At 41.5% G+C, this 52,161-nt stretch overlaps 1 protein-coding gene across 3 annotated transcripts; it reads left to right on the top strand.

The window, feature by feature from the left end:
* Positions 1 to 6,832: 6,832 nt before the first annotated feature.
* On the top strand, positions 6,833 to 50,178 carry ralbp1 (ralA binding protein 1). Of its 3 annotated transcripts, none has more exons than XM_067978361.1 (10): positions 6,833 to 6,973; positions 18,352 to 18,640; positions 21,843 to 22,304; positions 29,492 to 29,841; positions 35,102 to 35,263; positions 37,738 to 37,869; positions 41,166 to 41,276; positions 45,709 to 45,842; positions 48,082 to 48,208; positions 48,908 to 50,178. In XM_067978361.1, the coding sequence occupies exons 2-10, from the start codon at positions 18,397 to 18,399 to the stop codon at positions 49,175 to 49,177; spliced, it is 1,992 nt and encodes a 663-aa protein (XP_067834462.1). In that variant the 5' UTR covers positions 6,833 to 6,973; positions 18,352 to 18,396; the 3' UTR covers positions 49,178 to 50,178. The 3 variants fall into 3 exon arrangements, with proteins under 3 accessions (XP_067834462.1, XP_067834463.1, XP_067834461.1); XM_067978362.1 differs by lacking the exon at positions 6,833 to 6,973 and adding an exon at positions 18,093 to 18,181; XM_067978360.1 differs by lacking the exon at positions 6,833 to 6,973 and having other exon boundaries at positions 45,721 to 45,842.
* The last annotated feature ends 1,983 nt before the right edge of the window (positions 50,179 to 52,161 follow it).

The following is a 52,161-nucleotide window of genomic DNA, read 5'->3' as shown; positions in this document are numbered from 1 at the left end:
TTTTATGTTAGCTGCTAATCTATCCTCATACTCTCTCTTTGCCTCTTTTATTCCTTTTTTTGATCTCCTCTGTACTTATGGTATTCAGCCTGGTTCTGGTTCTCCACTGTATTATGAACCTTACGTTCATCATAAGCCTTCTTTTTCTGTTTCATTTTAATCTCTATATCTTTAGTCATCCAGGGGAGCTCTAGCTTTAGATGCCCTTCCTTTCCCCCTTGTAAGGGTGTGACTACTCTGTACCCAAACCAACTCCTCCTTGAAGGCCTCCCATTGTTCAATTACTGTTTTGCCTACCAATTTTTGATTCCAATCCACCTGAGCAAGATCCCTTTTTAACTCACTGAAATGAGCCAGGTGGATCTAAAAGATCCCATGATACTATTCGAGAAAGAGCAGGGGGGTTCTCCCGGTGTCCTGGCCAATATTTATCTCTCAACCAACATCATTAAAACAGATTATTTGGTCATTGCTGCTTGTGGAACTTTGCTGTGTGCAAAATGGCTGCCACATTTCCTTACATTCCAACAGTGACTGTGCCTCCTCTCACTCTACTTCATCTAACCCTATCAGCATATCCTTCTATTCCTTTCTCCCTCATGTACTTCCCCTTAAATGCATCTATGCTAGTCGCCTCAACTACTCCTTTTTGCAGTGAGTTCCACATACTAACCACTCTCTGGGTAAAGACATTTCTCTTGAATTCCCTATTGGATTTATTAGTGACTATCTTATGTTTATGACCTCTAGTTCTGGTCTCCCCTGCAAATGGAAACATCTTCTATACATCTACCCTATCAAACCCTTTCATTATCTTAAAGATCTTTATTAGGTCACCCATCAGCCTTCTCTTTTCTAGAGAAAAGAGCCCCAGTCTGTTCAGTCTTTCCTGATAATTATATCTCAGTTGTGGTAGCATCCTTGTAAATCTTTTTTGCACCTTCTCCAGTGCCTCTATATCCATTTTGTAATATGGAGGCCAGAACTGTGCACAGTACTCCAAGTGTGGTCTAACCAAGGTTCTATATAAGTTTAACATATAGAAATCTCAATATGAGAGATTGGAGATGGCGAAGTAACTGGTGAGGATGAAAGGATTGAGGAATATTTTGAGGGGGGCGGGGGGAGGAGTCATTGTGGTGGTTTTGAAGGGGAGAGGGACACTGCCTGAAGAGAGTGAACCACTGACAACATGGGTGTCGGAAAGCAGGGGCAGATTAGCATATGTGCCTACAGGACCCATGCTCAAAGGCCCCAGCTAAATATGGGCCCCAGTAAAACAAACCATATCACAGAAAAACTGTATACAACCACTAGATCAAAATATTCTAGCATTTAAAAATACTGTTTGATGGGACAAGGCACAGAACAAGATTCGTTACAATATAAGTACTGACAGCAGTGTGTAAATATTCTACCGGCCTATTTCTTAAGTATTTTCCTACACGTTCGTGCTTTATTGGATCAGGGAGAGGGGTCGTTGTGCAGGGTTGAGGAGGGACCTGAATGTTCTCTGTGCCCAGGGCCTCAAGAATTCTTAATCTGGCTCTGCCAGGAATAGGAGTTCAGTGGTCAGGGATTCAGAGGGAAGAGGATCGAGGGAGCAGGAGTTGAGTCTGATAGTTGAGATGAGCTTGTAGCGGGTAGTGGAAGAGATGGGGAAGAATGTGCAGAGAAATATATGAACATTTTGTGCCGATTTCCAAGTGCTAGGCCTAGAAGGATAGCAGAGGCTGCAGAGGTCGTTTTGTAGCAGTCATTATCAGGAGCAGGAGGACTGCTGCTGAGCTGCAGGCAGACCAGATGTCAAAGAAACAATAATCTCAGGAAAACAAACCAGACTGTGGGGTACGTTGAGCTGCCTCATCAAATTGTCCATGGGTTTAGATTGATAGCTTCAAACGATGAAGAAAAAGAAAACAGCCTTCAAGATAGCAACAGAATTAAAAAAGTAATTTAACGACATTTTGAAAACACAGCCAAATGAGTACCAACCTACTGTCAGGCTGGAAAGCATATCACAGCCAAGCTCATCCTACAGTCACCCGACATCCACACACATAATAAGGGTGAATTTCCACGGTGGTACTCCCGCTCGTCCAGTGGAAGAGCCGCGGAAAAGACCAGAGAAACAGCTCGTCCACTGAAGTTATGATGGATGAGCGGGAGAACCCTTGTGGAAATTCACCCCCAATCTTTCCAGCAGGAATCACTGGATAGTTATCAAGAGCTGATTTCCCCACCCCCACCCCGCCTCTTGACATTGAAGACAATTGTACCAGTCTGGCTGAGATCAGCTAACTTGGAACAGGATCAAACCACTGGTATGTATGGCTTAGTACCACACCAGGTAGTGCTTTTACCAACTGAGTCACTGAGAGAGCTCCAGTGATATCTTTTTGGAAATGAAGGGGTGGGACTCTTGCTCTATTTTGATGTGAATATGGATTTTGATCTTCATTATATATACCGAACATATCACCCTTCATCCCACATTTCTTCTGGCATTCTGCTGGGTTTTTGGAGTGGAGGTTTGGGAGCTGTAATATTTTGGTGTTTTCCCTGTATCCATGTTACAAATTTCATCTTCGTGGACATAAAGCTTGCACATTTGACTTGCCAGGTTGATGCCTAAGAAACGATGCTCAAACTCAGTCAGAGGTCGGGAGACCATTTCTGTAGAACATTTTACATTCTTAGTATTCATTTAATGACTGAACACCTTTATGTCCATGGAAGCACAGTGGCCATGAAATTAATCTGGAAATGAGATGCAGTTTCCTTCTGTGCATTTTGAAAGATCTTTTCTATGGTTATTTGAAATGCAATTTGTCATGAATTGAATAATGATTGGTGTGTCATCTGTGTTGAATGCAGAGGTCTCGGCGGGTTGTAGGGCTGGAGGAGGTTACAGAGATTGGTGGAACACAGAATCAATGCCTTTCGGAATGGACAAAGGGAGGGACAAAATTGTTGAAAGAATTTTCAAAAAAATGCCAGTAACCTCTGAGCCATCCAGTATTTACTGGAAGGTTGTTAAGTATTTTTTTCCCCTTTTAAACTGCCATTGTATAATAAGTGGGATACATGGTAGCAGTGGATTCACAGGGTGTCCAATCTAATAATTTGTTAAAGCTATTCTTTCAATGTATCTAGTTCAGTACCATACCTTTGTTACCATTCACGGATATGCTAGACTTCACTAGCGAATGAGCATCGTGTACTTTTCCTTGTTGGTTATTATGTAGATAGAAGAAAAAATACAAATGTATCAACTGTCACCTACAAATTGATTAAATGCTAGCTTTTTGGTTCATCATAATTTTAGTTCTGTTCATGTGGTGCAATGGTTAGTATGAATGCCCAACAGATTTCCCCAGTTGATTGTGGAAATCCAGATTTCTCATCAAACTCCTGCAACCTACTTTCCAGCTAACCTCCCTGGTCTGTGTGGCTTTGCTACTCACTAGATAAGTTCACTGAGACTTGGTAATATCCCAGGGAAACATTTTAAAATTTATTATAGACATATGTGAAGTGCTCTCAATGGCTCAGTTGAGCCATACTGATCAAAAAGGTTCTCCGTTTGATCCCTGGTGTGTGCTGAGTTACCTAATTTCAACTGGGATAGTAATAAAATGGCTTCAAGTGTGTGTGTGAGAGAGACAGAGAGAGAGAGAATCAGATTCAGCTGTGATGTCCCCTGACTGTGCGATTCCAGGTCATTTACATATACCAGGAATAGGATGGGTTCCAGCACAAACCCCTGAGCCAACAAACTCCATACGTCCCCCATTGTCACCACTCTCCATATGACATTTTTCTATGTTAAAGGGGCTATATAAATGCAAGTTGTTGTAACTGTGACTAATCCATATGCATATCTTACATTTGATTCCCAAAAGGACACTTTTGCTGATAATGTTCCTGTAAAGCATCCTGGGATGTTTTACTACATTAAAGGCAATATATAAATGCAAGTTGATGTTGCTTTGGAAGTGTAGGCACACTGCATCATATGTCTTTGTCTGATCTCATACCTATCTACAGTCAAACTTCACTATAATGAACCCATTCTGGTTGGAGGCATTCCTGGAGGTTTGATCATGTGACATTCTGACCATGTGATGCCTAATCACATGACATCTGATCACATCACATTCAATCAAGTGGCTTTTGATCACATGACTTCTACAAATATTATTGCATTTACTTTATAAAGGATGGGTCGCCAGTAGTTTTTTGCTTGTGGTTTTGTGCCAGCAGCTGTTGCGTGACAAGTTCCAAGAACTAGGAGGCCACCCATCAGCACGTGAAGAGGGGAAACGAGAAAACTGGGGAACTCCCCCCATTTTAGATCTCCCCTGTTTAAGAGTGCCCCCCACCGATTGCCAAGGCCTCCCCTGATAGCTGACCCTTCAGCCTCTTCCAGACTGCGCTCCACGAGGTCATGGCTCTTTGTGGGAGATGTCACCAAGCCGGAGGCTTCTCCAACGGCAGCCGGTGATGTCATTGGAGTGAAAGAGGAGGAGGAGGAGGAGGAGGAGGGACGCTGTGTTTGGAAATTTAAATTGCTGAATCTTCCGGGCTGATGGAGGCAGTGCTCGAGGGAGGAATGCCCGATTCCAGGAAACTCTCGGTCGTTCCCGGAGGGTTGGGAACCCTATTCGAGACTGGCAGAAATATTGTTATATCAAGCTGTTCACTATAGTAGGGATGATGTGGAGATGCCGGTGATGGACTGGGGTTGACAATTGTAAACAATTTTACAACACCAAGTTATAGTCCAACAATTTTTATTTGAAATCTATAAGCTTTCGGAGGCTTCCTCCTTCGTCAGATAAATGTTCAGGAGCTCCTCGAAGCCTACGCATTTATACATATAGAACAATACATGGTGTTTACAGACTGCCCCTGCAACTGCCCGTTGCCAAGGCAATCACCGTGTTCAGACAGAGAGGTGTCACCTACAGAACCCCCGAATACACATTCAACAAAAAAACAAACAGGAAAAAAAACAGAGAGAGGCAGAAACATCCGGAAGGCAGAGAAAGCCAGCAAATGACCCATTATATTAAAAACAGATAGCTTTTGTTCGCTGGTGGGGCAACGTGTAGCGTGACATGAACTATAGTAGGGTTTAGCAATTTGCTGCATCAGAAAAATGAAGAAACGGCCAATTTGAATTGAACATCATTTTATTCTGTTTAAAAAAAAAACAGCTTTTCTCAATGCACGTTGCTTGTTAACCAGTCCAAAAAAAATCCTCAGTTCTGTCAAATGACTGTGTGTAGTTGCCTTTCTGACTCATCCTGTGAAGGAATAACTAGTTCTGTGCTTTTCACGCCCTTGTCACTTCAGGTTTCTTCATCCTCTCCTCGACTCAATATCACCGTCTGCCCTCTCAGATGTACGTAAAAGATTCCATGGCACTATTTGAAGAGCCAACATTTATCCCTCAACTAAAAACATTTTATCTGATCATTTATCTCATCACTGTTGTGGGACCTTGCTGTGTGCAAATTGAATACCACATTTTGCTACATAATAGTAGTGACTACACTTCAAGAAAGTAATTCTTTGGCTTTGAAGCACTTTGGGACCTCCTGAAGATGTGAAAGGCACTATATAAAATGCATGTTCCTTCCTTCCTAATAAAAACAGAAAATGCTGGAAATCAGGTAGGTCAGCAACTGAAAGAGAAAGACATGCTAACATTTCAGATAGGGCTGTATATCAGAACTGTTTGTCTTCTAGAAAAACAACAGCAACTTGCATTTATATAATGCCTTTAATGTAGTAAAATGTCTCCAGACACTTCACAGGAGCGTTAACAAACAAAATTTGACACCGAGACGCATAAGGAGATATTAGGACAGGTGAAAGAGGTAGATTTTAAGGAGCGTCTTAAAGGAGAAGTAGAAAGGCAGAGAAGTTTAAGGAGGGAATTCCAGAGCTTAGTGCCTAGACAGCTGAAGGTTACCAAATGGTGGGGCGATGAAAATTAGGGATGCACGAGAGGCCAGAATTGGAGGAATGCAGAGTTCTCGGAGGGTTGTAGGGCTGGAGGTGGTTACAGAGGTAGGGAGGGCCGAGGCCACAGAGGGATTTGAACACAATGATGAGAATTTTAAAATCGAGGTGTTCCTCGACGAGGAGTCAATGTAGGTCGGCGGGCACAGAGATGATGGGTCAACAGGACTTGTTGTGAGTTAGGATACGGGCAGCAGAGTCTTGGATGAGCTGAAGTTTATGGAAGGTTGAAGATGGGAGGCCAGCCAGGCTCCTTATAAAGGCTCCAGCTTGTCTATAAAATTCTGATGAAGGTCTGCATCTGAAACAATCTATCTTTCAGATGCTGATCGCCCTGTTGTGCATTTCAGCATCTTTTTTATTTTAAATTCCCACAATTACGTATTACTTTTCAGAGCTGCATTGCTCAGCAGCACAGCTGGTTGTGCATTTAGCAACCAAAACGTGGTGGGGGTTGTATTAGAACCTTTTGTTTTCTATTCATCATCAACCCCTATTCCTGGAATCTGGAATGCACTGCCTGAAAGGGTGGTGGAAGCAGATTCAATAGTAACTGGAATTGGATAAATACTTGAAGGTGGAAAATAAAATGCAGGGGAATGGGACCAATTAAATAACTCTTGCAAAAATCCGGCACAGGCAAGAGGGACCGAATGGCCTCCTTTCTGCGCTGTATCCTTTAATCAATGATTTTAGATTGTGGTGTGTGTGCATAGGCGGCGTGTCCTGACATCTTCTGGCCGGGTAATGCGCCTGCGCAGTGATGCTGAGTGAGTGAAGCTCCTCCCCCCCCCCCCTCTCCCTCTCCCTCTGCCCCAGTCGCGCGGAGCAAGGCCGCGGCGAGCCGACGACGCGCGCTCATGACAGGGCGTCGGGTCGGTATGTCGGAAAACGTCGACACGGCTCCCGAACAGGAGATACGGGGGTTGCTATAAATAAGGTAAGGTGCCGGGATTATTATTATTGGGGCGATTTTTAAAAAAAATATAATAATAATATGTGAACAGTACCTGGGAGCCGAAGGGAAAGGGAAGGAGTGGTGACGGTTATACAGGCCTCGCTCCGATAGATCGCACAACCATATTTGATTTGAAAAGAAAACGGCTCCGTGTTCTGATAAAGAGGGGGGGGGGAGGGGGTGTCTTATACCCCCGGAATGAGCAGCACGGGCGGCAAAAATCTCTGACGTAAGGGCCCCCCCCCGGGTTTCAAAGCACTGTTTTATCCCGAGTCAATCCCTCCCCCGTGACAGACATCCTCCCTTCCCCCGCCGCCGCTGCTCCCCGGACGGCTGGCGGTTGTGCACTTTGGTCCGGGGCGCGCTTGTCACTCTTCGTTCCCCTTCCTCCCCCTCCCTTCCTCAAGTCGGTCGCCCTCAGAATAATTTTCCTTTTTATTGTGGAGGCAGGGCCCTGACCAACCCCCCCTCCCCCCCCCCCCCCCCCCAAATCCCTCTCCTATTCCCTCTTTCCTCACCCCTTCCCCCCCCCCCCCCCCCGGTGGACACTCACAGCGACAGCTGCCGGCTGCGATCTGGATTCTCTCTTAACTAAAGTGCAACCTTTTCCCCTCCCCTTCTCCTGCACCGTTTATTAGATTTTAAGGGCGAAAATGCAGATATTCATATTTTAACGAAACGCAAGCCTTGCACTTTAATGCGTTTGTACCTTCCTCCCAGCTGTTCTAGTTGTACGTTTTTTTTTTGTAAACGGATATTGCTGGATGTGAAATGTCGTCTTCCCCAGTTGTACCTGTTGATAATTCGGATTTCTCGTGATTTTTCTTGCTGCATCTTTCCTCAAAATAAAGTTCGGGCTTTTGTTTTACTGGAATAGGAAAAGGATGATCATTGACACACAAAACCACGGTTGAGGACGCGTTGTCCATAGCAGTAACTCCTTGACAGCTACCAGTGTCACTAAATGTGGACAAATGTAAGGAATCTTACAACACCAGGTTATAGTCCAACTGTTTTATTTGAAAATCACAAGCTCCCGGAGGCTTTCTCCCCCTCTGGTGTGGATATCCAACCTAATAAATTTGATGGCAAACTATGATGATCTGAGTTGCACTTTGCACAACTTTCCTCCTGCTCCATAAGTCCATCTGTTTGGACTTTGTTGAAAGGAAAAGGCTGCAAACCCAACACAGACTATTTGCTTTGTTGGCTAGCACATAAGAGTGGCTGAAGGGATGTGAAGCAGGGTGGCATTGGCACAGTGGGCCCAATAGGTTTTGTCCACCTTACTCATTACTGGCCACTGCTTCCATATGTCCTCCCACTTCCCTGCATTATGGTCATTAGGGAAAGAGGGTAGAATGAACTGCGTAAAAGGTGTAGTCTGTCTTTTGGGAGATCTTGAGTAACAGCTCATTTAGGAACCTCTAGAGCTGACATGCCCAGACTGTTTTGGAGTTGAATGTATTGATGAATAGTGTGGTACCTGGTCAGTTGAAGTTGATGTCTTGTTTTACATATCTTCATCACGGTGAGACTCAAAATCCTGATTGTCTACTGGAGGAGAGGTGACCTGTGCGCCTATTTTTGCAGATGGGAGCACAGACAAGACTGAGTAGGAACTGGCTCTGGCTAGGCAAGTTGAATGAGCCCAGATAGATGATATAAGGATAGCTAGTGTCTTTGAGAAGACCCTCTGCTGTTCAAGTGGAGGAGGTGGTGAGTCCTCACTTTCTCTGGGTAAATGCTTTTAGAGTGCCTATAGAATTTAGAGTTGCAAGGAGTGTATTGAAGGAGGCATGTGGCGAGTTGGTGGGTCTTTCGTACACAGGTAAAGATGCACCAGCCCGATCGCTGAGACTTGCCCTGAAAGCAAGGCTATCTAAGAGAATTGTTTGAAGTCTCTGAAGGGGTGTCCTAAAGTGTACTGTCTGATGGGAACCAATGGCCTGAAGCAGCTTTCTAACAAAAAGACCCCAGTAAACTTTGACTTATGTTAACTATTAAACTACATGACAGCTGTTTCTGTAAATACGGAACCATAACTTGTTCCATATTCGTCTTTGAAACTGACAGTGGGTGGAGCTATTACTGCAAGGGAGATGAACGTTTTTGCAGGGTGGGAAAAATGAACTAGCGTGCTAGGGCAAAGCATGCCATTTTATACTTTGTGGGAGAGAAGTCAATCATGTGAGAGGCCCTTCTGATGTAATGTTATCTCACAAACATCTTAAAGGGAGATCGCCCCTTCTCATGATTTTGTTTCCCAGAATGTTGTGTCCTCGTGCTGATCCGCTGTAGCAGTGTGTGGAGGATTTGACCTAAAGAAGAACTAAACTATAGAATGATCTCTCAAGCTTTGCCATTTAGATTTATATCATTGCAATCTCTCTATATTCCCAGATTGTAAACAACTAGTTATCTTAAATTTATTTTACAGGGGAATAGTATATACTGTATATATTTTCTGACTAGCATTTTTGAAGGATTAGTGCCCTCAAATTCTGGAATGCACTTCTAAGTGAATTATTCTGCATGATATATTGAGAAAGATTTTAGTGTTTGTTTACAACCCAGGAGTAAGTGAAATTGATGATTACTCTAATTATAGTACAATTACCATTTGGTCATTGAAAGTATTTCTGTTTAAATGGCTTACAGATTTGATAATGTCTGAATCACATACTCTACATGATTCAGACATTAAAAAAGAAAGTCAGAACGTCCCAAGGCGCTTTACAGCCAAAGTATTTTTGAAGTGCAGTCATTGTTGTAAAGTAGGAAACGTGGCAGACGATTTGCGCACGGCAAGGTCCCACAAACAGCAATGTGATAACGGCCAGATAACCTGATTTAGTGATGTTGGATGTAGGATAAATATTGGCCAGGATACCTGGGAGAACCCCCCTGCTCCTCTTCAAATAGTGCCATGGGATCTTTTACATCCACCTGAGAGGGCAGACAGGGACTCGGTTTAACATCTCATCCGAAAGACGGCACCTCCGACAGTGCAGCACTCCCTTAGTACTGCACTGAAGTGTCAGCCGAGATTTAGTGCTCATGTCTCTGGAGTGGGATTTGAACCCACAACCTTCTGACTCACAGGCGAGAGTTCTTCCAGCTGAGCCACAGCTGACACCGCATTACTATAATTAGAATGTGTGATCCCCAACTGTAGTGATGGGCCCGGAAACTGCTGTAATGGCGCATTCGCGTTGAGCGACGTGAATTGGACATTTTTCCTCGCCCTTCAGATCGCACTATATTTGCGCTGCAAATTGCTGGAAATGCGAATTGATAATGGCGCAGCGATGTCGATGTCGCATCAAGGACCTCATGAACATTGTGCCCAATAGTGTCTCTCCATAACCAATTAAATTTAAGGATAGAGAACGAAATAGAGTGAAGGACGGAGGAGGAAATAGGATGAATTAAAGTCAAATTAGATACAGAAAGAGAACAATAAAGAGAGGGAAAGTAAGAGAGAGAAAAAGAAGGAAAGGAAAAGTAAGAAAAAATTTAAAAGAACAAGCAGAAGAGGACTTTGTAACCCAGTTGTGTTTGAGAATTGTTGTATTGGTCCTTGAGAATTTTAATGAGTGAATGGCAGGGTAGGTGTGCGAAATGTACAAACATTCTTACTCATACTGTGTCCCAAAATTATTTTCTGAAAGAAATCAATCTATTTTTCATTTGAGTGTTAAAACAGCTCCCTGAAATTTATTGTCTTCCAACACTAACAGTAGTGTGGAAGGCAAGGCTGGCACAAGACAGATTTTTAAAAAAATTTAAAAATCTCTAGGAACAATTCACTACCTGCTGGAGTAAGACTCCACGGCTTAATTTGTTCCCTTTCTGGGCCTCCAAGGTTGAGTGGCTTATCAGGAACATAAATCGTGTCATTAACAAGGTCCTTACAACATAAATTACCTGCCCTAAATGGCTGCGGCGAGATTAATTCACATTTATGGTGTAAATCCAGTAATACTATGACATGCAATTAATTTCAATGGAAAGGCTCACGGCGAGGTTGCAATTTTTTCGGTTTTGGCGAGTCTAATGGCGGTGTGGTGCAAATCGTCCAGCAATTTGTGGCGAGGTGGAACTTGTGGCATATCTCTTCACCACACATTGCTGGATTTTTTAATGAACTAATAATGATGAGCACTGTGAACTCACCACTATTTTTCCAGCAATTTCTGGGCCATGGAGATATTTCACAGAATGTTTGAAAAATAACATGCCATGTTCAACAAATAGTATGATGTACATATATATGCTGTACAATGGAACTTGAGTAGTTAATTTTTAAAATTTGGAAGTGAACAAATTGCATTCCTCAGTGTTGTCATATGAACAATTTCCAAGATTTGACTTATTTTTTAGTGCTCAATGTATCAATAATTAACCTGTGGCTAGCTCAGATCCTCATTGGCAGACGTGAATGAGTTCTGGGTTTTCAGGGAAGTTGAAGTTAAATTAGGTGATCATGTATTCACTTAGAATTTAACTCTGAATTTACTGTCATAAAAACATGAAGCTCCCTGATGGTTTGATGGGTAAAAACACTATTATATAGGTGATAAATAGGTGATAAATAGCTGATCGTTTCCGGTTTGATTCTCTTTGCTGAATTAACTGGTTTCGGCAGGGCAGCAGTTTAGAAGGGAGCAAATGGGCCATAGTTTCCAGTCTAGTCATTAACGGTGACGTCTGCTGGAAAATTTATGCGTCGACGTCTACGGAGTACAGGATTGTGCTCAGCTATCATTCTAAGGCCTAGACTCTTAAAAATGACCACTTAAAAACATATTTTAATGTTTTGTGTTCCATATATTTTGTACAGTCTTAACAGTTCAGATAGTTTATTGAGGAAAACTTTAGTTTAATAAAACTGATATTGTGGAAATGCTTAAAAAAAATTTAAAACCCCTCTCTCGCTTACCTTATTAGCAATGTCATAGCATAAGCCAATCCTGTGTGTGGCAGTAGGGATGTGACTTGTTCCACTGTGTCTACTTCCATTGTCCCTCTTTAGTCAAATAAATTTCCTCCTCCTTTGTAGGGAAACATCAGCACTGACAGCCTCGAGAAGGATATAAAACATGTCACTGAGAGGGTGCAGAACACTTTGAGGGGGGAAGGGAAACAGTCAGAAGTCATGGTCTATGTGGAAACCAATAACATAGGAGGGAAAGGGTTGAAGTCAAGCAGTTAGAGTTTCAGGAGTTAGGGAGGAGTTAGGTTGTAATCTCTGGATTACTCTCAGTGTCACGCGCTAGTGAGTACAGGAATAGTAGGATAAGACAGGTTAATGCGTGGCTGGAGAAATGGTGCAAGAGGGAGGGCTTCAGCTTCCTGGGGCATTGAGACCAGTTCTAGGGCAGGAGGGATCTGCTAAAGATGGACGGGTTGCACCTTAACAGAGCTGGGATCAATGTCCTCGCGGGGAGGTTAACTAGTGCTGTGAGGGAGGGTTTTAAATAATTTGGCAGGGGGGTGGGCACCAGGATGAAACATTTGCGAGGAGAAACAAGGTACACAGGAGACTGGGAGGGACAAATAGCACTGGAGTAAAGAATAGTTCGGAAATAGGAGGGATCAGACCAGGGGCAAAGGCAAGGCAGTCTAAAATGAGATTGGAGTGCATGTGCGTAAATGCACGTGGTGTGGTAAATGAGGTTGGTGAGCTGCAACATCAAGTCTCTACATGGAACTATGATACGGTGGCAAAATCAGAGACCTGGCTCAAAGAATTGTAAACAATTTTACAACACCAAGTTATAGTCCAGCAATTTTATTTTAAATTCACAAGCTTTCGGAGGCTTCCTCCTTCCTCAGGTGAACGTTGTTGGAAATGAAATCCTCGAAATGAAATCGCATTTATAAATCACAGAACAATGCTTGGTGATTACAGACAGTTTTTTCAACTGCCCGTTGCCAAGGTAATCAGTGTGCAGACAGACAGGTGTTACCTGCAAGGTCTCCGAATATACAAATCACCAAAAAAAAAGAGAGAGGTAGAAACATAGAAAAGACAGCAACTGACCCGTTATATTAAAAACAGATAACATTTGTTCGCTGGTGGGGTAACGTGTAGCGTGACATGAACCCAAGATCCCGGTTGAGGCCGTCCTCATGGGTGCGGAATTTGGCTATCAATTTCTGCTCGACGATTTTGCGTTGTCGTGTGTCTCGAAGGCCGCCTTGGAGACACACGACAATGCAAAATCGTCGAGCAGAAATTGATAGCCAAATTCTGCACCCATGAGGACGGCCTCAACCGGGATCTTGGGTTCATGTCACGCTACACGTTACCCCACCAGCGAACAAATGTTATCTGTTTTTAATATAACGGGTCAGTTGCTGTCTTTTCTATGTTTCTACCTCTCTATCTCTTTTTTTTTGGTGATTTGTATATTCGGAGACCTTGCAGGTAACACCTGTCTGTCTGCACACTGATTGCCTTGGCAACGGGCAGTTGAAAAAACTGTCTGAAATCACCAAGCATTGTTCTGTGATTTATAAATGCGATTTCATTTCGAGGATTTCATTTCCAACAACGTTCACCTGTTGAAGGAGGAAGCCTCCGAAAGCTTGTGAATTTAAAATAAAATTGCTGGACTATAACTTGGTGTTGTAAAATTGTTTACAATTGTCAACCCCAGTCCATCACCGGCATCTCCACATCATGGCTCAAAGAAGGGGAGGATTGGGTACATAATATTCCTGGCTGCAAGGTATTCAAGAAAGATGGGGAAGGAAAGGACGGGGGTGGCAGTATTGAAAAGAAATTATTATAACACTGGAAAGGGTTAATGTAGTTGAGGGGTCAAAGACAGGATCTATTTGGTTAGAATTAAGGAACAATAGAGGAGCTATTACGTTACCAGGTATATACTATAGGCCACCAAATAGTGGGAAGGAGATAGAGGAGCAAATTTGCAGGCAAATTACAGAAAGATACAAGAACTATAGAGTAGTGATAATGGGGGATTTCAATTATTGCAATGTAGTCTGGGACAGTAAGAGTGTAAAGGGCAAAGAAGGGGAGGCATTCCTGAAATGTGTACAAGAGGACTTTCTTGAACAGCGTGTTTCCAGCCTAATGAGGAAAGAAACAGTGCTGGATCTAGTTCTGGGGAATGAAGTGGAGCATGTTTCAGTGGGGGAGTATTTGGGGAACGGTGATCATAATATCATTAGGTTGATCATAGCTATGGACAAGGAACAATCAAGTGTGAAAATACTTAACTGGCAGAGGGTTAATTTCAGCGAGTTAAAAAGGGATCTTGCCTTGGTGGATTAGAATCAAAAATTGGTGGGCAAAACAGTAATTGAACAATGGGAGGCCTTCATGGTTTGGGTACAGAGTAGACCTATTCCCACAAGGGGGAAAGGAAGAACATCCAAAGTTAGAGCTCCCTGGTTGACTAAATATATAGAGATTATAGAGATTAAAATGAAACAGAAAAAGGAGGCTTATGATAGATGTAAGGTTCATAATACAGTAGAGAACCAGGTTGAATACAGAAAGTATGGAGGAGATCCATAAAAGGGAATAAGAGGGGCAAAAAGAGAGTATGAGAATAGATTAATGGCTAACATAAAAGGGAACCCAGAAGTCTCTTATAAACATAAAAATGGTAAAAGGTAGGGACTGATTAGGGACAAAAAAGATCTTGTGGAGGTAGAGGTACTAAATGAATACTTTGCACCGGTCTTCACTGGAGAAGTGGATTCTGCTATTGTAGCAGTAAAGGAGGAAGTAGTAGCGATATTGGATAGGATAAAAATAGATAAAGAGGAGGTATTTAAAAGATTGGCAGTACTCAAAAGTAGAAAAGTCACCTGGTCCAGATTTTAAAAAAATTTGTTCATGAGATGTGGGCGTTGCTGGCGAGGCCGCCATTTATTGCCCATCCCTAATTGCCCTTGAGAAGATGGTGGTGAGCCGCCGCCTTGAACCGCTGCAGTCCGTGTGGTGAAGGTTCTCCCACAGTGCTGTTAGGAAGGATTTTGACCCAGCGACGATGAAGGAATGGCGATATATTTCCAAGTCGGGATGCTGTGTGACTTGGAGGGGAACGTGCAGGTTGTGGTGTTCCCATGTGCCTGCTGCTCTTGTCCTTCTAGGTGGTAGAGGTCGTGGGTTTGGGAGGTGCTGTCAAAGAAGCCTTGGCGAGTTGCTGAAGTGCATCCTGTGGATGGTATGCACTGCAGCCACGGTTAGTTGGTGGTGAAGGGAGTGAATGTTTAGGATGGGATGCATCCTAGGTTACTGAGGGAAGGGCGGAAATTGCGGAAGCTATGGCCACAGTCCCCTGACTCCACATGCTCTAAGGTCAGAGCTTGTGGAGTCAGGGGACAGGTAGCAGAATGGATAGCAAGTTGGCTACAAAACAGAAGAGAGAGTAAAGGCTAAGGGTAGATACTCAGACTAGCAAAAGGTGGGAAGTGGTGTTCCACAGGGATTGTTGCTGGGATCGATGTTGTTCACAATTTATATTAACGATTTGGATTCGGGAATCGGAAGTACAATTTCAAAATTTCCGGACGACACCAAATTGGGTGTAGTTAATACAAAGGAAGAATGCGTCAAAATGCAAGAGGACATTAATAAACTTGGAGAATTGGCTTGTAATTGGCAAATGAGTTTCACTATGGTTAAGTGTGAGGTGATACATTTTGGTAGGAACAATGAGGCCACACGCTGTTCAGATAATAAGAGTCTAAACGTTACAGAAGAGCAAAGGGATCTAAGAGTACAGATACACAAATCACTAAAAGTAGCGACACAGGTTAATAAGGCCATTTAAAAAAAAAAGGCAAATCAAGCATTAGGGTTCATTTCTAGAGGGATAGGAATTGAAAATCAAAGAAGTTATGTTAAACTTGTATAGAACCTTGGTTAGACCACACCTGGAGTATTGTGCACAGTTCTGGTCTCCATGTTATAGAAAGGATGTAGAGGCATTGGAGAGGCTGCAAAATAGATTCACAAGGATGATGCCAGAACTGAGAGGATATCATTATTGGGAAAGGCTGAACAGGCTGGATTCTCTATAAAAGAGAAGGCTGAGGGCTGACCTGATAGAGGTCTTTAGGATAATGAAAGGATTTGATAGGGTAGACATGGAGAAAATGTTTCCACTTGTGTGGGAGTCCAAAACTAGAGGTCATAAATATAAAATAGTTGCTAATAAATCCAATAGGGAATTCAAGAGAAATTTCTTTACCAAAGAGCGGTAAGAATGTGGCGCGCACTACCACAAGGAGTAGTTGAGGCAAATAACATAGATGCATTTAGGGGGAGCTAGATAAGCACGAGGGAGAAAGGAATAGAAGGGTATCCTGACAGGGTTAGATGAAGTAGGGAGGGTGGAGGCTTGTGTGGAGCATAAATACCAGCATAGACCAGTTGGGCCGAATGGCTTGTTTCTGTGCTGTAGTTTTGATGTAACTTGATGTAATCTTCCAATCCTCCTTAGATAAAAGGGTGGTGCCAGAGGACTGGAGGATTGCAAATGTTACACCCTTGTTCAAAAAGGGGAGAGTGATGAATCCAGCAATTACAGGCTAGACAGTCTAACGTCGATGGAGGAGAAACTTTGAGACAATAATCCAGGACATAATTTGTTGGCACTTGGAAAAATATAGGCTAATAAATGAAAGTCAGCTTGGATTTGTTAAAGGAAAATTGTGTTTGACTAACTTGATTGAGTTCTTTGATGAAGTAACGGAGTGGGTTGATGAGGGTAGTGCGATTGATGTGTATATGGCCTTTCAAAAGGCATTTGACAAAGTACTGCATAATAGACTTGTTAGTAAAATTAAAGCCCATGGGATTAAAGGGACATTAGCAGCATGGATACAAAATTGGCTAAAGGACAGAAAGCAGAGAGTAATTGTGAACGGTTGTTTTTCAGACTTGAGAGAAGTATATAGTGGTGGTCTCCAGGGATCAGCTCTTTTTGATATATATTAATGACCTGGATTTGGTTATACAGGGTATAATTTCAAAAGGTTGCAGATGACAACGAAACTCGGAAATGTAGTAAACAATGTGGAGGATAGTAACAGACTTCAGAAGGACGTAGGCAGACTAGTGAAATGGGCTGACAAATGGCAGATGAAATTTAACCCAGAGAAGTGTGAAGTGATATATTTTGATAGGAAGAATGGGGAGAGGCAATATAAACTAAATGGTATAATGTTAAAGGGAGTGCAGGAACAGAGACCTGGGAGTGTATGTACACAAATCTTTGACAGTAGCAGGACAATTTGAGAAGGCTGTTAAAAAAGCATATGGGATCCTGGGCTTTATTAATAGAGGCAAAGAGTAGAAAAGCAAGGATGTTATGCTAAATGCTTATAAAACACTGGTTAGACCTCAGCTGCAGTATTGTGTTCCATTCTGGGCACCACACTTTAGGAAAGATGTCAAGGCCTTCGATGGGATGCAGAAGAGATTTGCTAGAATCGCCCCAGGGATGAGAGACTTCAGTTATGTGGAGATTCTGGAGAAGTTGGGGTTGTTCTCCTTGGAGCAGAGAAGGTTATGGGGAGATTTGATAGAGGTGTTCAAAATCATAAACGGTTTTGACACAGTAAATATGGAGAAACTGTTTCTAGTGGCAGAAGGGTCAATAACCAGAGGACACAGATTTAAGGTGATCGGGAAAAGAGCCAGAGGTGACATGAGGAAAGATTTTTTTTTTTACGCAGCGAGTTGTAATGATCTGGAATGCATTGCCTGAAAGGGTGATGGGAACAGATTCAGTGGTAACTTTCAAAAGTGAATTGCATAAATACTTGAAGGGAAAAAATGTACAGGGCTATGAGGAAAGAGCAGGGGAATGGGACTAATTGGATAGCTCCAACAAAAAGGCACGATGGGAGACTGGCCTCTTCCTGTGCTGTACCATACTATGATACGTCCTTTCATATTTGGAAAAGTAGATGCTTTCTATGTATTTGTTATTTTAAATTGAATTTTAAACCCTCTTCAGTCACCATTATAGAACCTTGCTGGAAAGGAATTTCTGAGGACAGGATCATGATGACCCCACTGTCAACTAGTCTAATGCTTACAAGTTTTGCTTGTGAAGAACGACCAATTGGTGTGAGTTCAGCTACAGACTGTGGAACTTTATCACGTCATTACTTGCTGCCTGCAGGAGAGAAGGGGTAAGGGAGGGGCTAAAAGGTTTGGTAAATTTTTAATAATTTTTGTAATCAGTACCTGGGCCAAATGTAAAGGTTCTTGTTACAGCACAGACTGTCAAATTGTAAATTTAATTGTATGTTATCGAAGGATTTTTTGATTTTTGCTATTAATCCTATTCTTTCAATATTAGGTGTTATGGACAGGTAATGAAAGAAAAAAATTCCCAGGAGCAACAATGACTGAATGCTTCCTGCCACCAACGAGCAGTCCCAGTGAACACCGCAGGACTGAGCATGGCAGTGGCCTGACTCGTACACCAAGTTCAGAGGAGATTAGTCCTACAAAATTCCCAGGACTGTATCGTACTGGTGAGCCTTCTCCACCTCATGAAGGCCTGCATGAGCCTGTTGACATAGTGTCTGATGATGAAAAAGAACATGCAAAGAAAAAAGGCAAATTTAAAAAGAAAGAAAAAAGAAGTAAGTAACAGTTACAGCACAGAAACAGGCCATTCGGCCCAACTGGTCCATGCCGGCGTTTATGCTCCACATGAGCTCTTCCCTGCCCCCCTGCTTCATCTACCCCTATCAGCATACCCTTCTATTCCATTCTCCTTCGTGTGCTTATCTAGCTCTCCCTTAAATGTATCTATGCTGTTTGCCTCAACTGCTCCTTATGGGTAGTGAGTTCCACATTCTCACCATACTTTGGGTAAAGGAGTTTCTCCTAAATTCTCTTGGATTTATTAGTGACTATATTTTATATTTATGACCTCTAGTTTTGAACTCCCCTCCCCCCCCCCCCCCCCCCCCCCCCACAAGTGGAAACATTTTCTCTACGTCTGTCCTATCAAATCCTTTCATTATCTTAAAGACCTCTAGAGGGTCATCCCTCAGCCTTCTCTTTTCTAGAGAAAAGAGCCTCAGCCGGTTTAGTCTTTCCTGATAAGTATATCCTCTCAGTTCTGGTATCGTTCTTGTAAATCTTTTTGCACCTACTCCAATGCCTGTACATCCTTTTTATAATTTGGAGACCAGAACTGTGCACCTTGTCTCGCCAAGGTTCTATACCAGTTTAACATAACGTCTCTGCTTTTCAATTCTTTTCCTCTAGAAATGAACCTAAGTGCTTGTTTTGCCTTTTTTATGGCCTTATTAACCTGCGTTTCTACTTTTAGTGATGTGTATTGTACCCCCTAGATCCCTTTGATCCTCTACCCCATTTAGACTCTCATTATCCAAGCAATATGTGGCCTCCTTATTCTTCCTACCAAAATGCACCACCTCACACTTCTCTATATTGAAATATATTTGCCAATTACACATACATTCTGCAAGTTTATTAATGTCTTCTTGCATTTTAATGCATTCTTCCTTTGTATTAACTACCCCCCGCCCCCCCAATTTTGTGTCGTCCACAAAATTTGAAATTGTACTTCTAATTCTGAAGTCCAAATCGATGATGTAAATTGTGAACAACAGTGGTCCCAGCACTGATCTCTGTGGAACACTACTTCCCACCTTTTGCCAGTTTGAGTAACTACCCTTAACCACTCTGTTTTCTGTTTTGTAGTCAGCTTGCTATCCGTTCTGCTATTTGTCCCTGACCCTACATGCTCTGACCTTAGTCATGAGTCTACAATGTGGACCTTATTAATGGCCTTTTGAAAATCCAAATATATTTCATCTACTGCATAACCCTTGTCCTCTTTCTGTTAGTTTTTCAAAAAATTCAATAAGGTTGGTCAAGCATTACTTTCCCTTCTGAAATCCATGCTGACTACTCTATTATATTTTTGTTTTCTAGATGTCTTTGAGTAAAGATTCCATTATCTTTCCTACCACAGATGTTAAGCTAACTGGTCTATAGTTCCCTGGACTTGCTGTACCTCCCTTTTTAAATATAGGAATATCATTAGCTGTCCACCAGTCCTCTGGCACTATTCCCTTTTCTAATGAATTTTTACATATATTTGAATCCAGGTCCCAGAGGACAATAATAGTGCCTCTGCTCTCTCTTCCCTAACTTCTTTTAATATGCGTGAATGCAATACATCCAGACCAGGGGTTTATTCCCTCTTAAATTTGATTAGTTGATCAATTATCTCCCCCCTTTCTACCTTAAATGTTTTTATACCTTTTTGATCTCCTCTTCCAATGTCATACCCACCTTGTTAGTCTCCCTGGTAAATACTGAGGCAAAGTAACTTCAATATTTCTGCCATTTCGCTGTTATTACCTGTGAGTTTATTGTGTGCATCCCTTAATGGCCCTATCTCTATCCTGGTTTTTCTTTTGTTATTGTGTCTGTAGAATACTTTACTATTTTCATATTCCTTGATAATTTAATTTTGTAGTCCCTCTTTGCTCGTAGTGCAATGTGTGTGAATCTCTGCAGGTGAAAGCACGTTAGGATTGTCGCTATGATTTTGATAATGGGAGGGGTGGGGTGGGTGGCTGAACAGGTTAAACTGGCCATTTTATCTCTTTGATCTGGATTCAAATTCAGCTCAGAACGATAAGGTGAAAATCTCTGTCTGGTGCCTGTAAGGGCTCTGCGTGAAATGAGTTTGGTCAGTCTCAATCTAGTTTCTAGAGGGCATGGGCCTACAGGACAAGACTGTCACTTATTCAGTATTAGTTGGAAATCTGACTGAGAGGCTGGTGAGGGAAATAGAAAATAATTTGCACTAGTACTGTAGTGGGTGCTGTTTTGTGATTAGGGCTGTGGCATGATGGAGGGAGTTTTACTCTGCATCTGGTTGTGCGATACCTGACCTGGGAGTGCTCGATGCTGACTGGGTGCCGGAAATGGGAAGCGTTCCATTTCTCAGCACTAACATCCCTTATCTTGATGAGCACAAAAAAATGTGGGAGTCACCATCTGTATGTAAAATACTTGTTTTATTCCCTTTTAATTTATTTTTGTTCTCTCCTTTGTTTTTTGCTTGCTTTATTTCTCTCACTATTTAATCCCTGTGTTTCTTTACTTTTGTATTGGAGGTTGAGAAAACCAGCTTCCAATTGATGGAAATAGGGCTTATCTACACTACCCAGTGAGAGTGAAACTATTCTTTAAATTGTTATGCAGTAGAGATCTGGAATTCAGTGTGTGGAATTACGATCACCTGTGAGGTAGTTATGACTCTTTGGAATTGCATTTAAATTAAAGTTAGAGAAAATCTGTGCAAGCTTAACATTTTACATGCTACAAATTTCACATTTTGGTGCTCCACTGATGGGTTAGATGCATTATGTGGTGTGATACTTAGCCATACAGAGTGGAAAGGACCCCAGTTTCGTCTCTAGTATGCTGTTATCTGGCCTCAGTGGAGCAGCAGTAGAGGGGGTGCATTTGGCCTTTGGGCTAGGGAGGGGAAAAGATCAATCGGGGTTCTCACTTCTGATTGCTCTCTAGTGACTCCCTGTTTAAAAAAAATGTGTGTATATATGGATGGCTGGTGTGGCCTTAGCTCTGTTGCCCTCCATGGTCCAAATAGCCAGCTGATGCTCACCTTTAGGCTCTTGCATGAAAAATGGCACTTGAATATGGTACAGATAGGCTTCTGGTGCTAGGGAACCCCAGTATCTTGTAGTGTCTTCAGGAGAGTAGCTGAATTAATTAGCTAGGGAGGGGAGAGAAGAAGAAACATAAGGCTTATTTTTCTTCTTTTTCTTGTAGCTGAGGGGTATGCGGCCTTCCAAGAGGACAGCTCAGGTGATGAAGCAGAGAGCCCATCAAAGATGAAAAGGCCAAAGGGCATCCATGTCTTCAAAAAGCCTAGTTTCTCTAAGAAGAAAGAAAAAGACTTTAAGGTCAAAGAGAAGCCAAAGGAAGAAAAGCACAAAGAGGAAAAACATAAAGAGGAAAAACACAAGGAGAAAAAGTCCAAAGATATAACAGCAGCAGATGTTGTTAAGCAGTGGAAAGAGAAAAAGAAAAAGAAGAAGCCTGCTCCAGACCAGGAAGCAGTTCAGGTGGATACTCCTTCTTCCCTCAGGCCTATCTTTGGCGTTCCATTGGCTGAGGCTGCTGAGAGGACTATGCTGTATGATGGGATCCAGCTGCCAGCAGTTTTTCGAGAGTGCATTGACTACATTGAGAATTATGGCATGAAGTGTGAAGGCATTTATAGGGTATCAGGTACGGTTTCAACTTGTTTTGGACTGTTCAGTCCTTTCTTTGAAGAGTGGAATTAGCTGTAAGTAAACTGAACTCTTAGTAGTCTCCAAAAATTTTTGAAAAAGGAGAACAGGGCAGTGTTGAAAGAATAAAGATGTGTGTACTTTTATTATGTAAGGTGAAACTTTATACTCTCAATCTGACAACATACTTAGTCCTAAAATTAACATCTAGGTTAAATCCACACTTTTTTCTCTATTCAGGAGATCCTGCAGACGCTGAGTGATCTGTGCATTTCTAGTATTCCTAGTCATTTTTTCTGCATCAACTATGAGGAAGAACTGACATTTTTCTGACTGAAGTTGTGCTTGTATTGTACATTCTTTCTCATTGACATGAATAAAGAATATGTCATGATCTTGTTCTCCAAATGAGTTGACTGAAGTAGTGACCATCACCTCTCCAAGATAAATTCTATTTCATGGCTGACTATGACCTATATCCATTTAGCATGTTTAAGAATGTTTAAAAAAATCAGTGCATTTTAATTGAGACTATTATGAGGTCAAAGTGCATTCTAATGGCTCCCTATTAGGTAATTTGAACTAAAAATCAAATCTTCCTTTCGTGGTGCCAAACTGACATCTTAGTTATGCTGTAGTGGGAAGGAAAAACAATTTGGCAGAAATAGTTTATATTTGTTGGATATATTTCTGTTGACAAATGAAATAGCTTCCAATGTTTTGTGTAGATGTTTTGAGTGTTCAGCTGCCCATCCTTCAACTTGTGACCCTGAAAATGGTGGGGTCATATGTTCAGGAGTAGCAACAGCATTGTGGACAGGATCATCATCAGCAGCAAGACTGTAAGGGATTAAGAAATGTGCGACTGGCACAAGAGCTGCAACAGAGACTGGCTAGGGGCTGCATTTGGCCTGTGGACTGTATAATGAGTAACCCTGGCTTAGATAGATTAGAAGTGAAATGCAAGATGTGTATGACTCCAAAATACGATTGAAGTAAATGTTCAGCTTACTAGAAAACTAGTTTTAAAATGGCCAAAAAGTATTTCAAACTTTTGAAATATTTTTCTCTGGACATAGGTGTTCATTATATTAGTTACCTGTAAAAGAATACTATGGTGTTGTTTTTGATGTCATTTAAGGTGTTTTTATCCTTGCCCTGGGTTTTGGGAGAGTGATGTGTGTCATATTCTGGTATTCATGCTATTGTGTACTTTCACCTGCATGTGCAGAAGACTGGATCTCCATTTTCTGAATCAGCCTCTTCCAGTTGGCCTATTAAAGAGCAGAGACACTGAACAGCGTTCCTTCTCTTCTGGATTTAAAAAAAAGTCCATGTGTGGAAATTGGTGCTGAGACACCCTGCTGTGTCATACATGACACAGACATTATGTCATGATGTAAGCACCCTGATGCACATTTATAAGGCAGCCGAAGGTGCCCAAAATAGTTGTCAGACCGAGTGGTTCGGGAGAAAATTTTGTCTACTACAGTTGACTGGTGATTTGTATTTGATAGTCTCTTTGACCGTGCAAGTATCAAATGGCACAACAGCAGTATAAAACTCCTAAACAGACACATTTTATAGTAGGATAATTATAGTCATCACTAGTAGCTGGGTCTGGAAGCTATGGACTTGGGGGGGGAGGGGTGGATTATGAGGAGTCCAAAGTCAAAGAAGTCATCTTGAGTTGTCCTGGTAGATTTTGACAACCTATAGAACAGTCTGAGGTACAAATCTAGATTTCTATGTCTCTCTGTCTGCATCTGGTATTGATCGTACTCTGTAAAGAGTATATTGCTTGATTAAAGGGGCAGCTGAATAAGAAACATTTTTTTCATTCTAGTAGCTGAAAGTGTTATCAGATGTAAAATTTAATATTTTTCTGATTTCAGCTGTTTTGTCATGCTCTGCTGCATGCAAAGTGAAGCCTGCTATCTTGTCATCTGACTTGTTACTTTGTTTAACTGTTTTTATCTTGCTGAACTATATCCAACACTCCATCGGATCCTGGCACTAGAAAAAGAGTTAAGGTTGAGTTGGCATTGATCCAGTAGACACCCATTGTGTAAAGATGACCAGAAAGAATATGGACTCCACATCTATATCAGACTTTATAATAAAGCCAACATAAAATAACACTGATTTTGCGAGGCGCAACTGAGTCTTGGGGTTCTTTTGATTTTCACAAACAATTGAGGTTTACTCTTGCAGTTTATGATGTGATAATGAGCATATCACAATCTGTTACTACTCAACTGTTACCTTAATAGGAAGGAGGAGAGCATGTGCCTTCTTTTAAGAGCACATGAAAGCATGAAATAAAAAAGGGGTTTTCCACAGATTATGTACACTCTGCTTTATCATGAGCTTTACTTAACTCATTTAACATTCTGAGGAAAGATTCTCTAAATTTCTCCTTTTTCCTGTCCCTTTTTTACAAAAGGTAAATTGTACTAATTTTGTTACTTATTTAACATTATTTATTCGTTAGTTCTATGGCAGGTTTTTTTTGCTTCCCAATTATATTTCTCTGGAGTTAAACAATCTCCAGGATTGGAAAGGAGGCTAATGTGTGAGATTCCTTATGGAGCCATTGCTGATGCTCCTGTAACTGTTATCACTGCAGACTCCTCGCGCAGTCTAAGATCACTCGTGTGAAAGGAAAGCAATGCTAAAATTAGGAAGATCTACAGGATCGTAAATTTGCAAACCACTTAACCACTTTCACATAACTTATATAGGGAGATCTTTATTCTTTTCTGTTTTCCCCAGATTTTTGTAGGTATCAGATGTGATTGGGAAATGTAACAATTTTCCTTTTCAGGCACAGTGTCCACATCAGCTCCCAGTTCAAATACACAGTCTATTCCTGAGAATTCAAAGTAGTTTTATATTTTTATGGATATTGTTCAACCTGCTGTGTACTGCTGGCATTTTCTGTTTTTATTTCACATTTGATAGATTAATGTTCCTCTATTCTGCCCCAACAATTTGTTTTGTCTCCCCACTTCAACGAGGCACCCAACTTGCATGAGTGTAACTCCATTTCCCACAATAAGCATCCTTGTGCCTCTTTGAATGTGATTGGAGATGTTTTGTGCTGTATTGTGCCTATTAAGAACTGTAAACAATTTTACAACACCAAGTTATAGTCCAGCAATTTTATTTTAAATTCACAAGCTTTCGGAGGCTTCCTCCTTCGTCAGGTGAACGATGAAGAAGGAGGAAGCCTCCGAAAGCTTGTGAATTTAAAATAAAATTGCTGGACTATAACTTGGTGTTGTAAAATTGTTTACAATTGTCAACCCCAGTCCATCACCGGCATCTCCATATTAAGAACTGGGTTGAGACTGTCCAGGCTCTCATGTTGGACCCTTGCAGCCAGCAAACAGGAAACTTTCATCCCATCAGTCTGGATTGGATTCTAACTTGTCTTTCACCTCAGACAATGTTCCCATCTATTATGCCTTGCAGTCCCTCAGGAGCATTTTGTACCAAAATTCTTTGCCACTCATCTCAATAAGAGAATCTGTTAACAAAAAATGATGATATAGATAGAACATTAACAAAAGGAGCAGGAGTAGACCATACGGCCCCTCGCGCCTGCTCCGCCATTCAATAAGATCATGGCTGATCTTCTACTTCAACTTCACTTTCCCGCCCGATCCCCATATCCCTTGATTCCCTTAGAGTCCAAAAATCTATCTATCTTAGTCTAGAATATACTCAATGACTCAGCATCCACAGTCCTCAGGGGTAGAGAATTCCAAAGATTCACAACCCTCTGAGTGAAGAAATGCCTCCTCATCTCAGTCTTAAACTGACCCCTTATCCTATGGCTATGCCCCCTGGTTCTAGACGCTGCAGCCAGGGGAAACAACCTCTCAGCATCTACCCTGTCAAACCCCCTCAGAATCTTATATGTTCCAATGAGATCACCTTTCATTCTTCTAAACTCCAGAGGGTATAGGCCCATTCTACTCAATCTCTCTTCAGAGGACAACCCTCATCCCAGGAATCAATCTAGTGTACCTTCGTTGCATCGCCTCTAAGGCAAGTATATCCTTCCTTAGATATGGAGACCAAAACTGTGTACACTACTCCAGGTGTGGTCTCACCAAAGCCCTGTACAATTGTAGTAATTGTAAACAATTTTACAACACCAAGTTATAGTCCAACGATTTTATTTTTAATCCCACAAGCTTTCGGGGGCTTTCCCCTTCCTCAGGCGGTGTGGAAATGACAGTTTCGAATCCTTCGCATTTTAAGATCACATTACAATGCCTGGTGATTACTGCCCGTTGCCAAGGCAATCACAGTGAGCAGACAGAAAGGTGTCATCTAAAAGGCCACTGAATATACAGCCCCCCAAAAAAAAAGAGAGAGAGAGAGAGAGATAAGGAAGACAGTCAATGACCCGTTATATTAAAAACAGATAACATTTGTTCGCTGGTGGGGTTACGTGTAGTGTGACATGAACCCAAGATCCCGGTTGAGGCCGTCCTCATGGGTGCGGAACTTGGCTATCAATTTCTGCTCGACGATTTTGCGTTGTCGTGTGTCTCAAAGGCCGCCTTGGAGTACGCTTACCCGAAGGTCGGTGGCTGAATGTCCATGACTGCTGAAGTGTTCCCCGACAGGGAGAGAACCCTCCTGTTTGGCGATTGTTGCGCGGTGTCCGTTCATCCGTTGTCGCAGCATCTGCATGGTCTCGCCAATGTACCATGCTCTGGGGCATCCTTTCCTGCAACGTATGAGGTAGACAACGTTGGCCGAGTCACAGGAGTATGAACCGTGCACCTGGTGGGTGGTGTCCTCTCGTGTGATGGTGGTATCTGTGTCGATGATCTGGCATGTCTTGCAGAGGTTACCGTGGCAGGGTTGTGTGGTGTCGTGGACGCTGTTCTCCTGAAGGCTGGGTAATTTGCTGCGAACGATGGTTTGTTTGAGGTTGGGTGGCTGTTTAAAGGCGAGTAGTGGAGGTGTGGGGATGGCCATAGCGAGGTGTTCGTCATCATTGATGACATGTTGAAGGCTGCGGAGAACATGGCGTAGTTTCTCCGCTCCGGGGAAGTACTGGACGACAAAGGGTACTCTGTTGGTTGCGTCCCGTGTTAGTCTTCTGAGGAGGTCTACGCGATTTTTCGCTGTGGCCCGTCGGAACTGTCGATCGATGAGTCGAGCATCATATCCCGTTCTTACTAGGGCGTCTTTCAGCGTCTGTAGGTGTCCATCGCGTTCCTCCTCGTCTGAGCAGACCCTGTGTATTCGCAGGGCCTGTCCATAGGGGATGGCCTCTTTGACATGGTTAGGGTGGAAGCTGGAAAAGTGGAGCATTGTGAGATTGTCCGTGGGCTTGCGGTAGAGTGAGGTGCTGAGGTGCCCGTCTTTGATGGAGATTCGTGTGTCCAAGAAAGAAACTGATTCTGAGGAGTAGTCCATGGTGAGCTTGATGGTGGGATGGAACTTGTTGATGTTATCGTGTAGTCTCTTTAGTGATTCCTCACCGTGGGTCCATAGAAAGAAAATGTCGTCGATGTATCTGGTGTATAGTGTTGGTTGGAGGTCCTGTGCAGTGAAGAAGTCCTGCTCGAACTTGTGCATGAAAATGTTGGCGTATTGGGGTGCGAATTTGGTCCCCATGGCTGTTCCGTGTGTTAGATCGCGTAGACCTCCTCCTAGTAAGAATCGTGTAGACCTCCTCAGAAGACTAACACGGGACGCAACCAACAGAGTACCCTTCGTCGTCCAGTACTTCCCCGGAGCGGAGAAACTACGCCATGTTCTCCGCAGCCTTCAACATGTCATCAATGATGACGAACACCTCGCTATGGCCATCCCCACACCTCCACTACTCGCCTTTAAACAGCCACCCAACCTCAAACAAACCATCGTTCGCAGCAAATTACCCAGCCTTCAGGAGAACAGCGTCCACGACACCACACAACCCTGCCACGGTAACCTCTGCAAGACATGCCAGATCATCGACACAGATACCACCATCACACGAGAGGACACCACCCACCAGGTGCACGGTTCATACTCCTGTGACTCGGCCAACGTTGTCTACCTCATACGTTGCAGGAAAGGATGCCCCAGAGCATGGTACATTGGCGAGACCATGCAGATGCTGCGACAACGGATGAACGGACACCGCGCAACAATCGCCAAACAGGAGGGTTCTCTCCCTGTCGGGGAACACTTCAGCAGTCATGGACATTCAGCCACCGACCTTCGGGTAAGCGTACTCCAAGGCGGCCTTCGAGACACACGACAACGCAAAATCGTCGAGCAGAAATTAATAGCCAAGTTCCGCACCCATGAGGACGGCCTCAACCGGGATCTTGGGTTCATGTCACACTACACGTAACCCCACCAGCGAACAAATGTTATCTGTTTTTAATATAACGGGTCATTGACTGTCTTCCTTATTTCTCTCTCTCTCTCTCTCTCTTTTTTTGGGGGGGCTGTATATTCAGTGGCCTTTTAGATGACACCTTTCTGTCTGCTCACTGTGATTGCCTTGGCAACGGGCAGTAATCACCAGGCATTGTAATGTGATCTTAAAATGCGAAGGATTCAAAACTGTCATTTCCACACCGCCTGAGGAAGGGGAAAGCCCCCGAAAGCTTGTGGAATTAAAAATAAAATCGTTGGACTATAACTTGGTGTTGTAAAATTGTTTACAATTGTTAACCCCAGTCCATCACCGGCATCTCCACATCATGGCTACAATTGTAGTAAGACATCCTTACTCTTGTACTCCAACCCCCTTGCAATAAAGACCAACATGCCTTTTGCCTTCCTAATTGCTTGCTGTACCTGCATGCTAAGTTTTTGTGTTTCTTGTAGAAGGACACCCAAATCTCTCTGAACATTGACATTTAATAGTTTTTCATTTAAGAAATATTCTGTTTTTCTATTCTTCCTACCAAAGTGAATAACTTACATTTACCCACGTTATAACTCCATCTGCCACCTTCTTGCCCACTCACTTAGCCTGTCTAAATCCCTTTGCAGACTCTTTGTGTCCTCCTCACAGCTTACTTTCCTGCCTAGCTTTTTGTTTATTTGTTTAAAGACTTTTATTAGGTTACTAAACTTTAACAGTGCATGGAGTTAACTTTTGTTAAAATAATTGAGTGAATGTTCTGTTGTTCTTATTTGCTATCCCTCACATAGGTACCAAATCAAAAGTTGATGAGCTGAAAGTTGTGTATGATCGTGAAGAGTCTCCCAATCTGGAGGATTATGATGCAAATACGGTGGCCAGCCTATTGAAACAATATCTCCGTGAGCTGCCTGAAAATGTTCTTACCAAGGAACTCATAATGCGGTTTGAGGATGCATGTGGAAAAGGCACGGATGGTGAAAAAGTCCAGGAATGCCAGCGTCTACTAAAGGAACTGCCTGTATCCAATTACCTCCTCTTTTCTTGGCTTATCATCCATATGGACCATGTCATTGAAAAAGAAAGTGAAACAAAAATGAATATCCAGAATATTTCCATTGTTCTTAGCCCTACTGTTCAGGTATTGAATGTGGCATAAGTATATTTCAGTCAGTTATTAAGATTGTTACAGAATATACTATGAATTAAGAAATGTATAATTCCACTCGTTCATGTTGGTAATTTTCCTTTTCTTCCTACAGTTTTGTATTTGCTCCCTTTTTGACCTATCTACCACATTCTCCAGGCAAACAAATGGGTTAGGGAGCTGCTCTTAATTCAGTAGTAGCAATGATTAGGAGCTGTGGTTTTTCTGCCTGTGGGGGAAGTGCCACTACTCAGCACCTTCCTCGTGGGCTTTACTATTATTATACTTGTTCATCTCCCAGTCTCAATCCCTTGAATTCAATGGGGTGTGCTGTGTTCAGGCAAATGATAACAATGCACTCGTACACTTGATGGTGAGTTACACTGCTCATGAGGGGTTCCCAGTCTCTGGTAGCTGCCTAGTGATGGCCTCAATTTGTGTTTGTAGTTGTTCCATGACCGGCTAGTGACTTTTCTCCCTGGGGGGTAGAGGTAAATAGAATCTTTGAGTTGGGTTGGCTCCAAGATGACGTACCTGGCAATGGATGAAATATCTGGGTTGCTAAACCTTGGCTCTTGTCAACCTGCGCCTGTGCTGACTGGACTTGGGTAAATTAAATGTCGGGTAAACAAACTTTACCAACAGGCATTCTCAGTAGCTTGGTCTGGAACCTGTTAAAATGCTGATAGATTTGTCATGTAGGATCACCTAGCTGGCCAAACAAAAATTGGTTCACTAATGATGAGTCATGATTTATTTTTAGTAGGTTTCTGGTGTCAGCATTTCAGTAGTGATTTGATGTCTTTTGAAATGGTATAAAAATAGCGTTATACCATACTGATTGAGAGTCTGCTAAACAAGCAAAATAATACTACCGTCATTTTTGAATACATAAGGGAGAAGCCAAATTGGAGCGATTTGAATTGTGAATTTTGAACAAGATGGGCAGAGCTGCGAGGCAAAAGCATATTTGATGATCTTAGAGGAAAAGGAGGTTAGAGATGGGGCAGTAGTTGGCGAGCATGGATTCATCCATGTTCACCTTGGACAAAGTTCTCAATTAAAATTCTTTCATTTCTGGCTTCCACCATGCTTACAGTACTGAGGTGGCCATGGCTAAAGTCATGATTGACACCCTCTGTGACTGACCATGCTATGTTATTCCTCTTTGTCCTCTCTACCTCTCTTCGTTAGACATAGTGGACAAAGTTATCCTCCTCCACGGAGAGCAGGGGGTCAGTCTCATGGCAAAGAAATTGCAGAGCAAAGGGGGTTCAGAGCAAGTGGGTGGGGATGTGGCGAGATTAGGAGTGACTGAAAGAAAGGGAGGTAATGATGGAGGCAGCTGCACTGATTGCCTCTATCTTAAGAGACAAAGAAATCAGATTTTTGTACTTGATGTGAGATGGAGAGGGTTGGAGAAATGGATTTGAGGAAGTGGTTAGTTATGAAGAGAAGGAACATTGGATTGTCATTAGGTTGGAGTAAGTGAGGCACAGTAATCTTGACCTGGCTCAGCCAAATCTGGTGATAGATAGGTGGGGCAAGTGACGTAAGGAACAGGCAGATGGGAAGGTTTTGGTGAGAGAGAAGGAATCACCACCTGTGAATCATATTCGTCTACAATGTATAGCTACCGAAGTTGAAGTAAAAACAGATCGCATTAACTGAAGTAAGGTACATTGAGATTCAAATTGGAGCAGGCTTTAAAATTCTAGCACATTATTTTTTCTTGTCCCCACCCGAACCACCCTGGAGGCACTGAATCTTGGACTGGATCAATACCTATTATTCAAAGGATTATCCACAGGGTCAGATTCACCAGAAAGCCAGCTACTCTGGCAGTTGCACCTGGTCAAATTTTGCACTGTACAATACATCACTGTGCACCTGGGTGTTACCAGACTGTAGTGACATGGACATTTCTGAATGGCCTCCAAGCAGGTGAATGTTGCCCTTTTGATGACGGTCTCACACAGGAGGTTGGTGAACAAAGTTAGAGCACATGGAATTGGGGGTAATATACTGGTATGGATTGAGAATTGGTTAACAGACAGAAAACAGAGAGTAGGAATAAACGGTTCTTTCAGTTTGGCAGACTGTGACTAGTTAGGTAGCGCAGAGATCGGTGCTTGGGCCCCAGCTATTCACAATCTATATCAATGATTTGGATGAGGGGACCAAATGTAATATTTCCAAGTTTGCTGATGAGACAAAACTAGGTGGGAATGTGAGTTGCGAGGAAGATGCAAAAAGATATAGACAGGCTAAGTGAGTGGGCAAGAACATGGCAGATGGAATATAATGTGGAAAAATGTGAAGTTATCCACTTTGGTAGGAAAAACAGAAATGCAAAGTTTTTTAAATGGTGAGAGATTGGGAAATGTTGATGTTCAAAGGGACCTGGGTGTCCTTGTACATGAGTCACTGAAAGCTAACATGCAGGTGCAGCAAGCAATTAGGTTGGCCTTTATTACAAGAGGATTTGAGTACAGGAGTAAAGTTGTCTTGCTGCAATTATATAGGGCCTTGGTGAGACTGCACCTGGAGTATTGTGTACAATTTTGGTCTCCTTACCTAAGAAAGGATATACTTGCCATAGAGGGAGTGCAGTGAAAGTTCACCAGACTGATTACTAGGATGGAGGGATTGTCGTATGAGGAGAGATTGAGTAATCTAGGACTGTATCCTCTAGTGTTTAGAAGAATGAAAGGTGATCTCATTGAAACGTACAAAATTCTTACAAACTCGACAGAGTAGATGCAGGGAGGATGTCTCCCCTGGCTGGGGAGTCTAGGACCAGGGTCGCAGTCTCAGTATAAGGGGTAGGCCATTTAGGACTGAAATGAGGAGAAATTTCTTCACTCAGAGGGTGGTGAATCTTTGGACTTCTCTACCCCAGAGGGCTGTGGAGGCTCAGTCATAGAGTACATTCAAAACAGAGATCGATAGATTTCTAGATATTAAAGGCATCAAGGGATATGGGGATAGTGCAGAAAAATGGTGTTGAGGTAGAAGATCAGCCATGATCTTTTTGAATGGCGGAGCAGGCTCGAGGGGCCAGATAACTTACTCCTGCTCCAATTTCTTATGTTCTTATGTTCAATGATCTGAGTTGTAAATTATGGACACTGAGGATCTAGCACCTGGATCTGTGGTTGAGGTGTCCTTTGGTTTGCAGAAAACTGGTTTTCTGATGTAGTCCAGGGATGTAATGGAGGCCCCACTGTGGATTTGTCTTCATTTTTTTGCGGAAATTGCGGAAGTACTGGCCACAATCTTACAATCCTCCTTAGACACAGGGATCGTGCTGGAGGACTGGAGAATTGCAAATGTTACACCCTTGTTCAAAGAAGGATGTGATGATAGACCCAGCAACTACAGGCCAGTCAGTTTAATTTCGAAACGATAATCTGGGATAAACTTATTAATCCACACTTGTCCAAGTGACTATTCAGGGAAAGCCAACACGGATTTGTTAAAGGCAAATCGTGTTTAACCAACTTAATAGAGTTTTTTGATGAGATAACAGAGGGTTGATGAGGGCATGCGGTTATGTGTATATGGACTTCCAAAAGGCGTTTGATAGAGTGCCACATAATAGGCTTGTCAATAAAATTGAAGCCCACGGAATAAAAGGGGCAGTAGCAACATGGATACGAGATTGGCTAAGTAATAGGAAACAGAGGGTAGTGGTGAATGGCTGTTTTTCAGACTGGAGGAAGGTATGCAGTGCTGTTCCCCAGGGGTCTGTACTTGGACCACTGCTTTTTTTGGATATACTTTAATGACTTGGACTCGGATGTACAGGGCACAATTTCAAAATTTGCAGATGACACAAAACTTGGAAGTGTAGTAAATAGGAGGATAGTAATATTTTTCAAGAAGACATACAGGCTGGTGGAATGGGCGAACACATGGCAGATGAAATTTAACGCTGAAGTGTGAGGTGATACATTTTGGTTGGAAGAACGAGGAGAGGCAGTATAAACTAAAGGGTACAACTCTAAAGGGGATGCTGGAACAGAGAGACCTGGGGGTATATGTACACAGGTTGTTGAAGGTGGCAGGACAGGTTGAGAAAGCGGTTAAGAAAGCATACGGGATACTGGGCTTTATAAATAGAGGCATAGAGTACAAAAGCAAGGATGTTATGTTGAGCCTTTATAAAACACTGGTTCGGCCACAACTGGAGTATTGTGTCCAATTCTGGGCACTGCACTTTAGGAAGGATGTGGAGGCCTTAGAGAGGGTGCAGAAAAGATTTACTAGAATGGTTCCAGGGATGAGGGACCTCAGTCATGTGGCTAGACTGGAAAGGCTGGGATTGTTCTCCTTCGAGCAGAGAAGGTTGAGAGGAGATTTGATACAGGTGTTCAAAATCATAAAGGGTCTAGACAAAGTAAATAAAAACTGTTCCCACTGGCAGAAGGGTCGCGAATCAGAGGACACAGGATTGGCAAAAGAATCAAAGGTGACATAGGGAAAAACTTTTTTAGGCAGCGAGTGGTTAGGATCTGGAATGCACTGCCTGAAAGGGTGGTGGAAGCAGGATCAATTGTGGCTTTCAAAAAGGAATTAGATAGGTACCTGAAGGAGAACAATTTGCAGGGCTACGGGGAAAGAGCGGGGGAGTGGGACTAACTGGATTGCTCTTGCAGAGAGCTGGCGCAAGCTTGATGGGCCAAATGGCGGCCTCCTATGCTGTAACTGCTCTGTGATTCTATGGTAGAACTGGATTTTCTGGACTTATCTATGAAGATATGCGATTCTCAGTTTTGAACTATGCATGAACATGTTTTCATTAGCCTTTATAACAGAAGCACAATTACTTTATCATGGAAAAGGCATTATGTGGAGGTTTGAGACTGCTAATTACTATTGACATGCATTCTATACAAGACTATATAATGATGCTTTGTCATTTGAGCACAATTGATAGCAACATGTCATTTGCTAGGTTACTGTCTTTATGTTCTGGAGATGGAAATTTGTACTGTCATCTCCGCCCCGGAAAGATGTTTTCCAGGTGTTTTTAGCTTTTCTGTATAATTTTATGAATTTAATTTTTTAAAGAAAGGACATTTGCCCTTTAAGTGCCACTTAGCGAGGTACCTGAGGATGACTGGAACTTGTGGAACTATACCCAAGTTTGAGACTTTATCTTCAGGAGAGGAGTGGGTAGAAACTTGGGAGGGAAAAAAAATAGAAGCACATTGAGAACATGTACTAATTGCAGTCCTTTCTTCTCTAGATCAGTAATCGTGTACTATACCTGTTTTTCACTCATGTCAAAGAGCTGTTTGGGGAAATCGAGCTGAAGCCAGTAGTGAAACCACTTCGCTGGTCTGATGTGGCAACAATGCCAACCTTGCCTGAGACACAAGAGAGCATTAAGGAAGAAATTCGGCGGCAGGTATGTTTAGGAGCATTTTGTGAGCTGAATAGAGGGAAACAAAAACGTTGCATGAAAGGTATACATCAGCTTTGTCCTTTTTTATTTGGTGTTTTAGTCTGGAGAAAAGCATAATGATTTTTATTGAAGTTCGTTGCCTAGTTTTCTGGGATTTCTCTTGATTTTGTTTAAAGGAATTTATTCTGAAATACCATCTCTCTGTTTGTTACAAAACTTGGCATGGTTTAATGCAAGGATTTAAGCTCTCCCAGTGCGTCTGCGGGTAAATGCACGGTCTACTGCTGTATTGAGCTTTATAGACCAGAAAGTTCCTAGGTTTGATCACCAGTCTGCAGTGGAGGTTGCTGAAATGGGTGTCAGCATTTCCAGGCTAAGGATGGGAAAATTGGCTGGAAAGTGGTAGTACAGACCCCACAGCTTATGTTGATGTTAACATGATTTGCCTGCTATACGCGGTGGACGGTAAAACCAAAAATTAAATGTAACCAAAAAATTAAGAGAGTACTCGCCTCCTTCCAAAGGTAAAGCTCGTGTGAAAGCCAAGACACGTTAATCTCTGGCTGGCCTTCAGTTCCCAGTCGGCTGTGTCCACCACCTGTTCGCAAAGGTAACTACGCCAACTGCGTCGGGACCGCCATCCTCGCGTATCTGACAGCTGAGTTCATGGAGCTGGCTGGACAACAAGAAGTTGCGCATCATCCCCCGCCACCTGCAGCTCGCCATCCGCAACAGCGAGGAACTCAACTTGGCTGCTGGGTCGTGTCACCATTGAACAGGGCAGCGTTCTGCCCAACATGCAGGCTGTGCTCCTACACAAGAAATCCGTCTTTAACCCAGCCACCAATGGCGGCAAGTCAGCTGGCAAGAAGGGCTTGCAGGAGTTCTAGAGGCACTGGAGTGACTGGAGGTAGCGGGGCTGATTCAAGTCGCAGAAATCATGAAAAGATAAAAAGAATATCTAAAGTCACAATTTACATACAGATACGTCACTAAAGTCATCACACTTTAACGAGGTGCAAACAGCTGATTGAAGCTGCTTGAACTGCCCAAAATAGGTGGTGTGCTGAATGAGTTATAAGCGGCGCCTTTGTAATTAATTCCTATGGTAACGGCATATGATTTGCGCCATTTGCCCGATATAGGCTGCTGCCTGTAATAAGTGTGGATGGTGTAAGTGGTGGGGACTCTATATATGGATTTTGGTCAGGGTAGTTTTGGCATCGGCTGTGATGTCTCTTATGATTGACTAGCCTGCTGACTCTCACTGTCCAGGCTTGCACTTGGCCATGGTACTGGAAGGCTATTGACATCTATGGAACTGTATGCTGCCATGATTGCCTGTTTCTAGGAAAGCAAGAGTGAGGGAAAAACTGAGGCAGGAAAAAAATTCTAAACATTACTTGAATTTGTAGACACAAACGTGTCCTACAATGTGGGCTTCAGTATTTTCTAGCATTGAAAAATCTACATTTATTTCAATATTCAGTACTGTCATGAATGCTAAAGTGTTAAATGAAATAATAAGCAGGGTTTTACAACAGGAAACAGATTTTCCTGTGATTTTCTGACCTTGACAGAGCCATCTGTGCTGCGGATGTGCCAAGCAGGTGTTTCTAGTGAGGATTGTCACTAGGATTTCGACAAAGCATAATGGTGGGCGTTATTCTCTGAGTTTGATGACTTCTTTGTTTCCCTTTTATTTTCTTTCCCATTTTTTCCTGTTTATTTTCCTTTATTTGTGTCTCTTGCTGTCTGTACAGATTGTGAGTTAATGGAGGCAGAGCTTACCCATATGGCTCCATGACTAAGGTGTATTACTCCAATGCTAAAGTGCGGTGTTCCCCACAGGGACGGAGGGGAAAAAGGGATTATGAGCTAGCTGAGGCAGTTTTGATGAATTTTCTAGCAGTCAGTTCAAGAGAAGCATAGGCGCAGACCCAGGAACACTCATCCTCACAACTGAGAATAGTAACCTGGGAAGGAATAAGGAAATAAATCTTTGAAAAAGACACATTGAATGTCAGTTAATTTTTAAAGACAATCAAAACTTTGAACAGGCAGGATTGCCCAGTGGTGTGCCCTGCTGGTGTACAAATGCTCAGCCTCACAAAGGATATGGGCTTTCCTTCATGAATCATCAAATGGTAAATTCCCAGTCTTAGCTAGGTTTATGTAGTAAGGCTATTTTTTTTAACCTTTTTGGCTTTCCCAGAGCCTAGTAGAGGAAAATACGATTATTGCCATTTATGACTCACATCTCATAGTGGTCAGTTCTAAATGACATTAACAGAGATATAGGAACCAAAGCACCTGTTTCCCCTGATTGGGGAACTTGTGCTTGTGGTGGTGGAGGAGCAGTTAAAGGGAAATTAACTTTAAAGGTAGTTTTTTTTTACTGTATGAATCTTTTAAATCTCTTAGTGGATTCAGTTGATTGGGTATAGTACTCTCAAGTTTTCACTCTATCCCTCCAGGAATTTCTATTAAATTGCTTGCACAGAGACCTGCAAGCTGGCATAAAGGACTTATCCAAAGAGGAGAGGTTGTGGGAGGTGCAGCGAATTTTAACAGCACTAAAGCGCAAACTACGTGAAGCAAAAAGGCAGGTGAGTTTTAGTGGAACTGCCCTTTCTTCAATGGTGTGGCCAGTAATAGACTTCAAGAGGAAGTTTCATATATTAAGGGTAAAGGATAATCTCTTCATCTGTGTTTTATAATATGTTGCAGTAAACCAGGAGTTTCCAGGCTTTGTTTTTGTGAGTCACAAATAAAGTTTAAAACAATGTTCCCATTAATTTGCACATATATCAGACTGTTGATATGAACAGATCTTGGCATTCTGATTTAGGATTTATCCACTAATGAGACACCAGCAATAAGAACAATCAGGCTGTTGTAAACCTCCACAGGACTGCGTAAGTTGAATAGGACATACAAGTGAGTAAGAAATATAAGTGCAAATAAAACTGAATTGCCTGGTCTTTGTGGGTAAGTTTGCCAGGGCTCATAGCCTGTAGTTTGGACATCTCTCCAGTAAACCTAAAGCACTTTATTGTGGTAATACTGTAATTTTTGTGGATAGTTATAATAATTGAAAATGTTCAGTTATGCTCTGAATATTGCTTTTTTAATTGCAAAATGTTATGTATGCATAAAATACGTATTTAAATGGCTTAGTCTGTGTGAAATCCTATGTTTTCTGATGTGGTATTAACTTTCTCCCCCCTTTCCCTGTCTTTCCTCCTCCACCACCACATGAATTTTGCCATATTAGTTCTGACTTGCCCCATGCAGTCTCCAGCTGGCAGGGAAGGGCAGTCACAACAGCATGCTTCTATGTCTATCATCCAAATGCTTTATGATTGAGTGAGCTGAGTCACAATCCTTGGTCTTGTTGCTCCCCCCGCCCCCGCCATCAGAACAGCAGATGGATCTCATCGTTCGCACATGATGGCCTAACTGAGAACTGAATAAATTTGCTTAAAGCTGCAGAAAAATTAAATTTCTCCATCTATTATTTTCATAGTTCCCTGAACTGTATACCCCAGTATGTGTCTGTGATTCTAGATCTACAACTGCAAAAATATCTGTTACTCCATTCTAGTTTACCTTTTACAATCAACATCAAACTTTACACCACAAAATCTTGGAGCAATAAAAATATTTTCTTTGACTTCAAATACTCAGTTCCTTTGTCTCTCACAAGTCTAATTAACAGCTACCATGTATCACCGTTGACAATAAATTTATCTGTCATTTATCAACATTTTTGACCACAACTATCTCCTCTGACCCAAATGGAATTTGCACATCTCCATTGCCAAAGTTGTCTTTGTGCTAAACATTTATTTCCCCTTAATACCAAATTTTCCCAGGGCTTGGAGCGGCTGTTCTAATGCATCCTTTGAGTTCCTAAACATAGGAGTTCTCCCAGTCTTCTGGCCAACATTTATTCCTCAACTATCACTACCAAAACATATTAACTGGTCATTTATCTTGTTTGTTGTATTTTGTGTGCAAAATTTGCTGGTGTGTTTAACAACAATGACTACAATTCAAAAATAATTTATTGACTCTGGAGTGCTTTGGGATGTCCCGAGGGCATGAATATAAATGCAACTTCTTTCTTCATTTGAATTTGAACATTACATGACCGATTGTTCTAGATTCTACTTCATTATTTTAAATTCTAATCATTGTCAAAGCAAAACATTCATTTAGCAATTCTGCGATGTCTTCATCCAATGTTGTCTCACCCAAATCTGTTTTTTAATGGGTCCATCTCCTCTTGCTGTATTTTTCTTGAAATACTTGCGTAAACCTCTGCTATTGATGCTATCTGCAAGTTTTTTGCATACTCCCTCCTTTGCCGGTATTATTTTCTTGGTCTCCTTTTGTTGCTTTCTATAAAGCTTCCAATCCCTATTTTTGGCACTATTCTTTGATCTTGTATAAGCATTCTTTTGTTTAGGACTTGTCATAATTATTCCCGTAGATCATGTCTAGATCACGCCAGCATTGCTCTTTTTAGCTTTCTACAAAATGCCATCTTGAATAGATTCCGCTGCAGGTCCATAGATTTGCCAGTTAACAATCGCTCCCATCCTGTTGTCAGTTCCTTCCTCATCTCTTCAAAGTTGGCCTTGTTTGAGTCAAGAACTTGGTTTATGACCCGCCCTTCTTTCTCCCTCCAAGCCTGATGGTGATATCAATCATACTATGGTCACTATTCCAGAGATGCAGTCTTGTTACCAGATCATTAATTATGAGTAGATCTGAAAAACAGGTTAAATTGAGTATTGCTTGCTCCCATGTTGGCTTTAAACTATGATAATTTAGGTATTTTGAATACATTCAATAAATCTTTTTCCTTTTGCGTTTGTGCTGTTACAGTTCCAATCTATATGTAAGTTAAAATCTCCCATTGTTACCAAATTTTTCTTTTTACAAGCCTCCACGGACGGCATATGCATACATGCTTCTGTTAAGTCATTAGTTGGGTGGTCTGTAAAATATTCCCACAAGTGTTTTGCATGTTTTTCTGTTTCTTATTCATTCCACCTGATGGTAACATTCATTTATATCTCTTCATATTACTGCTATGATTGCACCCTTTATTCATACTGCCATCCTTCCTATTTTCCACATCCTTGTTATCAATTACATATCCTGGTATATTCAGATGCAAGGAATCTTAAAACACCAGGTTATAGTCCAACTGTTTTATTTGAAAATCACAAGCTTTCGGAGGCTTTCTCCTCCGAAAGCTTGTGATTTTCAAATAAAACTGTTGGACTATAACCTGGTGTTGTAAGATTCCTTGCATTTGTCAACCCCAGTCCATCACCGGCATCTCCACATCATGATATATTCAGCTCCAAGATCTCTGTATTGTAGATGAGAGAAATTGCTACACATAGCAACCTGGGGAATGTTTTTCTCAAGCATATGTTATGCAAGACCTGAGGTATAGGTTTAAATAGAATTGTGCTCCTTGTAGTTTACACACTGCCTCCACTCTTATGCTAGCTGAGGGTGACTATTTGGGAAAGCTGGAGGGCGAATGCTGGTTGAGTCTGGGAGCTAAATGAGAGCTTTCCACTCTGATGCAGTCTATCTAAATGTGTTGCCTTATTGGATTTTCTTGTAACCTAGTTGAAGTCTGAATGCAACAGCTATTAGATGACACATGTTTCTTATCCTCTATTTTCTCAAGACTTCCTTGAAAGTGTGTTTTAGCTGAATGGGCAGTGATCTCTTATTTGTCTGAGAAGATTGTATAATTGATATAATTGGAGAATACCTAATTGGAATCATAAATAAGCAGGAGTTCCATGTCTTACTAGAAATTACATCCAATGCATGTAATTGAATTTATCAATTTGTTTTTGTGCAATTACAGGAATGTGAAACTAAGATTGCCCAGGAAATTGCTAGCCTTTCCAAGGAGGATGTTTCTAAAGAAGAAATGAATGAGAATGAAGAAGAAGTTATCAATATTCTACTAGCTCAGGTACGCTCAGTAACTGAAAAATGTTGTAATTGTATTCAGTGCTCAAAAATTCATTTGTCCTTTTTGGTTCTGCATATATTTTCTGTGTACTACCTGAGTCTATTAAATTATTTTCAAATAGCTTTTAATTCACTAAAAGGGAAAAAAAAATCCCTCATCTAAAATTGGCTCGTACAAAATAAAGAAATGAAATCTCTGTTACAATTCAGGTGCATTCCAAATATATTTTTTTCTCATGCTCAGTGCATAGGTACGCTGCCACAAGCATGCCAACACTCAATAAATGGAAACGTGACCTTATATATGAAGTAATCGGAGAGAACGACATGGGATGGACAGTGAAACCTTTTACAAAATTAATTGTCACTTGGAAAAACATGGGTTAATAAATGACTGCCAACATAGATTTGTTAAAGGCAAATCGTGTCTGACAAACTTGATTGAGTTCTTCGATAAAACAGTGGAGAGGGTTGATGAAGCTAGTGTAGTTGATATGTATATGCACTTTGGAAAGGCATTTGATGAAGTGCCACATAATAGACATGATTGCAAAATTGAAGCCCATGGGATTAAAGTGGCAGCATGGATACGAAATTGGCTGAGACTGAAAGCGAGTAGTGCTGAATGAAAAACAACCAGACTGGAGGGAAGTATACAGTGGTGTCCCCCCCAGGGGTCTGTGTTAGGACCACTGCTCTTTTGATATAATATTAGTGACCTGGACTTGGGTATAGGGGGCATAATTTCAAAGTTTGCAGATGACACAAAACTTGTAGCCCTACAACCCTCCGAGATCTCTGTGCTCCTCCAATTCTTGCCTCTTCCGCATCCCCGATTTTAATCACTCCGCCATTGGCGGCCTTGCCTTCAGCTGCCTACATCCTAAGCTCTGGAATTCCCTCCCTGAACCTCTCCGCTTCTCTACCTCTCCCTCCTTCTTTAAGACTCCTTAAAACCTACCTCTTTGACCAAGCTTTTGGTCACCTGTCCTGATACCTCCTTATGTGGCTCGGTGTGAAATTTTGTTTGATAATGCTCCTGTAAAGCACCTTTGGGACGTTTTACTGTGTTAGAGGTGCTATATAAATGCAAGTTGTTGTAGTAAATAGTAGTAGCAGGTGTCAGGAGGACATCGACAGACTGGTGAAATGGGCAGATACATGATAGATGAAATTTAATGCAGAGAAGTGTGAAGTGATGCATTTTGGAAAGAAGAATGAGGAGAGGCAATATAAATAAAGGGTACAATTTTAAAGGGGGGTGCAGGAACAGAGACACCTGGTGGTTCACATACGCAAATCTTTGAAGGTGGCAGGACAAGTTGATAAGGCTGTTTATAAACATACGGGATCCTTGGCTTTATAGATAGAGACATAGAGTATAAAAGCAAGGAAGTTATGCTAAGCCTTTATAAATCACTGGTTAGGTCTCAGCTGGGGTATTGTCCAATTCTGGGCACCACACTTTAGGAAAGATGCCAAGGCCTTGTAGAGGATACAGAGGAGATTTACTAGATTTACAAATAGCATGGATTCACTAGGATGATGCCAGGAATTGAAAACTATAGTTATGAGGACAGACATGAGATTCTGGGACTATTTCCACTGGAGCAGAGAAGGCTAAAAGGAGACTTAATTGAGGTTGAAATTCTGAAAAATTTTGATAGTGAATAAGGGAAGACTCTTCTGGCTGGGGAGTCAGTGACGAGGCATCATCAATTTAAACTCGTCATACAAGAGTGAGGAGTGCCATTAGGAGAAATTTCTTTGCGCAGAGGATTGTTGAAGGATGGAATGCTTTGCCACAGGAGTGGTTGAGGCAGAGGTTATAGCATCTTTTAAGGGAAAGCTGGATACATTTTCAAAGCAGAGGAAGATATCAAGGACTTTGCAAGAGAACATGGGGCAGTGGAATTAGTTTTGGATTGTTCCAGCAAAGATCTGACACAGATGCGATGATCCGAATAGCTTCTTTCTACACTGTAAATTTCTATGATTCTATCACTATAAAACAGTATTGAGCTAACCATCATTTTACAAGCTTTTATAAAAAAATTAGTTACTGTTGACTGACATCTAACACTATCCTAGTCTCGTAAATTTTGTTCTGCCTGTCCAGTCTGGTGCAAGTTATAGTGAATTGTAGAAGTTATGGATAAAAGGTCTGCTGTAGCATCATTTAACCACAAGTTAAGAAATTGAGTTGACTCTTGGAAAATTGTTGCAGCATACTGGCAGGTGCCGTCGCAGGATTGGTGGTTGCAAAGGAATATCTTTTGAAGATGTGGTGTCATGATTCCCAACACTTATTTTTAACCTTTTGTGTGAGACTCTATTTTATTTTTCCCCTTTTTCCTGAGTTCGGTCTTCTCATGTTGTGTGCCATCTCCAGCTGTGAGGGTCAGCAGGCAAACTGCTCCTAGGCTTTTGCCAATGCAGCTTGATACTGGTCATTGGGAGGTGCATGAGAGTTGTCTGGATAACTGACCAGTAGTGTTTTCCCATGGTCGGGTAGCTCTGGATCAGTTCTCAAACTGGTCTGAACAGCCCACATGCATTCAGTGGACTGTCTCTGGGACATTTCCTTATCATTGATATCATGATTCAGTCTAGCTGTGAAGAAACCCACCCTGGCAGATCTGTGTTGGAAGTAAACATTTGGCCATTCAGTACTTTTATAAATGTGTACTTTTTCATTATGCAACAGGAGAGCACTTTGACTAAGAAGTTTTGCCCTAAATCTTTCCTTCACCTTTTTATTAAAGTCAAGAGAGTTTTCCCATGAATAAGGAGGGGCAAAAGTTCAACTACAGTAGTTTTAAATATGTTTTAAGATAAGTGGTAGTGTACCGTCCACCACTACTAATCTGTCAATATAATGAGAAATAGAATCAAAAGGGAGAAAGATGCATACACAATGTGCTGCTGTTTTTTGATCATAAGATAATTACAGATAAGGAAGGCCATGAAGCCTACCTTAGTTCATCCATATAGAATGACCCTCATTGCAGCATCCAGTTGGTTCTTAAAATGATTCCAGGGTTTTCACCACCATCACTATCGAGTCCATTCATAGGAACATAGGACAGGAGTAGGCCATTTGTTAAAATCATGGCTGATCTGTGATCTAACTCATATACCTGCCTTTGGCCCATATCCCTTAATACCTTTGGTTGGCAAAAAGCTATCTATCTCAGAATTAAAATTAGCAATTGAGCTAGCATCAATTGCCGTTCCTTGGGTTTGTCTGAATGAAAAACTTCCTCACATTAGTCCTAAATTGCCTTTTACTAGTTTTATCCTGTGGCTCATTGACTTGCTCTTGCAGGTTGTGTTAAAGTAATTTTCTGGATTTACCTTATCCATACTTTTTACAATCTTGTATACCTCTAAGATCATCTGTCAGTTGCCTACTCTCAAGTTTCTCCAGTTTTTCCTCATTACTCAGACTAGGGATCAGCCTTGTGGCTCTTCTTTGCACTGCTTCCCACCCTTAAATGTCTCCCTTGTATCTCTGTGACCATAACTGGAAGCAGTGCTCAAGTTGCTGTCTAACCAGAGGACCATACGGTTTGATCATGACTTCCTCTGTTTGGTCTATGTAGTTCAGCACTATTGGCTTTATTGATTGCTTCTCTATATTGGTTGGAGATGTTGAGTGATGAATCTACTAAGACTTCTAGGTCTTTTTCAACTTCATCAGTAGCTATTTCAACACTATGGTCCCCCTGAATATATTCAGAAACGTACTTTTGTAGCTAATTTTAACCTTTCCTCCCCTCTTGAAGATGGTAACTTGTTATGGGATATGGTTTCCTAGTGTCTGTCGCCTTCCAGGGCCCAATCAAATGGCATTCTTCATGTATAAGCCTAGACAGTGAGTGTCAGCAGAGTATTCGCTTCTGAAGTTCATCACAGCTGAGCTTGATCCTGTTCTGTCTTGAGGTCTGTACATGGCCAGTCAGTGAACTGTGGCTATGGAGGGGTAAAATCAGCCCTTATGTTTCCTCTCCTGATTGTTGTCCATTGACCCTTGCTGGATTTGGTATGAGGATAGGATGGGCTTGGCTGTGATACTCTACACAGTTGAATTCCCTGCTGCATATAGGTTCACGTATGGAGAACAACCACTTGGATGAGGTACGGGAGAACCCCCAGTGCCTATAGAACTGTACTTCACCATACATTATTGCTTTCATGAACAGAGAAAGGGGTAGAAAAGCAGGGGAAAATGCTGTGGTTTCAGCTTATTAAGTACTATAGTTCCATCAGTTTAATCACTGAAACACACAGGCTATGAGTCATTCTCCAGTATAGTGTGATACATCATATTCAAGGTACTTATCCTATGAGAATACAGATTAAGAACAGTTCTTCTTGGTGTCACTGTTTTGATATGGCTCAAGAGTTTGCTTTAGTTCTCACATGGAAAGGCTGTTTTAAAGGAGAATGAAATCCTGACCGAACAGGAGGAACTGCTGGCCATGGAGCAGTATTTACGGCGACAGATTGCATCTGAAAAAGAGGAAATTGAATGCCTTAGAGCCGAGATTGCAGAAATTCAGAGGTGAGTAAAGGTGCTAACGTTTGTACAGAGAACATCACTCATGAATTTTTGTATGGGTGAGGAGTATTATTAAAAACACGGAAAAACATTTGCTTTTGAATTCAAGCCCCAATATTATCTATTGAGCTTGTGTTGATTGTTGAGTTTAGGCAGCTCTTGGTTCAGTTTCTGAACAGATTGCCTTGTAGTCTTCTGGCTTCCATTTCAGGAGATTAGCCAATCCAGATTTTCCTGATTTAATGAAGTATACCCAGTCAATTATATTTCCTTTATTTCCAGTAAGTGATAATATATAAACATACTACATTTATGTAGTTCCTTATGACAACGAGACACCCCAAAGTATGGAATACTTTTGAAGTGGAGTCACTGTTGAAACCGCATGTCCATTTCCAGAAATGTGGAGGACAATTGCAAAAATCCTTTTCTTAATGATTCTCTTTTTTTCCTTTGTACCAGCTTTAAGGAAAAAGGAACCATTAAGGAGAAGATGGGGTCACTTAAATGAGCATTTTAGATAAGAAAAGGGCAGTTGCCTAGAATACTAGAGAGTGAAAGAAGCTTTAGGCTTATTTTAAAGTAGTATTGGGCAAGCAATCTGCAGTAATAAGGAAATGGTTCTTAAGGGGCTGAAGGTGCTAAAAATTGAGGTTCAGGACCAGGTGTACTCCAGAATACTGAGGGCGGGCATTGAGGGAATAATAGAGGGATTAATGATTTTTCACAATTCATTAGAGACTGGCATTCTTTTCAAAACAATAGCAATGATAATTTGCATTTATATAGGGCCTTTAATTAGAAAAACGCTTCAGAGTTCTCCCTGGTGTCCTGGCCAATATTTATCCTTCAACTAACATTAAAACAGGTCATTATCAGATGGCTGTTTGTGGGACCTTGCTGTGCACAAATTGACTGCTGCGTTTCCTACATTACAACAGTGACTACACTTCAAAAGTACTTAATTGGCTGTTAAACGCTTTGGTGCAGTAGAGGAGCAAAGGCATCTAGGTGTGCAGGTACACAAATCCTTAAACATAGGTAGACGCATTTATTTAAAAAACCCATTAAGATGGTAAATGGGACTTTAGGGATTATATTGAGAGGAATATAAAAACTGAGGTCATGATTGTACACAATTATGGGCAAGATCTGGAATACTGTTTGCAGTTTCGGGCTCCTCACTATAGGAGGGAGGGATACGATAGCCCTGGAGACAGTACAAGACAGATTTACCAGGATGATATCAGGGATGAAGTATGAGTTGTGAGGAATTAGCTAGAGCAACTAGAGCTGTATTCTTTTGAACTGAGAAGATTGAGGGGGTAATTTACCAGCGGTGTTCATTAAGGTAAGCACAGGTTATTTCCATTGGTAGGTAGGTTGAATACAAGAGGCCATGATCTTAAGATAAGTACTGGATACTCGATGGGGGAGATTAGAAAAAACTCTTTCTTATAGAAAGCTATCTGAATGTGGAATATGTTGGCACAAGTGGCTGATGCAAAATTGATTACACTATTCAAAAAGGCACTTAACAATTAAAGAATATAAAAGATTATAAAGGGAAAGCAAGAAAATGATATTAGTGTGGAGAAAGCAGGCAAATGGATGTGTGAAATCAGACCGAGAAGGGCATAAAGTTAGTGCAGACAAGAAGTGCTGAAAGGCATCCTTCTATGCTAAAAGTTCTATGTTTCTATTGCTTTTTGTTTCACCTAGTGACAACATCCAGTGTTACCCCTTTATTAAAATCTAATAATAGTTATTCCATATTTACTATTCCAACTAAGATTACATCAAATGATTGTGATTCAAAATTAAACTAGAAAATATAGGAACATCATGCAACGCAGAGAAACAGCCAATGAGTCCATCCTATACCTGTTCGAGGTTCCGAGCTGGAATCCTTTCCTACTGCAAACTCACATCCCTGTTAAATTAGGAATCAGTCCAATTCACTTTTAAATGCTTCAGCTGACTTGGTATTTACTGAACTGGGCAGCACTCTGCCTTCTTCAATGGTATCTCCTGCTGATTGTGATTGCCAATTCAAACATTGCGTCGGCCAGATAGCTGATCTTTTTGGGTAGAGTAGGTAGTATGATTGTCCAACACTAAAATTTGTGAAATGGGAACCAAAAAAATTAAACCCATTTAAAATAATATATACAAAAGTAAAGTTACTTCAAATGTGGTTCACTCCGGTATTTAAAATGTTTTTGTTCTGCTTGCTTCATAGTCGCCAGCAACAGCATGGTCGTAGTGAAACTGAGGAATACTCATCTGAGAGTGAGAGTGAGAGTGAGGATGAGGAAGAGCTGCAGCTCATCCTGGAAGATCTTCAGCGTCAAAATGAAGAGTTGGAGGTAAATTACATCATTAGACTCACAATTGTTCTAACAGGAGACACTGAATCTTCTGGCCAACATAACTAATGAATAGTAACTATGGTAAATTCTTGCAATTAGACAACTTCCATGTACTTTTTTTTCAAACAGTTAAAACCCATTAGTTTTCCAAATATTCATAGCACATCTTTGTAGTGTTTTATATATTTTCCATTTCAGCAGCCAGTAAAGAGCACACTGGTGTGACATTAGTTAGTGGGAGTCTCTCAGAATGTGGCTGCTTCCTAACACTACAGTCATTGTGGTCTGTGTTCAGACTAATTGAGACCTTTTCATTTAGTCACCACTAAATACTTCAGGCTTTAATATCCAGTCCACTTTTCAACTGCTGAAAATGGTAGAAGTACGGAATTCTACAGATGTGCAGTGAATCTATAAATTTCAAATAGCACCTCCCAGATGTAAATTGGCAAATCTGATAGGCAAGACTTCAGTGACAACCATGCTTTACCCACCCAGTATATATTTTTTTGCAATTGGGTGGTTTTGTTATTTTTGCATAAATGTGGTACATTTTGTATTGTTATGATCTGTAATGTCATAGAACCTTACTTAAAAAGAAAACTGTAAAAGGAAGATTATGTTTTTAAATTTCAGTTATGAATTCCACCTATAGTTGCTAAAGCAGTTTAAAGTTCACCGTTTCTTTCTCGTCAGGTGAAGAACAACCACCTGAATCAAGCAATCCATGATGAACGAGAGGCCATTATTGAGCTGCGAGTGCAGCTTCGACTGTTACAGACGCAAAGACTGAAACAAGAGCAACAGACTCAGGAAGATGCAGAAGAACTTGGAGAGAATGCCACTAGTACTCAGCAGCACAGGGACGTTGTGAGCGATACAAGAATTGCACAGGAGCAGCCCAAATCTGTGAAGGAAACATTGAAACCCTCTCCAAGCAAAGATCGTAAGGAGACCTCAATCTGAAGAGCTCTGTGCGATTTGTTGCATTGCAGCTGCACTTAACAAAACTCTGACCAGAAAGCTGTACAAGCAGTGAACTGTAACAATTGTTATAATACTTTTCTACAGTTCATTTTTGGTGAATTAAAGTTACAATATCCCAAGTATAAAGTTAAAAGCCATGAGGTGAAATGGTGTTGGTAAGCACATAGAAGACAAATATTTGGAGTTCTGTTTTTTTTAATGGAGATATGGGTTTTTGTTTTGTTACAAAGGACTGTGAAAAGTCTCCAGGCCACTTTTTGTTTTGTAATTAAGCATGTGGAAAGTACTTTATTTTAAATTGAATTTTCCCTATTAAAAAAAATCTATATTTCTAGCTAAGGATCAGTCAGTGCCAGGAATGTTCAGGGTAGAGGCCTTTAAGTAACTATTAATAATAAATACAGATGAGTGATTAACTGAATTATCACCCTGTGAGCAAAGTTGATAAATGTTAATGTGGTTGTCAGTAACCTGTCTCTTTCGTTGGCTTTTTTATTTTATAAACTGTCAGTATTTATCATTAATTAAAATGGTTGGATATTTGCATAGATTTCACAGTAATACCAACCTGAAATTAGATTGTGTCCTGGACTTCTGATAGCTCCTGCTTTTGTACAGTTGTTTGCACTGATCCGTAATTTAAAATAAAAATAACAAAATGCCCATATGTGCACATGCATGTGTTGACAACATTCCAGAGCCACTTGAGGCTTTTGTGAAGCATATTTCAGCTCTAGATTGCAGAGATTTTTATTAACACAAATAATCTCAGCTGAATCGTTCAAGTGCCATTATTTTGCAAGTTATTGCCACTAATGATGGAGAGTGCCTGGTGCAAATGTCATGAAAGTTTAACCTTTCATCGTCAATTAACTAGTCATAGTCAATCTGCTGTTAGAACTCTGGGAATCTGCCTTCAAAAATACGATTCTTTGTGTAATCAATTCGTTACCTGCTGAATAAAAAGCCTTTTTACTTCATTTGTTCTCCATAGAATATGGGTACTGATCTGAAGTCGGCAATATCCCAAGGGTAAGATTTGAACAGCACAATGTGTCATCCTATTGGTTGACCCTTTCTTTTTCCTGTGTCATTATGCTGTTGGTTTTTTTTCCTTCCCATGGCCTCTGGGCAAAGGAATTATCTGTGAGCAGGAAAACATATCCAAATGTAAATCTTCATTGCATGGCCCCTCCCTGCATCTAGTCTGTCTAGTCCTGTTAGAATTTTATATGTTTCGATGAGATCACCTCTCATTCTTCTAAACTCTAGTGAATATAGGCCTAGTCGACCCAATCTCTCATATGTCAGTCCTGCCATCCCAGGAATCAGTCTGGTAAACCTTCGTTGCACTCCCTCCATGGCAAGGACATCCTTCCTCAAATAAGGAGGCCAAAACTGCACACAATACTCCAGATGTGGTCTCACCAAGGCCCTGTATAACTGCAGTAAGACATCCCTGCTCTTGTACTCAAATCCTCTTGCAATGAAGGCCAACATACCATTCGCCTTCCTAACTGCTTGCTGCACTTGAATGCTCGCTTTCAGCGACTGGTGTACAAGGACACCCAGGTCTCGTTGCACCTCCCCATTTCCCAATCTATCACCATTCAGATAATCTGCCTTTCTGTTTTTACAACCAAAGTGGATAACCTCACATTTATCCACATTATACTGCATCTGCCATGTTCTTGCCCACTCACCCAACTTGTCTAAATCACATTGGAGCCTCTTCGCATCCTCCTCACAGCTCACATTCCACCCCAGCTTTGTGTCGTCTGCAAACTTGGAAATGTTACATTCCATTCCCTCATCCAAATCATTGATATATATTGTGAATAGCTGGGGCCCAAGCACTGATCCCTGCGGTACCCCACTAGTCACTGCCTGCCACCTGGAAAAAGACCTGTTTATTCCTACTCTCTGTTTCCTGTTTGTCAACCAATTCTCAATCCATGCCAGTATATTCCCTCCAATCCCATGTGCTTTAATTTTGCACACTAACCTCTTGTGTGGGACCTTATCAAAAACCTTCTGAAAATCCAAATACACCACATCCACTGGTTCTCCCCTATCCTACTAGTTACATCCTCAAAAAACTCCAGTAGATTTGTTAAGCATGATTTCCCTTTCATAAACCCATGCTGACTTTGTCCAATCCTGTTAATGCCCTCCAAGTGTTCTGTTATCATGTCCTTTATAATAGACTCTAGCATTTTCCCCACTACTGATGTTAGGCTAACTGGTCTGTAATTCCCTGTTTTTTCTCTCCTTTTTTAAATAGTGGGGTTATATTTGCCACCCTGCAATCTGTAGGAACTGTTCCAGAGTCTATAGAATTTTGGAAGATGATCACCAATGCATCCACTATTTCCAGGGCCACTTCCTTTAGTACTCTGGGATGTAGATTATCAGGCCCTGGGGATTTGTCAGCCTTTAACCCCATTAATTTCCCTAGCACTTTTTTTTACTAATACTGGTTTCCTTCAGTTCCTCCCTCTCACTAGACCCTTGGTTCCCTAACATTTCTGGCAGGTTATTTGTGTCCTCCTTTGTGAAGACCGAACCAAAGTATATGTTTAATTGTTCTGCCATTTTTTTGTTCCCCATTATAATTTCCCCCATTTCTGACTGTAAGGGACTTACATTTGTCTTCACTAATCTTTTTGTCTTGACAAATTTACAGAAGCTTTTACAGTCAGTTTTTATGTTCCCTGCTAGTTTACTCTCATACTCTATTTTTCCCCTCTTAATCAATCTCTTTGTCCTCCTTTGCTGAATTCTGAACTGCTCCCAATCCTCAGGTTTGCTGCTTTTTCTGGCAATTTTATGTTTCCTCTTTGGATCGAATAGCATACCTAATTTCTTTTGTAAGCCATGGTTGAGCCACCTTTCCTGTTTTATTTTTGCGCCAGACAGGAATGAATAATTGTAATTCCTGCAGACGTTCTTTAAATATTAGC

The sequence above is a fragment of the Heptranchias perlo genome, chromosome 3, assembly GCF_035084215.1.
Source record: "Heptranchias perlo isolate sHepPer1 chromosome 3, sHepPer1.hap1, whole genome shotgun sequence".
NCBI lineage: Eukaryota > Metazoa > Chordata > Chondrichthyes > Hexanchiformes > Hexanchidae > Heptranchias > Heptranchias perlo.
The sequence above is the reverse complement of the archived record's forward strand: the minus strand, read 5'-3'. Positions and strand labels throughout refer to the sequence as shown.

What these genes read in the sequence shown, in the direction of transcription:
- ralbp1 (XM_067978361.1), top strand. Translation starts at nt 18,397, where the DNA reads ATGACTGAATGCTTCCTGCCACCAACGAGCAGTCCCAGTGAACACCGC. An exon ending in AGGAAGAAATTCGGCGGCAG is followed by an intron (nt 35,264 to 37,737) that starts GTATGTTTAGGA and finishes CTATCCCTCCAG; the next exon opens with GAATTTCTATTAAATTGCTT. An exon ending in TACGTGAAGCAAAAAGGCAG is followed by an intron (nt 37,870 to 41,165) that starts GTGAGTTTTAGT and finishes GTGCAATTACAG; the next exon opens with GAATGTGAAACTAAGATTGC.